Source organism: Zea mays, chromosome 1, assembly GCF_902167145.1.
Source record: "Zea mays cultivar B73 chromosome 1, Zm-B73-REFERENCE-NAM-5.0, whole genome shotgun sequence".
NCBI lineage: Eukaryota > Viridiplantae > Streptophyta > Magnoliopsida > Poales > Poaceae > Zea > Zea mays.
In genome coordinates, this window is record NC_050096.1 from 283,055,432 (window position 1) to 283,126,296 (window position 70,865).

Sequence of the window (70,865 nt, forward strand, 5' to 3'; positions counted from 1 at the left end):
TTTGCCTCTCTGGTTTTTTCACATCTATTGTTGTTATCCACTGCTTGCTTTCTTCTCCTTCTCGCGCTTCCACCATGGGCAAGAACAACAAGCGCAAGCGTGAGCCGACTCCTCCATCAGAGGACTTAGGTGATTCGGAGTACTCAGAGGAGGAGTTCTCCTCTGAGTCCGAGGGGTCTCCGGCTCCCATCCCTCTGCGTGAGTCGTCTGACGATTCAGACGACTCCCAGGGGCTTGCGACGGAGGTCTGGACTTACATCCGGGTCGTCGAGCGCTCCGGGCTCGAGGGCTCGGATGAGTCGGAGTACTCCTCGGACGAGGAGGACTCGTCCGAGGGCGATGACGGCGATGGCGACGACGACGACGACGACGACGACGACGACGACGGAGGCGGTGGCGGCAATGACGGTGACGGCGGCGATGACGGTGACGGTGGCGGCAGGGGTGGCAGCAAGGATGGCGACGGCGGCAGCAGCAGGGGCGGCAGCGGCAGAGGCAGCAACAGGGCCAGTGGCTAGATGCCACTGGTCCTTAGATGTTAGTATAGTATAGTTAGAATAATGTAGTAGTATTTAGTAGTGTAGAGTAGTATAGTGTAGTGTAGTAGTAGTAGTAGTAGTAGTAGTAGTAGTAGTAGGGAAGTATCAACTCATAATGAGTTGATTTGTAAGTACTGTTACTTCCCTTTAATGAAGAATGTTGTTGCCTTCTCTGTGCTGATTGTTTTTCTTCGTAATCAGTTAATTTCTGTCGTGATATTCATTGCCCCTGATGTTCTCTATCTGTTATGTTTGTAGCATAACTTAGAGTTCTTGAATCATTCCTCCGCCCACCTTATTTGTGAAGTTGATTCTCTTGGAATAGTAAGTAAATAACTCGGGCACCATATCGACGCTTTTAGAGGTAGCTGCCGAGTGACCTGAAGACGACGTCGGAGTTTTAGAGATAACTGCCGAGCGACTGAAGATGACATCGGAGTTTTAGAGATAACTGTCGAGCGACTAAAGACGACGTCGGCGTGTTAGAGGTAACGCCGAGTGACTGAGGACGACGTCGGAGTTTTAGAGGTAACTACCGAGCGACTAAAGACGATGTCGGCGTGTTAGAGGTAACGCCGAGTGACTGAGGACGACGTCGGCGTGTTAGAGGTAACGCCGAGTGACTGAGGACGACGTCGGAGTTTTAGAGGTAACTGTCGAGCGACTAAAGACGACGTCGGCGTGTTAGAGGTAACGCCGAGTGACTGAGGACGACGTCGGAGTTTTAGAGGTAACTGCCGAGCGACTAAAGACGACGTCGGTGTGTTAGAGGTAACGCCGAGTGACTGAAGACGACGTCGGAGTTTTAGAGGTAACGCCGAGTGACTTGAGAACGACGTCGGATTTTTAGAGGTAACTGTCGAGCGACTAAAGACGACGTCGGCGTGTTAGAGGTAACGCCGAGTGACTGATGACGACGTCGGAGTTTTAGAGGTAATTGCCGAGCGACTGAAGGTAACATCGGCGTTTTAGAGATAACGGCCAAGCTAGAACGGGTTGCGCCGGCCATGTTGAGGGTAATAGCCGAGTGATGATGTGGAAGTGACCACCGGGTGACAACGTGGCGCGCTGGTGTTTTGAAAGTAACTGTCGGGTGCTGACTGGGCGCTTTTAGAAACGGCATCTGGCTCGGGAATATCCCATAAGTACTGCGCTTTTAGCCGCCTCTGCTTTCCGTGCCCTAGTTCTTCTCTCCTGCCTCCAAATCCTTTCTGCAATTCGGCTCTTGCTCTGTCCGCCAGTTAGAATTGAGATGACGCCCAAGCGGAAAGCCTCGAGTTCATCCGCCGCGGTGATTCCCCCAATCGACCCCAACAGTCAGTTGCCTTTCGCAGGTAACCACATGTTTGTTGTCTCCGAGCCCGACCTTCTCCACCTCGTGTCCATCGGGGTCCTTCCCCCGAGGGAGCTGTGTTCTTGGCGGATTTGTCATGGGGTCACTGTCCCGACAGAGGATACCCATGAGTCCGTAATTTACGTTCCTTTTCTTCTCCGCGGTCTCGGTCTTCCCATTTCTCCCTTTTTCCGCGGCCTCCTTGATTTATATCATCTTAATCTGACCCATTTGAATCCCAATTCTATTCTGCAAATTTCCATTTACATTCATTTATGCGAAGCTTTTCTTGGCGTGCTGCCACATTTTGGGTTGTGGAAGTACTTGTATCACTATCGCCGTGGGATGGCCGGGGGGCAGCATCAGTTGGTTGGGGGTGCTAGTTTGGAGATGCGCCATGGGAGGAAGACTGAGTATCTTGAAATCCCTCTCAAAGACAGTATCAAGGGATGGCGCTTGGAATGGTTTATTGTTGAGAACCATGGCAATTCTCTCCCTTGACGGTCGGGAAGACAGCCGGATGTTCGTACTCCGAGTTGGACCGAATCCCCCACTGATCAGGAGGTGGCTGAGGCAGGGGCTTTGCTCGCTGAAGTTGGACTGCTGAAGGAGAGGGGTCTGACTGCTGAGGCTGTGGTTGCTGATTTTGTCTTCAAGAATATTCAGCCGTTGAAAGACAGGGCATACCCGGCTTATCTGTACCGAGGCCTAGCTGACTCGACTCGGGTTACCAACAGAAGAATTCCCTCTGTAGACTTGGTGAACCGGCTTGAGATGATTCTTAGAGGCAAGGTATCAAATGTTGGTGCCCCTGTGGCATACTCAGCCTGGAACTTGCCTCCTCCCAAGGCCTTCACTCTTTTTTGTGTCGAATCCACCTGTCACTGACGATAGTTTGGGCCTTAGAGTGCGACCCTCTGCTGAAGAAGTTAGCGTCTTGGTTGCCTCGCTCGGGGAAGTTCCTGATAGTGAACGGCGGGTCCACTTTGAGGTGCCCTTTGATCCTAGTGATGCAGAGATAAGTGCTATGCTTGATTTGCTGGCTGAGGACTCTTCTGATGCTGCTCCTGCTGGGACATTGGTGGTGGCGCCTCTCCCAGAGGCTGGTACAACCTCAGATGTTCAGAAACCTGTCAGTGTTCGCCCGAGACGTCCTTGCCGAGTCAATCAACTTGATCCTCCTGCTGATGAGCAGAAAAAGAAAAAGAGACGCCTCCGGCGAGTATCTAGTTTGGATCGGGACGTTGGTACTTCGGTTCCTGCTGCTGAAGAAGTGCCTGTGCCTGAATTTACTGACGCCGACCCCACTGGGTGTGCTCCATCTGCTGCTGATCCCAATGGGTGTGCTCCATCTGTTGCTGATCCCAATGGGGGTGCTCCATCTGTTGTTGATCCCAATGGGGGTGTTGCCTGTGCTGCTGGTGAAGACGATGGGGAGGAAGAAGATGAGGTCCCTCTGACTCGAAAGAACAGTCGGCATTATGTCGCCAGTGGTGAAAGTAGTGGAGTTCCTTCTCCTGCTTTGTCTGCTCTCATTGGTCTGCAAGAATTGACCCTGGCGAATTTTGATCAGACTCTTGAGGATATGGTTCCAGAGGATCTGTTATCCGAGCCGGCAGATGACGGTGTGATGGAGGTTTGTGCTGATGTGCTCGACGCTGGATTGAGGTCATCCCGTGCCTCATCGACCTTAGAGCGCGGTCTCGAGGGTCAGGAGACTGACTTGGATAGTCCTGGTCCCATGGAAGTAACTGAGGGTCCATCGGCCTTAGAGGCGGCTATTGCGGAGAACTTGGTTCTCAAGGACGGTGTTGACACTTGCCCAGCCCCCGAGGATGTTGCCGGGGATGACTCGACTCGGGTGGGAAGCGCAAGCCACTACCCAGCCCCCGAGGGTACTGCCGGAGATGATCCGGCTCAAGTGGGCAGCGCGAACCGTGACCCAGCCCCCGAGGGTGTCCGAGTGGGGTCTCCCTCTTGTACTTCCATGGACGCTCATGCGGGATCGCCTCCGCACTCCGGCTGCATGGTGGTAGCCCAAGCTTTGGACCAGAGAGTCGCTTTAGAGGGCAGCGTCCCCGCTGACCAAGTTTTGGGCTCTGTTGATGGCACTGAATTGGTCCCTGCTGGTTCGTTGCAAGCTGCTTCGGGTGGCGACCTTATGCCCGGTCATCAATTGATCTCTCATGATTTGGGAGTCCCTTCGTTCTTTTCCAACCTCCAGGTACTTGTGATATATTTTAGCTTGATTTTTACCCCGCATGAACTGCTATCATTACACTCATCTGTTCTCCTTATCAGGCTTTGGTGGACGGGATGGCTAGCCAGCTGAGGTTGCAGGGTGCTTCTGTTCCAGAAGGAGCTTTGTCTCTTGCACGTTGGAATCCAGTGTTACTTCAACATCGTGTCTCTGACTTGGAGGCGACCAATGCTGGTTAGTGCTTTTTTGCTTCTCTTTGTCTTCATTATTGGACTGCCTTATATTCTGACCCCTTTTGTTTGATTGTCTCCTGCTAGATATGACTCGGCAGATTTCCACTCTTGAAGAAAGACATTCTCGAGATCAGGCTGAACTGGTCCAGCGGTGCTCTGATTTTGAAGAAAAGTATTCTCAAAGCCAGACTGAACTAGCTCAAGTCTCTGCTGCCCTAGATGACGCCAATGCATTGAGCTCTTCCCTTCGCACTCAGCTTGATTCTGAAAAGGTGACTTATGGAACTGTGCCTTGCGTTATTGTGTTCTTATTGCTTGCTTGATGTTTGAAGGAATTGATTTTTGTTTGCATGAAGAGAAACGTATCCTTGCTGCTTCTCGCGACAATCTTGATAGACTGTATCGCGACTCTAGCAACTCGCTGACCATCCTGTAGAGGAGTCATCGCTTCACCATGGAGGAGTTAGACAACCATCGCTGTAAGCTGCAGGAATCTACGGATGAGGTAATCCGGCTCAAGCAATTGATATCGGCGAAGGATGCTACTATCAAAGAACTCCGTGCTTCCAAGAAATCCATCGTCCAGGAGCTAGAAACCGCTCAGTTGGCTGCCAAGGTTGCTGAAGAAACTTCCATTACTCTGAGAGCCCAGCACGACAGAGCCATGGATAAGGCCATTCGGGCGGGGCGAATCTTGATGAGGAGACCTGGCGTGGTTGTTCCTGGAGATATAAGGGCTGACGTGAATGCTGCTCCTGATTCCTCAAGTCGCCCTTCCTCGTCGGTTGCCCCTGAGAAAGATATCACGAAATAGAGAAATATTTTGCGTGCTTTGAGCGCGCGGTTAGCATGGTCAGACATTTGTTAGAGAACATCAGTTTAGCACTTGAATGATATTGTTATTCTCATATTGTTTCAGAATTCAACAGTACGTAAATTTATAGTAGTAAAATGTTGTGTGATGGTTTTGAAACTTGTTTACGGGATATAGAAGTCATCCCTATATGAGTAGTCGTAAGCACGTCAGATCGCCTTAAGTTGCCGCTGACTTAAGTCGGTTGCCTTTGTTAATAGGGCATAGTGGTCACCCCGAGTTACGTAAGCGCGAGCATGTTGCACCGGCTTAAGTCGCTGCCGACTTTAGCCGATTGCTCTGTTGGCAGGGCATAGTGGTCACCCTGAGTTAAGTAAGCGCGAGCATGTTGCACCGGCTTAAGTCGTTGCCGACTTAAGTCGATTGCTCCGTTAGCAGGGCATAGTGGTCACCCTGAGTTAAGTAAGCGCGAGCATGTTGCACCGACTTAAGTCGTTGGCGACTTAAGTCGATTGCTCCGTTAGCAGGGCATAGTGGTCACCCCGAGTTAGGTAAGCGCGAGCATGTTGCACCGGCTTAAGTCGTTGCCGACTTAAGTCGATTGTTCCGTTAGCAGGGCATAGTGGTCACCCTAAGTTAAGTAAGCGCGAGCATGTTGCACCGGCTTAAGTCGTTGCCGACTTAAGTCGATTGCTCCGTTAGCAGGGCATAGTGGTCACCCCGAGTTAGGTAAGAATGCAAGTCAATCATGAACAAACTGAGTATCTTTGAATATTTCCCATTTTATAGAGTACATCGTCGTCCCGATAGCCTTTGAAATACGGCTAGGGATAAAACTTCCTGAGGTGTTCTATATTCCAGGAGTTCCCAATTTCTGTGCCGTCCATCTGAGTGAGACGATATGATCCTGGCCGAGTGACTTCTGCTACTATGAAGGGTCCTTCCCATAAGGGCGATAACTTGTGCCGTCCCTCCCCCGTTATAATTCGGCGGAGGACGAGATCTCCTACTGAGAAGGATCGCTGTCGCACGGCCTTGTCGTGATAGTGCCTTAGAGTCTGCTGGTACCGTGCTGATTGGATTACTGCATTTAGCCGTTCTTCCTCGAGTATATCGATGTCCTCCATCCTAGTAGCTTTGACTTCTGCTATGCTTTCGAAGATCAACCTTGGCGCCCCGAACTTGAGATCGGCGGGTAACACTGCCTCCGACCCATAGACCATGAAGAAAGGAGTGTTTCCATGCAGAGCTCGGCTAGGTTGGGTTCTTAGGCTCCAAACGACGTAGGGCAACTCCCTTATCCACTTTCCTGCGAACTTTTCATTCTTATCGAAGACCTTTTTCCTGAGTGCCTCCAGTATCATCCCGTTGGCTCGCTCAACCTGCCTGTTGGCTCTTGGGTGTGCTACAGAAGCATACTTGATCTGAATGCTTTTTTGCTCGCAGAAATCGAAGAATTCTGAACTTGTGAAGTTGGATCCTAGGTCAGTTATGATGCTGTTTGGTATCCCGAATCTGAATATTATGTCTTGTATGAATTCCACGACCTTAGCTGAGGTTAAAGAAGCAATGGGTTTGAACTCTATCCATTTGGTGAATTTGTCGATTGCTACCAGTACATGAGTGTATCCTCCTTGAGCTTTCTTGAAAGGCCCAATCATATCCAGTCCCCAGCATGCAAAGGGCCAAGTCACTGGTATGGTCTGCAGTTGCTGTGCTGGTAGATGTTGTTGCTTCGACAAGTACCGGCAAGCTTCGCACCTCTGAACTAACTCGGATGCGTCATTCTTCGCTGTTGGCCAATAGAATCCTGACCTGAAGACCTTCCCGACTAGTGTCTTGGATGCTGCGTGTATTCCACATTGCCCGGCATGGACCTCATCCAGAAGTCGCTTCCCAGTAGATGAGAGAATGCACTTCATGAGGACGCCTGATGCACCCCTTCTGTATAATGTCTCCCCAATGAGTGTGTAGTGAGCCGACTGTCTGGCGATACGCTCGGCTGCATTTTTTTCATCTGGCTCCTCTTCATTCTTTATGTACCTGATGATTGGCCTTCTCCAGTCATCAGAGTCTGACTCTGGTTGATTCACGATATTACACTCTTCTGCTTGATCTATTGAGATGCTCGGCTGTAGTATTTCTTGCACAAAGACTCCAGGTGGGACCTGAGTTCGACTGGATCCTAGCTTGGACAATACATCGGCTGCCGTGTTCCGATCTCTTTCTACATGATGAAATTCCAGACCCTCAAATTTATCTTCCAGTTTTCGGACGGCAGTGCAGTACTTTCCCATTGAATCGCTTGAACAATCCCATTCTTTGTTTATCTGGCTTATGACTACCAGAGAGTCTCCGTACACCATCAGTCTCTTGATGCCCAATGATATGGCGATGTTCAATCCATGGATTAGAGCTTCATACTCGGCTGCATTGTTGGAGGCTGGAAACAGCAACTGGAGGGCATATTTGAGGTGCTTGCCTCCAGGTGCGGTGAAGAGAATTCCTGCTCCTGCTCCCTGCAGCTTCAGCGAGCCATCAAAATACATTCGCCATACTTCTGCAGTTTCTGGGTTATCTGGTACTTGTTGTTCAGTCCACTCTGATACGAAGTCAACCAATGCTTGAGTTTTGATGGCAGTGCGAGGTCAAAATTCGATGTCATGAGATCCCAGTTCACAGGCCCACTTGGCTATTCGGCCAATGGCTTCCTTGTTGTGAAGAATATCCCCTATTGGAAAACCAGTGACTACTATGACTTTGTGGTCGTCAAAGTAGTGACGTAGCTTGCGGGCAGTTAGAAGTACTGCATATAATAGCTTCTGAACTTGAGGATACTTTTTCTTCGAGGGACCCAGAACTTCACTGATGAAGTAAACAGGATGTTGCACTGGGTAGACATGTCCTTCTTCTGCTCGCTCAACTACCAACGCGGTGCTTACCACGTGAGTCGTGCAAGAGATATACAACAGCAGATCTTCAGCTGGTTGAGTTGACGTGGCTCATCGTGGCGGCTTCAGTACTGGTGGTGTCGTCAAGAATTTCTTCAGTGCATTTAGAGCTTCCTGTGCTTCTGAAGTCCACTGAAACTTATCCACTTTCTTGAGTAGCTTGTAAAATGGTAAACCTTTTTCTCCCAGCCTAGATATAAATCTGCTTAGAGCTGCCATACATCCAGTAAGTCGCTGAACCTTCTTTTGTGATCGTGGTGCTTCCATTTTCATGATAGCTTCGATCTTATCAGGATTAGCCTCAACTCCCCAGTGGCTGACAATAAATCCGAGTAACTTTCCTCCTGGTACCCCAAAAACACATTTTTCGGGATTAAGCTTCCATCGGTACCGCCGTAGACTGTTGAAAACCAGCTGCAAGTCCTCAATGAAGTTTTCCGAGTTCTCCGTTTTGATTACCACATCGTCTACGTAGGCTTCCACACGCTTGCCCCAGTGATCGGCTAAGCATGTTTGAATGGCTCTCCGATAAGTCGCTCCAGCGTTTTTGAGGCCAAACGGCATGGAGGTGTAACAGAAAGCACCAAACGGAGTGATGAACGCTATTTTTTCCTCGTCTTCCTTCGCCAAGCTAATCTGATGGTATCCGGAATAGCAATCCAGGAAAGATAGCACAGAACATCCAGCGGTGGAGTCTACCACCTGATCTATCCTTGGGAGCCCGAAGGGATCCTTTGGGCAATGTTTGTTGATATCAGTATAGTCGACGCACATGCGCCAATCCACTTTATTCTTTTTAGTACAAGAACAGGGTTGGCTAACCACTCGGGGTGTAACACCTCTCTAATAAATCCAGCCGCGACCAAACGAGCTAGCTCGGCGCGAATGGCCTCTCTTTTGTCGGGCGTGAAACGACGTAGTTTTTGTCGGATCGGCCTTGCCTGGGGATAGACCTTCAGTTTGTGCTCGGCCAGTTCTCTTGGGACTCCTGGCATATCCGCAGGTTGCCATGCGAATACGTCTCGGTTATCTTGTAGAAACTGGACGAGCGCGTCTTCCTATTTGTTGTCCAGGCTGGAGCTGATGATGGCAGTCTTGCGTTCATCAGCGAACCCCAGGTTGATCCTTTTAGTTTCTTCAGTCGGCCGCATAGAGGTCGCGGCTTGGGCTTCGTTCACTGGTGCTGTAAAGTCTTCCTCAGGCTTAGAGTTCGCCTGCGCCGAAGAAGTCGCCGACGGTTTGGTGGTGAGGGCCGCTTGGATGGCCACTCGGAAACACTCTGCGGTGCCTTGGAAGTCAGCGCGCACAGTTATGATTCCTTGTGGTCCTGGCATCTTCAGTATCATGTACGTGTAATGTGGAATGGCCATGAATTTTGCCAATCCCGGCCTCCCGATGATGGCGTTGTACCCGCAGTCGAAGTTCGCCACTTCGAACCTCAGGAACTCGGTCCTGTAGTTATCCGGAGTTCCGAAGGTGACGGGCATGTAGATGTGGCCCAACGGGTATTCTCCTTCAGTCGGCACGATGCCGAAGAAAGGAGTGTCGGACTCGTGGAGCTCTCTTAGGTGAACTCCCAAGCCTTGGAGTGTCCGGGGGAAGGTGACGTTGATGCTACTCCCCCGTCCACCAACACCTTCTTCACCCTGCTCTCTCGGATCATCGGATCGACGAGGAGCGGGTATTTGCCTGGGTGGTCGAAGTTGAGCCATTGATCCGCCCGAGTGAAAGTGGTCGGGTGCTCCGACCACCGGTATGGGCGGGAGGACCGGTGGTCGCCACCAATATCTGGCGATCGTTGAGCTTTTGTTGTCTTCTATTCTCCTGTGATCCATGTCCACCGAAGATGACATTGACCTCCCTGTCAACGCGCGGGAACGCTCCTCCTCCTTCCTCCTCCCGCTGTTGGGGTTGTCGTGGTTCTTCTGGCCCTCCCCTTGGCGGAGGAGGAGGTAGAGGTTGGAAGGGTCGGCCGTGCCCGACGGAGTGTTTGAAGTCCCGACAGTTCCGAAGAGTGTGGCGCATGTCCTTGTGGTATGGACACTGGGCGTCGAGGATGTCGTCCAGCGTGCGCTCGCCTCCGTGGGGTCCTCCCCGGGCGCGAGAGGCTGGTGGTCCGGCGGCGTGTACTTCTTCGCGAGGTCTCTTCTCCCAGCGTTTGTCGGGTTGCTGGTTCGCGTCGCGTCGTGATGCTGCCGGTGCGGGCTTCGCTCCTCCGATGAGGTCCTGGGCTCGCTCGTCGGCGGTGATGTAGAGGTCGGCTTCCCGGAACAGCTCCTCGGAGGTAGTCGGCGCCTTCTGTAATATGGCTCGGACGAAAGCCGAGTCATTGGATCCTCTGTAGAAGTCCTCGATCACGGCCGCCTCCGTGACCTCAGGGATACAATTTCTCATGGTCTGGAACCTTTTGAGGTATGACCGAAGAGTTTCGTCCCCCGACGTTTGATGGATTTGAGGTCCCATGGTTGCGCTGGTTTGTCGGAGAGAGACTGAAAATTGGCGATGAAGCGTCGACTGAAGTCGCCCCAGTCGTCGATGCAGTGACGGGGTAGATGTCGCAACCATTGCAGCGCGTCTTGCCCGAGGACAATGGGTAAGTACGCGGTCATCACGTCCTCGGACGCCCCGGCGGCCCGAGCAGCGGTGGTGTAGACGGCTAGCCAGCCCCCTGGATCCTGCTTAGGTTCATATTTATCGACATTGGATACCTTGAAGTTAGGGGGCCATTGGATGGCCCTAAGGCGTGGAGTAAGAGCAGACACTCCACACGTGTCCTCCTGTCGTCGGGGATGATGTCTGTCCCGGGGAGGGGAGTGGTTGTTGTGGTTCCTCGACCGTCCTCGGGTAGTACCGCCAGTTGAGGCCGTTGCCGACTCAGTTCTGGTGGCCTGGCTCCGAGCTGGGATGCCATGATCCCTATCGTACTCCTCCCGGTGGCGGATCTCGTTCTCATGCCGTCGTTCACGCGAAGCATTGATGGAGCTTCGCGCGTCCCGACGGCTGTTAATAGCATGTCGTAGATCGTTCGGCGAGTGAGCAAGCGGTAGAAGATGGTTGGCTGCCTGAGTGAACAGTCGTCGATAGCCCTCGGTGTCGGGAGTCCGAGAGAGTCCATCAGCTATCCGAGCTAGTACTCCCCCAACTTCACTCGGCGTGTTCATGGCTCGGGCGAAGTCGGGATTCAGGTTGCGCCCGAAGAGTGGATTCTCCCGGCGTTGCCTTGCATCTTGCTCGGCTTGTTCCTGAGCCCGGCGGCGATCACGTCGTCGGGAGTTCCTTCGTTCTCTGAAGACGCGTTCCTCCGGAGTTTCTCCTATCTCCGAGACCTCGTCCCGCGAAACAGGTTGCTCCGGATCCCGTTCTCCGGCCTTGTGGTGTCGCCGAATGTTTCGGCGCCGGTTTCTCCGCCGGCGGGATTCCCGCTGAGGTGGTTCTTCTCTGGGCGTGGTCGGCTCGTCGTCGGAGACGGGGGGCGACTCTACTCTCCTGATGAAGAGGACGTCGGGGTAGAATGGTACAGTGGTCGTGACGATCTTTTTTCCGCTCTCCTTTGAGGGCGGAGGAACGGAAAGAACAACTTGCTTTCTCCCGGCCTCTTTCTTCCTTGTGACATGTGTCCATTCTTTCGTCGGGGAAGTAGACAGTGGAGTTCTCCGGGTCAGCAGGCCCTCGGCCCCTGACTTTCTGAAGGCGATCTTTTTTCGGAGAGCTGGAGGTTGCGCTTCTCCGGTATTTTCGAAGTTTGTTGGAGGAGACTTCTTTTTTGGCGGATCTGCAATGCGGCGTAGAGTTCCCTCTTCATCTGCTATGGATGAGATTGTTCCGAAGCAGAATACGGATCCGGGATGGAGGGTGATCTTGCTGTGGAAGGTGACGGCCATTGAGCTAGCTTGGATCGTCGACACACCCCCTACCTGGCGCGCCAACTATCGGTGTTTTGGGTCCGACCGCACACCCGGGGTTGCCCCTCAAGGTGTTTTAGGAGTAGGACGGTGTCGCCGACTGTAGCAAAATGGTTCGTGCCAGATGCACGAGGGACAATGGACAGTGTTTACAGGTTCGGGCCGCTTAGAGATGCGTAACACCCTACGTCCTGGTGAGTATGCTTTGTGTAATGGGTTACAAGGTAGCTCTCTAAAGCGAGAACGTGGAGAGTTGAGGTGGATGGCTAAATGATGGGATCGATCCTTTTGAAGGGGTGCCCCCTAGGCCTTATATATTCGACCGTGGGGCAATACACGTGGATATGATAACAATGTGTACCTAAAAGATAGTGAACTGTTTGAGTCTATCTTCCTATGATTCTGCCGACCTATCCTCGCCTGATTCCGTTGCATGGGGCTCTAGCGCGGGAAAGTCGGATCCTTGTTGTGGTCGCTTGCTCAACGTTGTGGGCCGTCCGGGCTTGCACCAATCCGGCCTTACATCAACCTGCTTTACTGATTGTCCCTTCCCAGGCCCACGAAGGAATGTCCTTACGATTTATTGGGCCCTTGGGCCTCTCGTGAGGTCTTTTACCCTTCCAGTGGACCCAGGGGATATCTGTCCCCCACAGGGGCGGACCCACAGGTGGGTCCGGATGGGTCCTGGCACACCCTAAGCTATGCCCACCGGGGACCCACCCGGCCTGGCCGTCCGTCCGTTCGGTTGACGCTGCGTCACTTGACTTTCATCGTCTACGTGACTTTCCAACTTCTACGGTTCTTTTGTTCGCTCGTTCGGCCGCCGATTGCGCAGAACAGCCTGAGTTCCTGGCGGCTGGCATCTGGGCGTTCTGGGCTCTAGCGACCGCCGATCGACGTGACGAGCTGACGACGTCCTGCAGGCTGCAATTGCAAGGCTACAACATCTTGCTCGCCTGCTCGGTCGGCTTACACAGAGGTGCCCTTCCACATACCCTAGTTCCTCGCATACAGGTGCACATGCCAGATAAGTAGTATTATTATAATTTTTATGTTTAATATATACAATTTTCATGCTTATTTATTGAGTGTCAAACTTTATATCTATATATTAGATTGTTTACTAAATTTACTATGAAATTATATGTATATTAGATAGAGTTCTACATAAAAATTTTATTGCGGCACACCCTATGTAAAAATTCTAGGTCCGCCACTGGTTTGGAGGCGAGCACATGTTGGCTCCTTGCTTTGGCTCTCTCTCGTGCGGTCGCATTTGATCAAATCAGTGCCATTAACTTCTGATGAGTATAATCGTACAGACGGGACAGCTCTATATGGTCTCCACACTGCCACTGGTTAGCCTTTGGCTTGTAGATGCAACTAAAGATGAGCACCCTGTCGTACTTGTGGTTTGGTTGTGAGATGTCCAGATCATATGAGCATGCAGCATTACCAGGGATACTGACGCATATTCATTTTGGGATTTTATTACGGTATTGTAGGTGTAGAGTTTAAAATAAGAGGAACTTCCATGGTTATATTGGTTTATATATCTTTCGTCAAGGGAACTATTCCGGCCTTATAGTAATAGATGCGTAAAATATGCAACAAAATCGTAATATTCATACGTCTAGTAGCTCGCACATACAGTCAAGCAAAAGGTAGGACCTCGCCCGACATTGCACATACTCGCGAGCAGCGATCCATTGCACATTCCTATTCCTCATCCATGCACTTACTTTTGCTATTAACTTGTAGCCTTGATATTCGTGCGCCTCACGATGTTGAGCAAATGTGCGACTACATGCACGACCTGCTAGAAACGATTATTAATATGCGTAACACATAAACCAATTTAGTACTCTTTTTATATATGCGCAAGCGGTGAGTTATTGGAGACAATCTTAGAGCATATATCATGGGTATCTTGAGTTGTGCTTTCAACTATTTTAAGGGGCCGAATGTAAAAAACACAAGATATGTCTCTTGGCTCTAAGTTCGAGGTAGAACCATAGAAGACATAGTTGATTTGCGTAATGGTTTTATTGAACATTCTGATTGATGCAGTGAATATAGTAAGACACAAATTTTAGACATCCATTATATCACATTATGTTTTAGCAGTGTCTTGTGCTTGGAGTGTCGTGCAAGGGTTCAAGATTGCACATGCCTTAGACTCTTCAGCAGAGACGCTATAGCGACATGTTCCTGTATCCTAAATTTTAGAGAAGATTCACATCCTTTACACCTCCAGCAACATCCTCTAAACGATCATTTAAATTTAGGGAGACATTGCTGAATCATCTATATATAGAGTTTTTCTCTCTTCTCTTTTCTATCCATTTTAATACTTTAAATAACAAATTTAACAAAACTAAAATATATACAATGCATCTGAGAGTATGATAAACATGTACATACAAAAATTAAAAGTAAAATATATCTCTAAGGCTATTTCTAGTAGATCTGATATCGCATCCAATATTTCTAACTTTACTCTATAAATAGTATCAAATAATGTCATCTACAGTTTCACGTCCCTATTTTACACTACCGGTTTAATATAGGTATTTATATATAGAGGATGAGATTCACATGACGCCTTGGAGAGAGATGAGATATAGAGGAGGTAATATTTTAGAGAAAATTGTAAAGCATGTTGATACAGATAATCTTACGGACGTCCACGGCCTCGGGTAAATCTGACTGACCAAAATTCTAAGGTCCGGCTGAGATGGGCTGGCCCACAGATTTCTGGTAAGACACGGAGAGGCACTCCACTTGCCGTCCTTTTTATCCGGACAACTACTCGCATTGCTGCATTCGACCTATATGGGCCATGGGCTATGGCCCAACATGCGTGGCGGAGAGGCGCTGAGAGCGGAGGGGTCGAACTCGAACTGCTGCTGTGCAGCTATCCACTCTCCAGTGCTCCACGCTCTCCAATTCTCTCTCGACCGCGGCATGGCCGCCGGCCTCTCATTCCCCCGCGCCGGGGCCCCGTTCATCCTCCTCCGCACCTCCTGTTTCTCTCCGTGGGCAGCTCTGGTGCCCCGCCGTCGACTTCTCTCTGGGCCTCCCACTGCCGGTGATCCCCCGCCCCCGGCGCTCCCGCCAACTTCGAAGCTCGCCGCCCCGCCGGTTGTGGGAACGCCGGAGCCCCCGCTGCCGTTTAGGGCCGTGGAGGCGGAGATCCTTCGCGATATTGACCCCGTCGTCCTGCTCATCAAGGATATCCTCCACTCCGATAGGTGATCACCTCCTTTCTCCGACAGCTGTAACGAACTTGGTGAAAATGGAAAAGCAGTGGTCGATTCTTTCCTCATGCCACATGCCTTCTAAGTTCTAACCAAGCTGTGTGCGTCCAAGCAGATACGGGGATGGCGAATGTCTCTGCCCAAGGGACGAAAATGTCGTCGTGGAGAAGCTCCTCTCCTACCATCCACGCGCGCAGGACAAAATTGGGTGTGGACTTGACGCTATAATGGTTAGTCAGCCAGCCACTAGTAACAGTTCGACAATTTTATTCACTACTAGAGTACTAGTTGTTATTGGTTTTCTGTTGAAAACATGGAATACCTGCCACGTGTTAGTAGCACCTCACAAAAAAAAAATACAGAATGAATTAATGATACGCTGATTGTTCTAGTTACTAGTTAGTGTCTTAGAGCATCTAAGAGACTCTTTATTTTTTACTCTCTATTTGACTCTTTATTTGTCTCTCTATAAATATTAAACTATATATATAACATCACATTCCAACAGACTCTCTAAAATGCAATTTAGCTTGGCTAGTGAGAGTTGCTGGCCAAATTTGGCTAGTGAGGAAGTTAATTTAGAGAGCCAGATAGGTTAGCAAGTTAAATGACTACTCTGTTGGAGAGCTACTATGCTATTAATTAGCTAAAATTTAGCTTGACATGATATTTAGCTAGTCTCTTGGAGATGCTCTTATTAGGCCAGTTTTATTTTAGGTGGAGCCTTGCAGCTAATCCGGTTCTTTGCCTCATTTGATTTGTGCTGCCCCTGATCAAACCGTGGTGGCTCAGACAACCAGCACTTCATTGTTGAAGATCTTTGTCATGTTGGTCAGGGCCGGGGCCAGCCATTGAATCTGTTATGTTCATCTCGTTTGTACCAATGGGGTCATTGCTAGTGCTGAACAGTGATTCCCATAGGATTAGCAAGATTTTATAGGGATCAGCTAACCCTGTTAACCCACCTAGGGTAGCCTCTTAAGTCTTAACTAGATATATACCCGTGCGTTGCCACGAGAGTTAAAAATTAGTATTAAACATAATTTTAGAGGAATCATACAAGAATCAGTTCGTTTTCACAGGAAAAACGCAAGAAACGGGAAAATTTCCTCCGCTCCAAATGAGCCCTTAAAATAATTAATTACTCACGTAGGTCACTATCAACCATTTTGCAAAAGGGAAATTGCACAATCATACTACAAGAGATCGAGCATAATGCTACTTACGAACAATGAAACTGTTTTACAAGCGATTGAGCATACTGCTAATTTCTGAATAGTGTATGCACCTCAACGCAGCAATCAATCCTAACCTGGTAGCCAAACTCTCGCCAAGGCACCACACTAACAAGCATCAGTCACCCATGATCTTGACAAAAGCGAGAGGAGAATTGACAAAAGCGAGAGAGACCGAGAAGCAGGCAGGGAAATCGTACCTTCTAGGCCTCGTTCGATCCACGAGCTGCTGCAGCTTCTCACTCTGGCGGTGCTAGAGCACGTCCAGCCGATGCACGCGCGAACCGCTCGACACCCATGATCTTGCGCAGTGCACACCAGACCTAACTTGCGAACTACCAATGAGAATAGAATAGTTGGATCAATTGACAATTAAGGAAAACCCAGTAGAATATATGGATAATTAAGGAAACCCCATCATAGATAAACATTGCAATAGAAGTTTGTTTCCCAAATGACAACCATTCTAGTTATCTAGCAGAGAACATCTTTTGAGCCACGGGCATTAAGGAACAACAACAACAAGAACAGAATAACTCAATTCACATTCTAGTTATAAAATAGAGAACATTGTTTTTTGAACCACAAGCACCCAGTAGAATAGATGGATAATTAAGGAAAACCCATCATAGATAACAATTGCAATAGGAGCTGATTTCCCAAATGACAACCATTCTGGTTACCTAACAGAGAATATCTTTTGAGAAACAACAACAAGAACAAAGTAAATCACTTCACATTCTAGTTATCAAATAGAGAACATTGATTTTTGAACCACAGGCATTAGGAAATATCATCAACAAAGAACATATTAAATTGCTTCACATCACATGAGGCACAATGGGCAGTTTGGATTGCAACCTCCCAGGCAGATGCCTGCCAGGCATTCCATCGTAGCCATCAGGCGTCCAAAATCAATGGCATGGGATGCTGCTTGGGCCTGACAGGCCCATAGTGCATAAGCATGTTTTCTATCCAAGAATTCAATGTGACTGATGAACTTGAATAGCCGCTACAGGCACCTTGCATTTTAAGCTTAATTATTCCTATTTCTCTGAAAGGATAGTGTTCTAGTAAGGCAAGGAAACCAAAATCTTCATATCAGCAGACCAGACCACACATAAGGGGAGGAAGGGAAAGACACACAGATCGAATATTCAATGTCACCACTGTCATCTTGAATAGTTGGTCGAATATGAGTCTCCAACAATTTTTTTTATCATGGCAACTATTTTTAAATCATCCTAGGGGGGACAGTGCAGGTAAAGAAATATTGTGGGCACTGACTTGGAAACAGTGTGCTGGTCACAATTTCTACAAAAGCTTGGAATTGCCTCGACCTGGTGTTGATGGGTGCGCACCGGATTTTGTCTACAACTGCAGCAGAGGGTCTCAGAAAGAACACATGTGACACCAAGCATGCTTGCCGCACAATAGTGATGAATTCACATGCAAGGGAGTCATCCTCTCTTTGCTTCCCAACCTCGTCGTTCCCTTGATATGCAAGTATACTTTTGGCGCGAGTGGTGCAAACAGGTCTGCAGTAATCAACAGAAAAGATAATGAGAATAATTTGGAGAATATACTTGCTCTACCAAGCTCTACCAAATCCATTCCACGGAGCTAGGGGTCCTCTATTGGGGAGCATGTAGAATGATCATCGTTGACCCAACAACACAGAGATCATAGCCCACCACGCCCATCCGATGCAACTTGCAACTTCTCATTCAATGTGAAATGTGCTAGAACAGTACTGCACATAACAAAACTAAAAAATGACTAACTATTAAAAAAAGATGTAGTGACTCGGCATTGATAACTGAACTCATAACAAGGAATGACCGGCACAAAAATAAACTGCAATAACTGAATACAATGAATTACTAAATAAAAAATGATAGAGCATACATCAGTTGTAAATCTCACTATTTTTCCCTTCTTCTCCTCTAGTGAAGTTGGAAAATCACTGTCATCATCAGAAATTGGAACAACTGCTTTGCCTTTTGATTTGATTTTTGAAATTACTCTGCTGATAGCCGTAGCCTAAAAATGTAAAAAAACAGAATAACTGACTACAAAAATTGTAATGTATAATATGTTATTAGAATGGCTGACTACACAAATTACAATGAAAAATACTCAACACGCTTACAATGACTGACAACGACTAAGCATAGTTTACAATGACTAACTGCACAATTACAATGACTTAGCACACCAAAAAACATTCACAAATAACATTTATGAAGTCAAAAAACAAATTGATCATTAAAAAAGTTCATGGTAAAAACCCTACACACAACAATGACTGACACACTAAAAAACAAATGTCTGAGTACAAAAAAGGCATAAAAACACATACAAAAAACCTGCAAAAAAATATGTAGTACTGCTATTCCATTTAGTTGTCCCAATCTGCACACATTTCAAGTGGAACCGAAGCACCAGAATGATTCCATTGAATAAAAGAAACTTGCTAGGGTTCAAATACTGAGACAAAACTGAAGCACTCACTGAATGCTCCCACCTCCTCGCTTGGATAGGGCGCTGGAGATGGCCAACCAGATCGCAATCCCTGAATACACAAGTTTCAACCGCCACCCCCACCCCCCCCCCCGACGAACCTCCATCGGCGTGGCTTCCTCCCCGTCGATAGATGAGAGAAAACAGCTGCGAGAGAGCGAGGAGCCCGATGAGCAAACTGCAAAAACAAGGAACAAAAGGCGAGGAGCGCGAGGAACAAACTGCCAGTGTTTAAGCATGGAATGAATCTAGGATGGCGAACGAACGAGATGAAGCTGAGGCAGCAGGGTCGCGCGCTGACCTCGGCCTTCGCGGAGGGCGCGCCGCCAAGGTCGCCCATGTGGATCTCGCTGCCCTCGGTGTCCATCATCACGGCGACCGCGAACCCTTTCTCGTCGTTGAGCCTCCGTACAGCGCGGATGGCTTCGCGGTGCCACTCGCGGTGAAGAGCTTGCGGCTCTCGCCGGCCTCCTCCTCGCCCCCGCCACCACCATTGCCGACGAACCGCAGGGAGGAGTTAGGGATCGGATGTAGGGAGGGGAATGTAGCCTGGTGCTAGGGTTAGGGTTTTACCTGGTCGATTTGGGAGTGAGAGGAGCCCGACGCCATTACGGAAATGCAGCAAAGATGGGGACGGGGCCGGGGGCAGATGGCACCGGATCCACCTTCGCGGCGATCGCGGCGGCCGTGGCGGGTTTGCGGCGGGCTGTGCGGGCGTAGGGAGCGGCATGGCGGCGGGTGTTCGTAGGGGCATGGCGTGCAGATGTGTGGCAGGATTTGTAGGGACGGCGCGGGGGGTGTGGGCGGCCGTGCGCGTGATCCGCGGGGTAAGGGAATCGGCGGGGGCAGTCTACACTGTGCTCTTAATAGTTAGTAGAGATATATAAGTGGGGTATAAAACCTGCTCCGGTGCAAGAAGGTGGCCGACTAGCCGAGCACACTGTACCTTCAGTAGACCTGGGCTAGAGTCATTGATCATTGTTACGGTCAGGTTGTCTGGTTGAGTATGTGAAAGAAGGTCAGGTTGAGTATGTGAAAGATCTTCAGTGGACCTGGTTGAGAGTCATTGTTAGTTCAGGTTTTGTTCGTCGTAGGTTAGTGGAAATGCATCTTTAGATTGAGCCTTAGTTTATCAGATTCAGGTTTGTTAAGGGAGGCATTAAGCAGTGTGGGGTTGACTGGTTGAACGACCTATCTTTCCTGTCCCTTCTTCAATCCAGCCTTGTTGGTGGCTTGGGGTGAGCCTAAGCCACGCCGATCAGGCTTAGGGCCAGATCCATTGGCCCACATAGGTTCCAGCACCGATTCCATCTTATACATGCTATTTGCTGAGATTTTGCAATGCCACTGAAGCTATTTGCTGACATTTTGCATCAAGTATGTATAATTGTATATACGGAAAAACAAATGAGGCAATGCCACACACATCTTATGCTGCCAAGGCTATTTCGTGTCATTCTTCTCTAAAATCTAAATAAATCTGTATTAATAGTAGTTGCCAATGTATTAGTCTAGCTTATTATGAGAAAAAAAAACTCGTTAAGAAATGGTTCTTAATTTTGTCCATTAAACTCAACCACTAAAGTAGGAAAGTACAAAACCACATAAAAATGTAGAGCTGGTTGGCTATGCACATTTGCCCGTTAGACCCACCTCTGCCCCTGGGAAGTGTTCACATCAACTCTGCATGTAAGGAAACATAAACTCCATATCTGATATAGGTTTTAGTTTGATGCTATATTGAAGTTGATCCTCCTTTCAGGATCAATCAGTATCATGCACTGTATGAATCATTTATGCTGTAGGGTGGGCATAGACATTGGCATTTGGAAACGCTTTCTCAGTCAAAGTGCTATGTGCTTATATGATACTGTATTATGAAGCTTTTGTGCTAGATACAAAGAAGTTCGCGAAATAATACTACTATAATGGGCTCATATGGGTATATTTTGGGTACTTTGCAAATACCTGACAGGAAAGTTCAAATCTAGTACTTATAATTCAGGGCTGTTTATGTAATCCATTCATTTGACTTGGATTCTCCTTGAAGGTTGATAGGCACCCTGAGTTCAGAAAGTCAAGATGCCTCTTCGTTGTTCGAACAGACGGTGTTTGGATTGATTTCTCATACCAGAAGTGCCTCCGTGCATACATCCGGGAAAAGTACCCGTCTCATGCCGACAGATTTATACGAGAACATTTCAAGCGAACATGAAGCAAACCCAAAAGTAATTTGAATACATTGTATTTTTATGAGTTTTGGCATAGTTTATGTACATCATTGACCCTCAAAGCCTGTTGGTCTATTCATCGCTTTCCTAGCACGCGCGTGTATGACTGGAATCTAGAGCGCACCTTTGCAAAAAAAAGTATAAAGGAATGCATGCAAGGTTAATAAATTGTCCAGAGAAGGTAATGTGAATAGGTGACTTGTCTGTCTAACCTATAGGTGTACATTTGGACCGGGTTTAATGGGCTGGCACGAAGCACGAAAAAAAGCCCGACCCAAGCCCGGCATGACACGAAATTATTTCGGGCTGGGCTGGCCCGACACGATGCATCGGGCCGTGCTTGGGCCGAGGCCGAGGCCCACTGGCAGGCACGAGCCCAGCCCGTTTAAGCAGACCTGAAATGACCCGTTAACAGGCACGAAAAGGCCCAAAATAATTTCACGGCACCCCGGGACGGCAGCGCGCAGCCGCACGCACGCCCGCATTTGTCCTTGTCCACGCACGGGACGGCGAAGGCGAGGCCCATTTATCCGTTTATGTCTTGCGCCCAGAAAGTAGAAACCCTAAATCTCGAGTCCGTCTCTGTCTCTCCGTGTCCGGCCGGCGGCCGCCGTCTCTCCCTCCCGGCTCCCAGAGTCCTAGCCAGGCGGCCTGCGCACGACTGGAGCCGCCCCTGCACCAGCACGCGACCGGAGCGACGGAGCCCAGCCGCCCCTGCGCGGCGTGCGCCCCTGCCCCCTGCACCGGCAGTCGACACTCGGCACCGTGCGTGGAACGCGCACACATGGAGCGCAGGGAAGCGCGCACACACGGCTGCACGCGACCGGAGCACGCCCAGCCGCCCCTGCGCGGTGCGCGCGACCGCCGTCCGGAGACCGGAGCTGCGGCTGCGCGAGCGCGACCGGAGCCTGCGCGCGCCCCTGCGAGCGCTCGATTTTGTATTCTGGGCTCAATTATGTATTCTGAGCTCAATTTTATATTTCGGGCCCAAATATGTATTTCGGGCCATTTTTGTATTTTGGGCCTTTACTATTTTCGTGCCGCCCGTTTAAAGGCCGACACGTTTAGCTCAATACGGGCTGAGCCGTGGGTCGAGGGGTCGGCCCGTGGGCCGGCACTGTACGGCCCGAATTTAATACTGGGCCAGGCCGACACGAAATTAAATGTGCCGGGCCTTTTCGGGCTTGGGCCAGGCCGGGCAGCCCAAATGTACACTTATAGTCTAACCTCTTGTCTAGAGATGTCAATGGGGAATTCCCCAGCGGGGATTAACTCCCCAGACCCGTACCCATGAACATAGACCCACCCTCATCCCCGAACCCGACCTCGGGTACAAAAATCCTCCCATACCCATCCCCGACCGGGTACTAAATACCCATGGGTATCCATACCCGACCTGATTATTCAAAAATTCAGAATTTCAGCATATAGATTATGGACATTAGAGACAATTCAACATTCATTCTAGCATGCATATTTTGTAGTTTCATCAACATACTCAAAACAAATATTGTCTTCTAGTAGCCACATGTCCATACATCACAAATATAATCAAACAGTAAACAGAAATATCTCTCAGTACATGTTTTATCATTTAAGCAACAATACAAAAGCAAGAGTAGCATTGTAGCAAGCGAGCATCAAGTAATAGGATTCATGTCGCCCAAACTGATAGCTTGACGTCCAAGTCCTTCCGGGCTTCATCATCACAATCTCATATGTCATAATATAAGTCCCTACATTAAAGAGAGGTGTAATCAATTATAGAGCTCGACTCGGCTACTTGCTGCTGCTCTAGCCACCAGCCTGGAATTAGATCATCACAAGAAGTATGGAAGACAACTTACATCGACACCTTCTTGAATCTCTTGCAAGCAGTCCCAAAAACTTTGTTGATTAACCTCAGCACCATCTTCAGGGAAAAAAATTATTAGACTATACATTAACACGGATGATGGAGCCTTATTGTTAACAACAAATAGAATCATAAATGAGTTATACAAAATTTCAGAAGTACCTTTGTAATTGTTTCTTATCCAGTCCTGTGAACACATTAAAGCCTCCAAAGATTCAGGAGTAAGCCTGCTGCGATGCTCACTAAGAATCCGCCCACTAGTGCTAAAAGCTGACTCTGATGCAACTGTGCTGACCAGAATAACCAATATGTCACGTGCTATCTTTCTAAGTGTAGGATAACGGGTTCCAGCCACCTTCCACCAGTCTAGGATCTGGAAGTTCTCAGTTAAAAAATGAACCAAATCATCCTCCAAGTATCTATCTAGCTCAGTTTTAACTCTTGTCATCGCTGGCCTTCGACTAGCAACACGTGCACTAATTGTTGACAACAAACTAGTGTCAAGTAGAGGAGTTGATGACTCTGTTGTATCTTCACCCTCTTCCATTTCATAGTACTTCATCAAATCACATAAAGACTCTTTCACTTCATCAACTTTTAGCACACACTGATCACTATTTTGACCTATCAAAGTCTCAAAGAACCCAAGGAGATAATCAACCTTAAACCTAGGATCTAAAATAGTTGCTATTCCCATTAATCCTTGAATATCCTTCCAATATTTTTCAAAATTTTCTATCATCTTTTTTGACATCTCTTCTATGATAGGATTTCCACATTCAATCACCTTAGCCTCACAAATTTTAAGGAGTTGAATTAGCGGGGTTTTGCGAGGGTGCATCTATAAATGGTGATCCGCCAAGGGCTCTCGCTCTCTCAAATGGGGGTGGGGGACGAGGCGGCGCTGGCTGCGCTGCAATGCGATGGGGACACCGGGGTGGGGTGGGGCACGCCCGCCAGCTTGACATTGGGTTGTGCCCTCCTGTGCGTGAACTCGGGATGGGGACAACTACTGCATGGAGTAGCAAGGTTGGTCCGCTGGTGCATGGTGTTCGCTACACGTTGGTCTGGGCCCCTTTGATAGGCATAAGGGTAAGAAACGAGCCGCGCTTGTGTTCCATACATATCGGTCCGAGCCCCTTTGATAGGCATAGGTGTAAACGAGCCGAGTCGGCTCAGTTCGGCTCGCTTGTGTTTGTTACAGGACTAGGTAAAATGAGCCGACTCATGTGACGAGATCGAAAAACCGGCTCGGCTCATGAGCTAGCCCATCGAGCCAACGAGACTAGTCATAAATGTGATTGACTCACTAAACTATAATAAAAAATCTTAAAAATATTTTACATAACATTTTTTATTAGTAAAATAAATATATTATAAATATAATATAGAAAACGGATTAGTTTTGTATAGTAATCTCAAATAACATAAATTAATTTTCTACGCGATACTAATATTGTATGCTAATTAGAATTTTATTTAATAAATTGTTGTTGGGTCGAGCCACGAGCCAGCTCATGAGCTGTAGCGAGTTGAGCCGAGTTGACTCGCTCTTTTCACGAGCCACAAAAACAGGCTTGGCTCAGGCTCGTTCTAAGCGTTGAGCCGGTTCGAGCCGAGCTGCTGCGAGTCCGAGCCAGCTCGTCGAGCTCGAGCTTTTTCCATCTCTAGGCCTCTACCAGTTTATCTGGCTCTAGCTTCATAAAAAACAACTTCCTCCTTATTTTTAGGAAGAACTTTAAAAAACACCCTATTTAGTTAGAAATGCAGTTTCTCGTGTGGGGCCGATGAAGAGAAAAACGTGGGAAGAAGCTTCTTTTTTTTGCTCTTGGCTTATGTTGTTTTTTAGGAGTTCCTTTCATTTTTTAAGAAGAGTTCATCAAAGAGCCTCTTCTTTGGTAGATTTTTTTTTCAAAATGTTGTTAGAGGAGCTCTTGGAGGAGTCCTACCAAAGGGGACCTAAGATTGTTCACAACCTTTTTTTCTAAATTTCTCTCCCTATATCCTACTTTTGCGCCACGTCATCATAATTTCATCCTCTACTTTTTTATCTCTCGCAGTGGTTCCCTCTAAATACCCTTATACTCTGCTACCATAAATATCATTTATATCCTTACTTTTCATTCATTACCAATTTTTCATCTACTAACAATCACTCGCGGGCATAAAACACGAGACGTAAACAATGTGAGGGGTCACCACACCGTCGGTGTGAGAGAGAAAATTCTCGCGCGCTTAGCGTGCACAATAGGGGGGCACCGCTGCGGCCTCAAATGAGCTCCTATAGCCGCTACACGTGAGGAAGGGAGCACCCGTGGAAACCGATGCAGGCGGTCTAACCCATGGGATTCACATTCATTTCTTTTGAGGGAGTTCCTGTGATGTAAAATCATGTCTGGTAAGTAGACTGAGGGTGAGTTTGGTTTAGCTGTGAGCTGTAAAAAAGTTGTTGTGAGTCGTCTGCTATGAAAAGGCTATCATGAGAAAAGAGACCGAAAGTTGTTTGGTGCAAATTTTTGTATGTTGTTCACTGTAAACAAATTGTATATTGTTTGTATACAATTTATTTAACTATATCTCTTAATCAATACATCTAATTAAAAACCACATTTCACATTTGTGTTCCTGATTATTTTTACAAATAAATAAATTATAGAAGTTCATTTTAATGATATTTATTAAAAATATTTTTTATTTCCTTTATTATAACACTTAAATATTTTTTTAATTCTATTCTAGTTTTTATTTGTTGCATCTGTTTTTTAATATAACGAACTTGGAGGAGCAGCAAAAGTATGGTCCAAGCTGCTTTCAGAATTGTACTACATAAAAATTACTTTTTCGAAGTAGTTATGAAAAAGTTGAATCCCTTTAGAGCAAGTATATAAGGCTGACTAGGCAGGCTCACCAAAATCCTAGATGGCAGGATGGGAACACATGAGAGAGAAATGAATGGGTGCTTCATGAGAAGCTTGACTCCAGTGTATTCTACCAGGAAAAAGAATCTGCTTGCAGTCTGGTGTGGAGTTGAAGCTGACTCTTTATTTTTTCAGCCAATCAAAATAATTTCTCTCTCCAACTTAGAGTCATCTAAGAATAAGCTTATTGTACATATTGATTTTATTGTTAGCTCTTGATGATGTGGCAAGAATATGGAGCCTTTAGTTAGTTTTTCTATTATCCTTGCTCTTAGGTCAGCGTTCAAAATGTTGAACCAAGTGCATCCCTTGAGATCTTGGTTTGAACCAAACGCATTCCTTGAGATCTTGGTTTCTGTGGGATCTTTTGGAGGCACTTGCCACCGATGACGGCCTGACGGGCATGTGAACTACATGTGGGCGCAACACATGAACCGTTCAGAGAGAAAGAGTGCAAATCATCTCGGGGAAACGGTTCCAGCGGACAGCGGCGGCCCAAGTCTGTTGGTCGTCGTCACTCGGCAGCTACCCAAAGGCCTAGGGCAGGCTCGCATGGCTGTTTGCCGGGTCCGCCCACCGCATCCGCACGTGCGCGGCCGGCCAACCAGATGGCCCACTGGCTCAGACTTTCAGAGAGATCAGGAGATCCGATCAGGGCTCGCCCATTTTTGTAGGCAACCATTGTAATTCGGAACAGCCTGCCTAACCGACCAACTCCTGATGGAGCTGACGAGAAGCTCGGCTTCTCTCGCGCACACAAGAACAATGCTGATGCAGATTGACACGGGCTTTCACAAAAAAACAAGAAAAAACCACTCACTATGATTACTCGTTAGAAATTACAGGCGACGAGAGCACTATCAGTGCAAAGCCGCTACATACATTACATACATACATTACAGTGGCCGCAGCCGAAGCACAGGCGCGCAACCCCAACGGCAACAGCGGGAAGCACAACCAATTACCGATTCATCATGCAACCTACAAGAAGCACATAAAAAAGTAAAAGGAAAGAGGCACAATCTTGTCGGATGCGGCGGCCCTGCCCTGCCCTGGGAAGGAAAGGGCACCGGGAGCTCATCGCTATTCGGACACGGCCTCCTCTTCGTCTTCGTCCTCGTACTCCTCGTCAGCGGTGGCGTCCTGGTACTGCTGGTACTCTGCGACCAGGTCGTTCATGTTGCTCTCGGCCTCGGTGAACTCCATCTCGTCCATCCCCTCGCCGGTATACCAGTGCAGGAAGGCCTTGCGCCTGAACATGGCCGTGAACTGCTCGCTCACCCTGCGAAACATCTCTTGGATGGAGGTGGAGTTCCCCACGAAGGTGCCCGACATCCTCAGGCCCTTGGGCGGGATGTCGCACACGCTCGACTTGACGTTGTTGGGGATCCACTCCACGAAGTAGGACGAGTTCTTGTTCTGGACGTTCAACATCTGCTCGTCCACCTCCTTGGTGCTCATCTTCCCGCGGAACATGGCCGAGGCCGTCAGATACCGCCCGTGCCGGGGGTCAGCAGCGCACATCATGTTCTTGGCGTCCCACATCTGCTGGGTCAGCTCGGGGACCGTGAGGGCGCGGTACTGCTGCGACCCGCGGGAGGTCAGCGGGGCGAACCCGACCATGAAGAAGTGGAGGCGAGGGAACGGGATCAGGTTCACGGCAAGCTTGCGCAGGTCAGAGTTGAGCTGACCAGGGAACCTCAGGCAGCATGTCACGCCACTCATGGTGGCAGAGATAAGATGGTTCAGGTCGCCAACTGCAACGTTAGAACCCATTGTTTGTCAGTACCAACCTTTTCAATAGAATACAAACTACATTGTATCAGATTTCTAAACTGCTATTGGTGAGGATTAACTTACAGGTAGGGGTGGCGAGCTTTAGCGTGCGAAAGCATATGTCATACAGAGCTTCGTTGTCAAGCACCATACATTGATCAGCGTTCTCAACGAGTTGGTGAACAGAAAGTGTAGCATTGTAAGGCTCCACAACAGTGTCTGAGACCTTTGGTGATGGGAATACAGAGAAGGTCAACATCATTCTGTCTGGGTACTCCTCCCTGATCTTGGAAATGAGAAGGGTGCCCATGCCAGATCCAGTGCCTCCTCCCAAGGAATGGCAAACTTGAAAACCTATAAGTGAATCAAACGAGTCATTCAATTATCCACAAACAAAAACAGTATTTCCCAGCATGAAAAATATATATAATCAGGCCACATGGGATGGAAAGATACAGCAACACTTGAAGTCCCAAGATATCAGAATTGCGATGCATCCTATGTGGTCAGAGTTTGTTAACAACCAGCAACCATGTTACCACTGTTAAGTGATATTTTGAATTCAGTCAATTTCACATCATATCATACGCCACCATGCTCTGGTGGCCCACGAGCTGAGCTTGACATGCTACCAAATACTTCACTCGGGTACACATCAGAGTTTATAGCACAAAACACAACTATCATATAGAAATTAAATTTCAAGAGATATAAAGTTAGGCACTGCTATATCCACCATGGGTTCCATTTTGTCTGGTGTTGGCCAAAGAATTCGGTCCAGCTATGAAACAATATTTAATTTTATTTTTAAAAAAAACATGAGTTGAAGGCTGCCAGAGTGGAACTCCAAGCTAAAATATCCATCCTACCAACCGTTGATGTCAGTTCAGCTACTCAGGCCACAGAAAAAAGGTATAGGAGTTCAACACAAGAGTAGAGAGTACAATATACATGAAGAGTTGAAGACAGACTGATTGACTAGAAAACATCCACAGAGTTCCTCCATTGACCAGCAAACCACTACAGAGTTTCATCATGAAAGCGCCAATACGACCGCAAACAGACCAAACACGATAATTACAACAGATATGATATTTTTATGTTTAAGTGATCCGACGCAGACTGTACGATTGCTTAACCAGTAACGGAAATTACCCATCGCTGCTCCTCCATCATGCTAGGTACAAAAAAAAGCTAAATCCACAGCGACAAGCAATAATTTCAATATACGTACCACCATAACAACCTGTCTAGAAACCAATGCTTAACAATAACACGTGCCACTTGGCGAATTCAACAGCGCATAAGACAATCATGGTTAACTGAACAACGAATTCAACAACGCGAGAGATGGGGTTGGGCGGAGCAAATAAATGACAAAAAATACCCTGGAGGCAGTCGCAGTTCTCTGCCTCCTTGCGGACGACGTCGAGGACGGAGTCGATGAGCTCGGCGCCCTCGGTGTAGTGCCCCTTGGCCCAGTTGTTTCCGGCGCCGGACTGGCCGAAGACGAAGTTGTCGGGGCGGAAGATCTGGCCGAAGGGTCCGGAGCGCAGGGAGTCCATGGTCCCGGGCTCGAGGTCCATGAGGACGGCGCGCGGGACGAAGCGGCCGCCGCTGGCCTCATTGTAGTAGACGTTGACGCGCTCGAGCTGGAGGTCCGAGTCCCCCGCGTAGCGGCCCGTGGCGTCGATCCCGTGCTCGTCGCAGATCACCTCCCAGAACTTGGCCCCGATCTGGTTCCCGCACTGCCCGCCCTGGATGTGGAGGATCTCCCTCATGGCTGACGCCTGCCTGCCTGCCTGCTGGGGTCGGGCGCGGGCGGGGGAAGGAAGAAGACGGGGGCGGGAGCGGCGCACGGGTCTCGTCTACGTGAGGACGGATTTGAAATGCTGCTTTATGCTCTGTTGCCGTCTTGCCGAGGTGGGGCTTCGTTCGAGCTGGAGGTGCTGTGGACCTGGCCTTGTGCTGTGGCGGTTGGGGCCCAGCCCAGGTGGCTTGCCCATCTCTCCACCGTGCGTTTGTTGATCGGACGGCTACAGTGCCAGTTTCCTGGATTTTTTTTGGTTGGCGACTTTTGGGTCCAGGCTGGGCGTGGGCCCAAGCGATAGGCTGTCGTAACAAGACCGCGGACCCAAAAAGACAAACTTACCCGAGCTATAGTCTGTAGTGTTATCGTTTTCATTAGCTGTGTCTGTGTGATTATGGTTATGGCGGCTATTTATACAGCGGTTAGCGACGCATGGCCGGTAATCCCGGGATCGGTGGACCCTGCCTGTCAACAGACGCAGCTGTTGCTTAGAGAAATGACAAGGACCAAATACAGCTCAGAGTCAGGTAAGAAAGACAGAGACAGAGAGGGCTAGGCTAGCCGTGGCAGTGTGGCACCAATTAATAGCTGATTGGCTGGGGACGAACTGGATGAAAGTAAACACTAAAACTTTATCATGATGAGAGGAAAAAAACAATAGCTATTATTTGGTTGCCACGATTATACGACACCTAGGTTCAACGGTCTATTGTTGTTGATCGCCTAGACTGTTGTTGATGTAACGAGATTTTAACTGAAAATGTAGACGAGTAAAGTTTAATACTACCATGTTATCGGATACTCTCTCTCTGTCTATCTCGGTTTTCAAAGAGTTAGACTCTTTAAATTTTGATCAAATGTATATAATAAAATGTTAATGTTTATTGTATATAACTAGTGCCGATACATATATCAACGAACCTATTTTTATAATAAGCTTATTTGGAGATGCAAATGTTCTTTATATTTTCGACAATCTTAATCAAAACTTTAAAAAGTTTGATGTGAACAAGCACGAATACTATAGTGACTTTTTTTAGAAATACTAGTGAGAGAATGAAAACTTGAGTTAGTTGAGTGATCAAACATTCACAATGATGCGTTGATCCAATCATGGTTAACAGAACAGCGGGGAGACGTTTAACACTTCACTTGTTTATTTGACTGCTTGATGCTACAGGATTGTTATTATTACGCGAAACAGCCCTGCTCAGTAGTCAGTGTTCACGTGGATAAAAACTGCTACCGAAAAAGCAAAATTCCTGGAAAAAAGGGAGGCAAGGAGAAACACTAATAAGCATCAGTAAGACGATTAGTTGTAGCTTCCTACAATAATCACAGTGAAAGCCTGCTAAAATTTTGTCGGGTCTAAAGCAATTCAAATCTAAACCACGTTCGGATCACAGGCATTTTTGCTCAAAAACCTGCGTAGGACCAGCTGCAACTTAGAAAAATTGGCTCAACAAATTTGTTCAAGCAACCCACTTTACGAAAGCCTTTCAATTGTCAGTAACACACTAGCCAGGATGTCAACTTTAGAGACAAACCACTATTATCAACCATTCTTCGAACACATAATAATACAAGGTACAACATTGAGGTTTTACTCTTTTAACAAAATTGGGCAAAAAAGTTTAGATGACAAGCTGTGAGCTTATACAACAGTTACGATGCCAGAGGTTTATTAATATTATTATGACGCCAAGTAGATGGTACACTTGCTGCCCAACTCGACAATCTTTGCTGACAAGCTGCTGAGCTTTTGCCAGGTAGGATAAATGAGCATCGCACCCCCCCCCCCCCTCCATATCATGCAGCTAACCACTATCGTTCCAATACTTCTTTGTTTGATTATGGAACTAGAATGCCTTCTTCACGTATGAAACCAGTCCATGGATACCTCCTTCAGCCTGGGCAGCACCAGTTCTCACCTGGCAAGAATGACCAATAAAGATCAAATCAGTCAGTACGCTTTCTAAAACAGATGCTCAGCTTTTGGCTAGTAATATATGTTCTCAGAAAATAAAGATGGATTTGTGTGTGTGCACAGGGAGGGGAGGCAGCTAAAGCCACTGCGCTTTCTCAATCTAAACAGCGATGAGCAAGCAGTAGACACAGGTGAGGAGCATTCGCTATTTCCACTAGCAACAATACAAACTCCTTATCCTAATCCAACCTAAAATCTCCAAATTACTACAACATTTTAACCTTTCTAAGATTCATATGGATCGGTGAAGACTACTAAATAATCTACTGAACCTTGGAGCTGGTTCCAAAAACAAACCTACTTGTAGGTAGTAATATAGTTTGACTTAAATTGTTTAAACAATCTTTCTGTAAATGAAGCAAGATGAATTTCTCCAATCTTAGACAATTGACGTTAAAACCTAAAACATGTTGGAATATAACTTGTTTGCAGCCCTGAAAATACCTCTAATCTGAGTGTCTCTGATCGCAAAAGATCATGAGCTGACTGGACAGAATCTGCGCCAAGATCTTGTAATCCTTGCTTAACTGCTTGCATTGTGTAAGGAATGAACCTCAGTACAGAACCTTTGTCAGCTACTGCTCCAACAACGCCCTGCGCGACTTTGAGCTTGAGTGTATCACCAAGATACCTTGCATCACTCCCTTTTGTCATGGCTTCAAGAGAGCCCATGCCTCTGTATTTTTTGACTCGGCGGCCGTCCTAAAAGTAGCGTGTCAAGAGTTATAACTCAAAACATTTTCATTAAAGAGCAGATGAAAGTTTCATGCGTCAGACATAGAATGACACAAAATAATATAGCAGCCAGACAACATGAGTTAACAATGTATGAAACAACTTATGTGATAAATAAAATACTAGAATTGACACATGCATCAGATTGCAAAACTCGGGTAAAATAAACATAGCCAGAAAGAAAACATTTTTTACAATTGTTTAACATTTCTGATTCAAACCACAATAAAAGCAGGCCTGGTGCAATGGTGAGAGCTGCCTCACTGAGTCACTGGGTCACAGGTTCGAAACAGCTCCACAGAGACAAGGCTTGCCTCGGATTATCCCTTCTCTAGACCCCACTCTTGTCTCCGGCACTGGGTCTGCCCTGGTTCAGGCCCACTAACAAACTTCCAGTAGTGGGGTGAGTCATAAAGTGTGGCTTCATCCAGTAACGAGTAACATTTTTGGAGACTGAATGCAGTTATATAATCGTGTAGCTTATATATAATATATATGACCCCGAAACAATCAACTACAGAGATCTAGGAAGATAACCACTGGTGCAAAAGCTTCAAATACAAAAATGTTGGTCTATGAAGTGTATATGCACTTGATATGTTCCTTCAAACAGAACGGCGTAGATAGTTGGTTATGGCTACTTTATATGCAGTCAGTACAAATTATAACTGGCAAAATGGCATGAAACAACCAAACATATCATATACTGACAACATTGCGACCAAAATCAAACTATTTTAGGTTCGACCAACTTTATGTAGAAGGGTATTTATGACACCAATTAAGTGCATAGTGCACTATTTTAAAATATATTTTATGATGTATCTAATGATACAATTTTTTCGCTCTTTTCATTAAAATTGGTCAAGCATAAGAAAGTTTTAATTAAACTGTAGAAGTTCATTTATTTTGGGGCCTAGCCTAAAATATCTTATATTCTGGCCAGCATGGTTAACCATGTATCCATGTGTCATTCAGTGATCATATAAGCCACATTAATTACACTCCCTTGATAACTTTATATAAAGGATTTGTTTCATTGCAGTGGCCATATGGGCTTAACATCTGCATGTGGATGGCATGTGATCTTCAGTATGAAAATCTCACGCTCTAAATGGCTATAGGAATTTGACAGTCACCACGGTCAGAAAGATCAAAATGCATACAAATATTTTGTTTATGGTAGTCACTTAAACGAAAAGAAAAACCAGAACTTTAACTCATTTCAAAATAGCAAAAACTTTAATATACAAATTGTCTACCTTATACTCATAAGTACCAGGAGCTTCATGACTACCAGCTAAAAAGCTGCCCATCATAACAGTGGATGCCCCCAGCGACAGAGCTTTCACAATATGCCCAGAGTTTGAAATTCCACCATCAGCAATAACCGGTACATTGTGATCCTTGGCATAAGATGAAACCTTATATACTGCTGTTGCCTGGTCCACCAACACAAAAAGAACATCAAAGATCAAACACAAGCATCAGTATTGAAATTATTTTGTCACTACAATATACCATAGGGCAAAGCACTGTACCAGGTCTAGACAAATCTATGACCATGATATCCTGTATAAACACGGTACGCAACCAGCAAGCAGCAAGAATATGAATGGAAGGTGACAGCACCTAATAAAAAATCCCAACAATTTTCAATGTCCTAATTACTTCATATAAAGTTCAAAGGTAAAGTTAAAAGCTCAAAATTAGACCAAGTACACATCAGTGTCTTCCAAGCAGATGAAAAGAGGACTACATATGCCCTACCTAGCTGAGAAAGGCAAAGACAATAGATGCTCTGATGTCATCAAATCAGAATTGGATGCATGCACTGATAGCAATGATTTCAGGATGTTTAGTAAGGAGCCAAGGACAGACAAAATTTGTTTCCACCTTGGTCATGGCCATCTAATATAACTTCAGATCATAAGACAGCTCAGAGAGCAACAAAAAAGAGCGTGTGTGCTGATCCTACCCTACCTACCTAAATATCTAATGGTAGGGTAAGCCAAGAAATTTGACAGCAAGCTAAATGAAGTAAGCTGATGGTGATGCATTAGAATACAGAAAAAACAAGAGTTCATGAGGATTTTAGCATTTACCTGTCCTCTTCCAACAGCACAAACCTCTTGGGTGGTACAAATTGAGCCCGATCCCATTCCAACACGCAATCCATCCACACCAGCTTGAATCAAATTCTGGGCCTGTGCAATTGTCACCACATTACCACCGATCAAATCCACCTCCGGATACATCTTCTTCGCAAACTTTATCATATCGAGCTGGTATATGGAGTTCCCCTGTGAACTATCAATCACGATAGCATTTGCCCCGGCCTTAACTAGTTGCTCCAGTCTTCCCTTGTCATCCTCACGAGTCCCAATGGAAGCCGCAACTACAAACTTCCCGTTGGCTCCGAGAGACGGCTTGCCCAGCTTGGGATAACTCCGGATGCGCTCCACGTCCTTGGCGGTGATGAGATCGACAACCTCACCATCATCGGATACGAGAGGAGCGTAATCCAGACCCTCATCGGCAAGGAAGGTTGCTGCTTCCTCGAAGTCGAAGGCAGAGGAGGCTGAGCGCGGCGTCGGTCGCATGTACTCCGAGACAGAGATGGGAACCTCGCGGGAGGCAGCATCGGCCGCGACAGCGATGCCGACGAGCCTGGAGAGCGAATCTCCGCGCTCGGTGACGAGGGCGTACTCGCTGCCAGCGAAATCGTTGAGCGTCGGGGAGGAGGACGGGGAGAAGAAGGGCACGGAGGAAACGAAGGGGAGGCGGCGGGACTTGGCAGCGCGTACGATGGCGGCCTGGGAGTGGGGCTCGGTGTTGCAGTGCACGACGGCGGCGGCGCCGAGTGATGCCATGGCCGCGGCCATAGCGGCCTCGGAGACAGTGTCCATCGGGGACGCGACGCAGGGGATGGATAGCGGGACGCGGCGGGAGAGGCGGGTGGAGAGGTCGACGGCGTCGGCGGGGAAGCCGATGTAGCCCGGGAGAAAGATGACGTCGTCGTATGTGTAGGAGACACCCTGCGAGAAGAGGCGCGGCGCCGCGAAGCCGTCGTCGGCAAGGTCGGGGCTGCTCGACGCCATTGGTGGATTGGGGGTTAGGGTTTTTTGCGGCGGCCGCGGCGGCGGCTGGCGGCTGGGAGAGTGCGGCGGCGGCTGGCGGCTGGGAGAGAAAGAGAAGGGAGACTAAGGCCTCCCAGCAAGGGAAAGAAAATAGATAACAGATTGAAAAAAATGATAATTGTAGGCTCCTTTTTTCTTCTGTCGGCGTTACTGTAGCTTACAACATATTTATATAGTCGATTCCGAAGCCTAATAACTAACTTAATCTAAATAACAGGAGCTATCTTCACTAAATAATAGGAATTAGCCTAAACAATAGGAATAATTCTAACAGATTCCACTTTTGTAGCCTTGCGTGATTATCCTGACATGCCTCTTGATTATGTATTACTGGTCATATATCGCCGTGCATCTCATTTATATGCCTGTTAAAAACTTGCTTTCTTTTTTATTTTGCAGCATGCAACTTCGTATACCTTCTACAGCCCTGCACCAACAGATCATAAATTTCACATTCAACACATGCCTCCCTGTTTTTCGAGCAAATATAATGTGCCGAAAAACACCTCATCATCGATTCTTATATCGAATCGGCTCATATGACACTTTTAGCAATACCTACTCACACCCCTATTATTATTATTTTTAGCAATATCTGCTCACCGGCCATATCTCAAGTGCACAGGTGCACAGCAACCTTAGGCACATCCCCGCAAAGTGCCTAAACCAAAATGGCCCCACTCACATATGCGACCAATTGTTTCTTTCTTTCTTCCGCTTCAGCCCGTGTCTGATGCCCCGCCTAGCAACGAAGCCCTCCTCGGCACGGAGTCTCCTCGGCGCGTCGTGCGTCGTGACCACCCTAGGTCGCGATCAGCACCACCGTGGCCGTGGCACACCAGCGTTACGACGGCCGCATGAGGCATGAAGCACCAGCGTCTGGTGAGGGCACCAGCACACCGCCGTCACGCGAAGCATCACCATCCCGGCGACGGCTCGAGCACGCGGTTCCAGGTGATACTGTCGTCTTCGGCCTGAGCAACCTCCCACCGCGCGTCTGCTCCGGCCCCTTGGTTGAAACGACTTCGTCGATTCAGACCTCCTGGACGTCTCGATCCACATCTCCTGAAGCTGACCGTCTACTACCAACCAAGCTCGCCCCTACTTCATAGAGCACTAATCAAAAGTATATTCCTAACCAAACTGATTTCACATGTGCTATTACGTGCCCATACGATCTGCTCATTTTAGCCGGTATAAGCATTATTAGATTATACCCGGCTCCAGCTATAATGAGACTTTAGCTCCACTTCTAGTTTCAAATCTTAGCATGCCTATTGCCAAATGCTAGGATAGTATTTTTTTCAAATACTTACCATTGAGGGCCTTGGGTAATCTCCTTCCTTGTAAGTCCTCAACGAAATATGCATTTCCGTGCACAATACCTACAACTTTGAATGATCCTTCCCAATTCGGCGACCATTTGCCGAATTTATTATTTTTGACTCCCACGGGTAAAATCGTTTTCCATACCAACTCTCCAATCTGAAATGATTTCTCCTTCACCTTTTTATTATAAGCTCTCGCCACTCTTAGCTTTTCTTTCTCTATTTCCCTTAAGGTTGTTAATCGACTTTCATTATTCCCATCAATTCTGTCTAGCATTAGCTCACCATATACCTCAGTCGATAACGAATTTTGACAAGCTACTCTACAAGCCTGTAAATTCACCTCGATAGGAAGCACCGCCTCTTGTCCATAAACCAATTCAAATGGTGTCACTTTAGTTGCTCCATGTCGAGATACCCGATGAGCCCATAACGCCTCAGACAATACTTCATGCCACCTCTTCGGTTCTTCTGCAATCTTCTTCTTTATCAACCTGATCAACACTTTGTTGCTAGATTCGGCCTGCCCATTAGCTTGCGCATAGTACGGCGACGAATTCAATAACTTGATCCGCAAAGATTTGGCAAAATCTTTAAATAGGTGAGACATAAAAGCAGCTCCTTGATCTGTTGTTAATGTTTGTGGAATGCCAAATCTGTATACAATATGCTCTAATACAAAATTAATTAATTCCTTATGCGTCATGTTTTTTAAAGGCACGACTTTAGTCCATTTAGTAAAATAATCTGTAGCCACCAACACAAAACGATGCCTTCTAGATGAGCATGGATGAATCTCAGTAATAAAATCTAAACCCCACCCTCTAAATGGCCATGGTTTTATAATAGGATGCAATGTGCTAGCTGACGCTGATTGAATATCCCCAAACCTTTGACACACCTCACACCCTTTGAAATATCTAAAACAATCCTCCATCATGGTCGGCCAATAAAACCCTGCTCGTTTTAGCATCCACCTCATTTTAGAGGCCGACTGATGTGTGCCACACATACCTTCGTGGACCTCACCCATAGCTACTTTTGACTCCTCCTCATCTAAACATTTCAGCAGCAAACCATCTATCGTCCGCCGATACAACTCACCCTCTGTCGGAGAGGAAAATTCTCCGGACGGGTGGCGGAACGCACCCGCCCTAAATCCTAAGATGAGGAGGGGCCTAAGCGTTTTGCATGTCTGTTAGATGATCGATGAACACGAGTGAACACGGGGATTTAGAGTGGTTCAGGCCGCCGGAGCGTAATACCCTACTCCACTGTGTGATGTATTGAGTATGAGTGTCTTGTGTGCTTGAGAGCTTGAGTGAACCTGAGAGCTTGTGAGTCTTTTTTGTAACGTCGTGTGCCCTCCCTTTTATAGCTCAAGGGGGGCACATACAAGGATGCTGAGCCCCGACATGTGAGCCCAGGAACATAATGGAAGGAATACATTATAGAAGTAACTAATGCAACTAACGGCTGAGCAATCTCCCGGCCTCCTGATGTCCGCAGTCCACGTAGTATTGATATGCGACGACTGCTTCCTTGGTAACGTGCGAGTAATGATGAGCGTAGTGCACGCGACAGTATGGGTGTACCGCCTGTCAGTGGAATGGACAGGCACGCCGCCTGCGGAATGGACAGGTCGCCGCCTACCAGCGGAATGGACAGGTCTCAATAAATGCTGAGGCGGCACACCGCCTGCCAGTGGAATGGACAGGCAGCGCGCCTTATCCGCAATAAATGCAGAGGCCACGTAGCCCAGAGGCCTTACGTCAGGCTCCACCCGTTGGCTTACGTCACGTGCAGCATGCCACGTGGCAGCATCGGGGCTCCGCCTGAGCGGGGAGCAGGAGTGTATGTGGATAGGTCCGGAGCGCACTAGAGCAGGTCTGGACATGTGTCAGCTCCGGACTCCCATCTGGTCCTTAAGTAAGGCCTTGGGACCCCACTGTGGGCAGTCCGGACCCCATACGAGGGGGTCCGGATCATATTCTAGGGGTCCGGTTCGTACACATGGGGGTCCTGGACGGGTCCTGGACCAACTTGGAGGTTCAGACTGTATATCCAGTGGTCCGGTGCCCTCCCATGGGGGTCTGGGTTCACTGTTGATATCTTGGAGAACATCACTTTCTCTTGACACGTGGTGGTTCCGGACCCACCCATGTGACGGGGTCAGACGCTGTTGTGGACCCAGAGTAATCACCCGAGGTTGGAGCGAGTCACGGCCTGGTCCCACGCACAACTCCTTTACGACGCGACTAAAGATAGCCGCGTGGGTACTGCGTCTTCATACTGTAGTAAGGGGTACCCTAGTTTCAGGGTACCGACACCCTTCATTAAAGTATACTTCAAAACTTGCCTCCGAACATTTCTATCTTTGGTATTGCTGGGGTTTTGCAGACATTTGATTAATGGTTTCCTCCAATCAGCATTATCCATCCCATCTTGCAGTTCGGTCTCGAATTTTTTATGGCCTGAGTTACTCCTTTCTATATTATTGATGCCTCCAAACATCGGTTCCTTCTGAATAAAGAATTGCCCTCTTTCTACGTTATATCCTGATGCTTGCTGTGCCAAAAAATTAGCTCTACTATTCTTATCTCTAGATATATGCACAATAGTGAAAGTATCCAATTTTTTTAACAATATCTAGACATCTGTCTAAATAACTACGCAACATACCATCTAAACACTGAAACTCCCCTCTCACCTGCTGTACCACAAGCAACGAATCCCCGAACATGTCTACATCTTTTATTCCCATACCATCTAAACGCATTAACCCAAACAACAAAGCTTCATATTCAATCTGATTGTTAGTGCAGCAGTATTCAATCCTAATTCATGTTTCATGTACTAGACCATTTGGTGACACCAAAACATAGCTGATTCCCTGCCCTTCTTTACATACAGAACCATCAAAAAATAATTGCCAAGTACAAGCATTAAGACATGAGATTTCCTGCTCTACATCAACCCTATGATCAGTTATAAAATCAGCTATAACTTGCCCTTTCATAGAAGATAAAGATTCATAAATTAGATCGTACTCTATCAAAGCAAATGCCCACTTTCCGACCCAACCACTAAGAATCGGCTTCTGTAACATATATTTAATCACGTCTGTTAGACACACTACGATACAAGTACTTAAGAGTAAATAGTGTCTAAACTTGGTGCACGCGAAATATAGGGATAAACAAAGTTTTTCGATAAACGCATACCTGCTTTCGCTGTCCAGCAAGCGACGACTTAAATAAGCCACCACACTCTCCTTCCCGCTATGTTCTTGTATAAGAACAACACCAATCACCCTTTCCTGCACTGCAATATACAATCTGAAAGGCACTCCTGCCTTGGATGCCTTCAACACTGGTGGTGTTAACAAATATTTCTGAAAGGGAAATGTGCCCTTGGGCCATTTCTAAGTATTTTGGTGATTAAGTGCCCAACACAAATGATTTAAGTGTTAAATTGTGCCAAAGGCTCAAGAAGTGCAAATCAAGGTACAAGGTATGTTTCTAGACTTAGTACATTGTTTTGAAGACTAATGTATTGTGTCTAAGTGCTAGAAACAGGAGAAATCGATAAGGAAAAGGATTGGCTGTGTACAGCCAAATACAGCTTCGGTCTGGGTGCACCGGACTGTCCGGTGGTGCACCGGACAGTGTTCGGTGCGCCAGGACCAGTCTCGGTGAACAGTCCGCTCTCGGGACTCGACGACGGTGTACGGCTATAAATCACTGGACTGTCCGGTGAGCCATCCACGGCGAAGTCGTCGCTCTCGGGAAGCGATCAACGATGTACGGCTATAATTCATCGGACTGTCCGGTGAGCCAACGGTCAGCCGCGCAATCCACGCGTGACGCGTGGCCGAGCCAACGGTTAGATGGGGTACCGGACAGTCCGGTGTGCACCGGACAGTGTCTGGTGCGCCAACGGCTCCAAGTCTTCAACGGTCGGTTGCGCCAGTTTAGGAAGGCAGTCTGCACCTGACATGCTACAGTGCCTGTCCGGTGCGCCACTCGACAGAAGGCAAGAATTGCCTTCCCTGATTGCCTCCAACGGCTCCTAGCTGCCTTGGGGCTATAAAAGGGACCCCTAGGCGCATGGAGGAGATACACAAGCATTCTTTGATCATCTCTAAGCACCGAGACTTCATTCTAGCGCATTTGATTCTTTGTGATAGCAATTTGAGCTCCTCTTGAGTTGAGAACTCCGTGTGTGAACTTAGAGCTCAAGTTGTGACTAGTGTGCGTGTTTGTGTTGTTGCTTTTGAGACTTGTGTGTGTTGCTTTTCCCTCCCTTACATCTGTGCTTCTTTGTGATCATCATTTGTAAGGGCGAGAGGCTCCAAGTTGTGGAGATTCCTCGCAAATCGGATATAGTGAAAGAAAGAAAAACACCACGGTATTCAAGTGGATCTTTGGATCACTTGAAAGGGGTTGAGTGCAACCCTCGTCCATTGGGACGCCACAACGTGGAGTAGGCAAGTGTTGTACTTGGCCGAACCACGGGATAAATCATCGTGTCTCTTGTGCTTGTTCTCACTGTGACTATTGTGTTTCATAAGAGCTCGGTCCTTAGCCACTTGATTTCATTATGCTAACACTTAATCAAGTTTTGTGGCTTTAAGTTTTAAGTTTTAACAGGATCACCTATTCACCTCCCTCTAGGTGCTCTCAATTGGTATCGGAGTCGTTCTCTTCACGAAAGGGACTAATCGCCCGAAGAGATGGATCCTAAGGGAAAGGGGATGGTGGTCAATGACAAAGAGAAGGAGTCCATCTTCAACGAGCCACGAGATGATAAGATCACTGACTCTGGCTCGAGTCACAAGAAGAAGGACGGGAAGAAGAAGAGGCGCATCAAGAAGATAGTCTACTACGACAGCGACGAGTCCTCTTCTTCCCAAAGAGACGACGACGATGAGAAAAAGAAAACGGTCAACTCAAACTTTTCTTTTGATTATTCTCGTATTCCGCATAATTCGAATGCTCATTTGCTTTCCATTCCTCTTGGTAAACCTCCACACTTTGATGGAGAGGACTACGGAGTTTGGAGTCACAAAATGCGTAGCCACTTGTTTTCTCTTCATCCAAGTATATGGGAGATAGTAGAAAATGGAATGCAATTTGATAGTACGGATAATTCCATGTTTATCAATGAACAAATTCACAAAAATGCACAAGCTACCACTGTTCTATTAGCATCCTTGTGCAGGGAAGAGTACCATAAGGTGAGCGGCTTGGATAACGCCAAGCAGATTTGGGACACCCTCAAAATCTCGCATGAGGGGAACGATGCCACCATGATCACCAAGATGGAATTGGTGGAGGGCGAACTAGGAAGGTTCGCAATGATCAGGGGGGAGGAGCCAACCCAAACGTACAACAGGGCTCAAGACCCTGGTCAACAAAATCAGGAGCTATGGAAGCACGAGATGGACAGACCACGACGTCGTCCGGCTTATGCTAAGGTCCTTCTCTGTCCTTGATCCTCATCTTGTAAACTCTATCCATGAAAATCCTAGGTATACCAAGATGACGCCTGAGGAAATACTCGGAAAGTTTGTAAGCGGGCGAATGATGATCAAGGAGGCAAGATATGTTGATGAGGCGTTGAATGGCCCAATGCCGATCCATGAGCCTCAAACCGTTGCTCTCAAACCAACAAGTAGCAGGGAGGCTGTAACATCCCAAAAATCCCAACCCGAGGTTTGAAACCCTAACCCCCCTAATTCCCCCCCCCTCATTTGATCCTTCTCCCTTAACTCTACCCCTAGGTCACCTAATCATATGCATACACTTAAAATAATTGGAGCACCTCACATAGACCATATTTATCACCCAAGTTCATTTAGAGAATTTTTGTTGCAAGGGAAAAAGAAACAAAAAGACACAAAAGTAGAAAAGGAAAAGAAAAGAATTAGAATAAGAAAAGAAAAAGGAAAACTCTCTCCCCTCCCTCGGCTGGGTCGATTTCCAGCCCAGCTCGCGCGCGCCTGCATCCCCCCTCTCTTCCCGGCCCAGGCGGCCCAATCCGCCCGCCGCTCCCTTCCGCTGACACCCGGGCCCCGCCCGTCAGCGCCTCACCCCTCCCTCTCGCGCAGACTCCTCTCGCTGGCAGCCAGGGCCCACTCGTCAGCTCCATCTCCCTCGCCCATCCCTCACCGGCGCGTCCGCCGCCGAGCGCCCCTCGCCTCGTCGCCTCGCCATTAATGCTCGTCAGCCTCCGCGACAACCCCGCCACTGTGCTTGAGCCGACCTCTCACCCCCTCAGCCTGCCCGAGCCGTCCCAATCGGCGTTAGCACAAATTCCGCCATCATGGCGAGCTCGCCGGTGCTCGCCGTCTCCCCCATCCCCCTCCCTCCGCCGAGCGCCTATAAAAGGACCCGCCTGAGCCCCGTCTTCGCCACACAACTCCAGCCACCCCCACTGCCCTCCTCCCCGAGCCGTTCAAGCAAGCGCCGCCGTGCTCCCTTCACTGCTCCGGTGAGCTCCACTCTCCCTCTCTAGCGATCTTCCGTTCAATTAAGTCGTGCCAAGAGCTCCGCCACACTCCCACGTTCACGACACACCACTTCCCCCACTCAATTATGGCCGGAAAACTCACCGGCGGCTTCGCCGCCGCGGGCACCCGCCACCGTGCCGCGGATCGGCCGCCATAGGCCCCCACAGGCAAAATTCGCCCCGCCCCTGTGATCCCCATCTACCACTCATGCTCCGCCACCGCTTCCCCGTCGCAAAACCGGACCGGCGGCGGAGAACCGCCGCAGAGCTCGCCGTCGACCGGCCCCGGTCGAGCCCCTTCCCCCCCCTCTGTTGCCGTCAACGCCGTTAGCCCCCCTCTCTCCCTGGCTGGTGGGCCCGCGCTACAGCGCCGTCCCCCGCCGTCGCTCCCTCGCAGCTGGGCCGCAAGCGCGCCCGCGCCCGCGCTGAGTGGGCCGAAATCCCCTCCCTTGGCCCAGTCAGCTGGAGAATTCCTTCTCTTTTTCTTTTCCTATTTCTTTTTCTCATTTTCACATATATATTTAGATGCTAATATTTTATGCACCAAAAATTGTCTAAATAAATTATTAGGGCACAAAAATAATAAAGTATAAAAATTTGCACACCCCACAAAGGTCACTATGTTTGATGTATTGTTATTATCTGTGTTTAATTAGCGGAAGAGGGATCTGATCCTCCGGAACTCTTAGCTCCGGAAGAAGGGCAAGAACCCGACCCCTCCGAGATTAACCTCTTGTGCCAGGAAAGCTTCGACGAAGGCAAGTCCATCCTTCCCTTGATGCATTATTTACCTATTTCTCTCTACCACTGCCTAAGCCTGGATTATGGGATGGGAATTGAATTGCATGGTGAGCACGAGAGAGCCCGCATTAACTATTACTTTGATTAAAAGATATGGGGCAAGTGAAAAGGGTACAAGTGGAATGTTTTCCAAATGTGTGCGATGAAGGGTACTCACCCTCATCACCTGGTGAGTAGGATGATCAGGGACTCCCTGGTTTAGGGGAGGGCCTAAGGTGTTGGCTCAGCTGGTTTAGGTGTGAGCAGAAGGATCGTCCTCTCGTATAAGGACCGGTTTGTCATCTTTCATTACCTGTACTCTCAAAAAATACAACCACTTGAGGCTGTGTGGGTAGCCACTCGATCTAAACTCGTACGGTCCAACCCCAGGGTTATGAAGGCTGGGGTAGCACCGGGAGGATAAGGAGGGGGAATGTTTTGTCCGGTTTGGACATGGCGGTGGCCTGACTCCTTCCGGTATAACCGTTAAGGTTCGGACGTACAAGGAAGGAAAGAGTTTCGGATTCGGGTCTCATTGGCCATGAGATCGCAGAGCCGGACTAGTGGGTAAAGTGTACCCCTCTGCGCAGAGTCTAAACCTATTCGAATAGTCCGTGTCCACTGGTATGGACGAGTCTGGTATGGTATGACAATTAGTGTTTCTACTACAACCGGGAACAGGGAAATGTGTGTGTATTTTCTGAAAAGAAAGTGGTACCACGGGAGCAGGAAGCTCAGTGGTGGTCAAGCAAGTGTTACTTCTATTGTCTTGGGAAAACCATAAATAACGAATACTGCCTTTCTCTGAAAAAGTATGAGTGACTTCAACTCCACCATATAAAGCATGTACCATATAGGTCACTTTCTCTTTACGGGAGCTGGGTGGGCTTGCGGAATACCTAGTGTATTCACCCAGATTTATTTATGTTTTTCAGCAGCTGAAGACTTCTTTTCTGCTATGCTTGATTGATGGGGCTGTGTCTTCACCCAGTTCTGCCTGTGGCTTGGGCTATTTTATCTTCCACTGCGCCTTGTGTTTTTTCGGCTCACTCCCGAGCTTGTATCCCCCGGTATTGTAATAACATTATTCAGACTCTGTAACTATTTGAAGTAATGAATGTGATTACTAGCCTCCTGGGACTAGTAATTGTATCACATTTGAGTCCCAAAGGATCGGGACGCTTCAGGTGGTATCAGAGCCTATAGGACTGGCCGTAGACCATAGCCCTGACCTTAAAAGTTGCCTTAACCAGAAAACACCTCTTACCCCCAAGAAACACTCTTCCCCTTTTCCCCGATATTAATAGACCTTTCTTTTCGTCTACCAGATGGAAAACCCCTGGGTGATTAGGACATCCTATTGCTAAGAGGAGGAAGGCTTTCCTCACCTTCTTCGGAGTTGCACGCTACGCTTGGGGATCCGCAAGAAGCCCAAATATGTCTGGAAGGAGTACCGTGAAAATGGAATAGAAAAGTGCTCTATGGCGGTCTACTTGGGAGAAAGCCGGAACTACCCAAACCACCCTCCCTTCCAAATTACCTTCATTGGGCACCGCTTCCCAGACACTTGCCAGAGCGTCGCTCGAAAAGCCCTCAAACAACTGTGCCAAAACTATAGCCGAGAGATCTCCGAGACCCCCCTCCGATATTTCCTACCCAGCAGCAAAAACACCCCCACCTGGAGGAAAAGACTCCAGGCTCTGTCAGGAGGAAACCCCACAGAAGATGACCCCACTATCGTCTACATGGCCGGATACCTCCACACCCTCGACAACCACTACGACGAGCTCTCCTCCCACTGCACCCACCTAAACTCCCGAGTGGAAAGCCTAGAGCAGCAAGTCAAAGAACTTAAGCAAGAGAAGGCATCCCTCCAGGAAAGTCTCAACATAGCAGAAGGCGAGGAAGCCAACACCCGTGAAGCCTATCGGACTTTGAAGATGGACTATGACAAGAAGCTAAAGAAACTCGCCCCCAAGAAGAAAATCCAGAAGAAGACCACCAACCAAGGATGCCAAACAGAGAAGAAGAAGAAGAAGGCCCCTCTAGCCCTACCTCCCCCCAGAATAGATGATTGGTCCGACGACGAGGATGTATCCCTAGCAAGCCTCGATGATCTTCTCAAGGCATTTGGGGACACCTTAGATAAGGAATTCGCTAGTACCTCGGGGAACGCTCTCGTGTAGTTCCACCTGTAGTAGTCTTATGCTTGTAATGTGATGGTGTAATGAATAAAATAACTTGGTTAAAAACAATTTGCATGTGCATAATAGTGACTCTCTTCCCTGGCAGATGGCTTCGGATAAAACCACGCCTACCGCCTCTGGGATTGGAGCAGGGTTTCCCTTGAGAGCTGAAGGGGAAGTCGTTAGAGAAGAAAGTGAAACCCACCTCCCCGCACCTCCACCATTACCCTTAGATCTAGCCCAAGTTCTAGCCAATCAAACCCGACTCATCGAGGTCCTCACTCGAAATCTGGAAAATAAACGGCCGAATGGTGGAAGACCACAAGACAGAATGGGGGATTTCCTGAGACTCAAACCTCCCACGTTCGCCGGATCAAGCAACCCCCTCGATGCAGACGATTGGATGCGCACGATCAAAAGAAAACTGGAAGCCATTGGTTGCCCAGAAAATCAGCGTGTTCAACTGGCTGCCCACCAACTTTCTGGGATGGCCTTAGCCTGGTGGGACACCTTCAATGTCACCATCAGAGATGCTACCTGGGCGGAATTCGAAGCAGCTTTCCGGGAGCACCATGTGCCCCAAGGACTGGTACAGCTTAAGGGGGACGAGTTCCGAGAATTGACTCAAGACGGAAGATCTGTCAGCGAATATGTGCACAAGTTCACAGAGTTAGCCCGCTATGCGCCAGATGATGTCAGTACCGAGAGCAAGAAGATGGCCCATTTCCTGAAGGGACTCAGGCTAGAACTCAAGACAATTCTATCTAGCCAAGACTTCCTCAACTTCTCTCACCTTTCCAACAAGGCCATGCAAGTTGAAAGGGCAAAGGAGGAAGAAAAAAGGCATCTTAAAAGGAAGTTCCAGGTTCTCCGGGCACAACAGCAGGACTGGCACCAGAAGACTCGATCATTTGGGTTTCCACCCAAGGGGCCAAACTTCAGTAGACCCGCTGGACCCACTCCGTCGCGATTCAGCCAGCAGAGTCAGAGCTCTTTCCATTCCCCCTCAGTGGCAAGCAACCAACCCCCGACAAATGCATGTTGGCACTGTGGTGATCCTAGTCACTTCAAGAATAACTGTCCGCAGCTGAAGCCACCAGTACCCGCCTACTCCAACTCGATGAATGGCCCCAAGAATACCTCGGCATCCGCCCCAAGGCGCCCTCCGCCGTCAGCCAGCGAAACAAGGATCCGTACCAAGGAAGGGCACGTGTAAATCACGTCGATGCCCAGGAAGCTCAGCAGGCTCCGGGAGTAGTACTCGGTGAGTTCCTTGTTGAATTTACTCCCGCTACCGTACTTTTCGATTCTGGAGCATCCCACTCCTTCATAGCCACTAGTTTTGTGGAAAAGTATGGCATTCCCTCTACTCCTCTAGAGATTCCCTTGGTCACCCGAACCCCAGGGTCCGACCTTCTATGACAGCTAAAATGCTCCCAAGTCAGAATCCTTTTAAGTGGGGTAGTATTCCTGGCAGACTTAACCGTCTTGCCATCCCAAGGAATTGATGTGATCTTAGGGATGGAATGGCTAACTAAGCACAAAGGCATCATCAGTTGCGCAGACAAGACAGTCCTCCTCACCGACCGGCAGGGAAAGTCAGTCTCTTGTCAGGCACAGCCACCCGCCAGTGACCCAATGATGTTCAATCTGGCAACGAAAAGTATATCAATAGTAGAAGAATTCATGGACGTATTTCTAGAAGAATTACCAGGAATGCCACCAGAAAGAGAAGTGGAGTTCTACATAGATCTGATCCCTGGAACGACACCTATCGCAAAGAGACCATACCGCATGGCTCCAACCGAGTTAACAGAACTGAAGCTTCAAATCGCAGATCTTCAGCAAAAGGGGTACATTCGTCCCAGCTCATCGCCTTGGGGAGCACCAGTCTTGTTCGTCTCTAAGAAGGACGGAAGCATGAGAATGTGTATTGATTACCGCTCGTTAAATGAAGTTACCATCAAGAACAAGTATCCACTCCCTCGAATTGACGACCTCTTCGATCAGCTTCAAGGAGCCAAGTATTTCTCCAAGATAGACCTAAGGTCCGGTTACCACCAATTGAGGATCAAGGAAGCAGACATCCAAAAGACTGCATTTGTCACCCGATACGGGCAATATGAATTCACAGTGATGCCGTTCGGACTGACAAACGCACCCGCCTTTTTCATGAACCTCATGAATAAAGTGTTTATGGAAGAGCTAGATAAGTTTGTCGTAGTCTTCATCGACGACATCCTTATCTACTCCAAGAACCGCGAAGACCATAAGCGTCACCTTCGGATCGTCCTTGGAAAACTCAGAGCACACCAACTTTATGCGAAACTCAGTAAATGTGAATTCTGGTTGGAAAAGATAGCTTTCCTTGGGCATATATTAACCGCAGAAGGGATAGAAGTGGACCCTTCCAAGGTGGAAGCAGTATCAAAATGGAGGCAACCAACCAACGTCAGTGAAGTTCGAAGCTTCCTAGGAATGGCAGGGTATTACCGCCGCTTCATCAAAGGATTCTTGAGAGCACCTAGAGGGGGGGGGGGTGAATAGGTGATCCTTAATAACTCAAACTTATAGCCACAAAAACTTGTTAAACGTTAGCACAGTTAATGCCAAGTGGCTAGAGCGAAGATCTTGCACAATATGAAAATCACAAGAAGTTCAACACAGAGAAGACACAGTGATTTATCCCGTGGTTCGGCCAAGTACAAAACTTGCCTACTCCACGTTGTGGCGTCCCAACGGACGAGAGTTGCACTCAACTCCTCTCAAGTGATCCAATGATCAACTTGAATACCACAGTGTTATGCTTTTCTTTTCTTATCGCGTTCGCGAGGAATCTCCACAACTTGGAGTCTCTCACCCTTACACTTGAAGTTCACAAAGAAGCACGGAGTAAGGGAGAGAAGCAACACACACAAATCCACAGCAAAATGCGCACACACATGGCCAAGAATCGAGCTCAAAGGACTTTCTCAAAGTTCTCACAAGAACGGAGCTCGAATCACTGAGAATGACAAACGAATGCGCAAAGACTGAGTGTGGATGATCAAGAATGCTCTAAGGTTGCTTGGGTGTCTCCTCCATGCGCCTAGGGGCCTCTTTTATAGCCCCAAGGCAGCTAGGAGCCGTTGAGAGCAAATCTGGAAGGCCAATCTTGCCTTCTGTCGTCGGGTGCACCGGACAGTCCGGTGCACACCGGACAGTGTCTGGTGCTCGATTTCTTTCCTTAAACAGCGCAACCGACCGTTGCAGATCTGGGAGCCGTTGGCGCACCGGACATGTCCGGTGCACACCGGACAGTCCGGTGCCCCCTTCCGACCGTTGGCCCGGCCACGTGTCGCGCGCAGATTCCGCGGCCGACCGTTGGCTCGGCCGACCGTTGGCTCACCGGACAGTCCGGTGCACACCGGACAGTCCGGTGAATTTTAGCCGTACGCCGTCGGCGAATTCCCGAGAGCGGCCAGTTCGCCCGAGTCAGTCTGGCGCACCGGACACTGTCCGGTGCACCACCGGACAGTCCGGTGCTCCAGACCGAACAGCCTTTTGGCTGTACACAGCCAACTTTTCTCTTATTCGATTTCTCCTGTTTCAAACACTTAGACAAGTATATTAGTACACAAAACCAATGTACTAAGGCTTAGAAACATACCTTTTCTCATGATTTGCACTTTGTTCATCCATGGACATAAACTCACATTTAAGCACTTGTGTTGACACTCAATCACCAAAATACTTAGAAATGGCCCAAGGGCACATTTCCCTTTCAATCTCCCCCTTTTTGGTGATTTATGCCAACACAACATAAAGCAACTAGAACAAGTGCAATATTACTTCAAATAAAGCTCAAATTTATTTTGATTCATTTTTGGCATATATGGATCATCCTTTGCCACCACTTGGTTTGTTTTTGCAAATCAAACTCAAATCTCTATCTCTAAGTCAAACACACATGTTGAAGCATAAAGAGAGTCATTCCAAAAGAGATTGATCAAAGATTTCAAAAACTCCCCCTATTTCCCATAATCAATACTTCTCCCCATAAGAGACCAATTTTTGACAAAAGAGACAATGCAAGAGTTTTGACAAAACAAAAAACTTACTCTTACTATTTTCAAAATTTCTCAAGTGGTAGCTGATCCATTTATTGCTTTGGCCTTTATTTTCTCCCCCTTTGGCATCAAGCACCAAAACGGGATCAATGTTGGCCCGATAACCCCATTGCCTCACCAAAATCTTCAATTAAGAGCAAATGGCAATAAGAGTTCATGAGATGAACTTGGAATAAGTTACCCTCTCATCGGAGTGCAGTGGAAGTCTTTCATGGTCCAAGTCCACCTTTTCCCTTTCAATTCTCCTTCGAGACTAAAATAAGCAAACTCAACCACATGGTTAGTCTCAAAGGGTCAAGTTGTAACACATCTCCCCCTAAACATGTGCATCACTTTGCAACAGACTTGTGAGGTCCAGGGAGTGTTTGTACAACTTGAGTACCACAGTAAGCAACAAAATGCAGAATGAACATGATCAAAGGCATAAACACATGTATGCTACAATTCAATCCAAGTTCCGCGAATCTAAGACATTTAGCTCACTACGCAGCCTACAAAAGGTCTTCTCATCTAGAGGCTTGGTAAAGATATCGGCTAGCTGGTTCTTGGTGCTAACATGAAACACTTCGATATCTCCCTTTTGCTGGTGGTCTCTCAAAAAGTGATGCCGGATGTCTATGTGCTTTGTGCGGCTGTGTTCAACAGGATTTTCCGCCATGCGGATAGCACTCTCATTATCACATAGGAGTGGGACTTTGCTCAGATTGTAGCCAAAGTCCCTGAGGGTTTGCCTCATCCAAAGTAGTTGCGCGCAACACTGTCCTGCGGCAACATACTCGGCCTCAGCGGTGGATAGGGCAACGGAGGTTTGTTTCTTAGAATTCCATGACACCAGGGACCTTCCTAAGAATTGGCACGTCCCCGATGTACTCTTCCTATCAACCTTACATCCAGCATAATCGGAGTCTGAATATCCAATCAAGTCAAAGGTAGACCCCTTTGGATACCAGAGCCCGAAGCAAGGCGTAGCAACTAAATATCTAAGGATTCGCTTCACCGCCACTAAGTGACACTCCTTAGGATCGGATTGAAATCTAGCACACATGCATACGCTAAGCATAATATCCGGTCTACTAGCACATAAGTAAAGTAATGACCCTATCATTGACCGGTATGCTTTTTGATCAACGGTCTTACCTCCTTTGTTGAGGTCGGTGTGTCCGTCGGTTCCCATCGGAGTCTTTGCGGGCTTGGCGTCCTTCATCCCAAACCGCTTCAGCAGATCTTGCGTGTACTTCGTTTGAGAGATGAAGGTGCCATACTTGAGTTGCTTCACTTGGAACCCAAGGAAGTAGTTCAACTCGCCCATCATTGACATCTCGAATTTCTGCGTCATCACCCTGCTAAACTCTTCACAAGATTTTTTATTAGTAGAACCAAATATTATGTCATCGACATAAATTTGGCACACAAACAAATCACCATCACATGTCTTAGTGAAAAGAGTTGGATCGGCTTTCCCAACCTTGAAAGCATTAGCAATTAAGAAATCTCTAAGGCATTCATACCATGCTCTTGGGGCTTGCTTAAGTCCATAGAGCGCCTTAGAGAGCTTACACACGTGGTTGGGGTACCGTTCATCCTCGAAGCCAGGGGGTTGCTCCACGTACACCTCCTCCTTGATTGGCCCATTGAGGAAAGCGCTCTTTACATCCATTTGGTACAACCTGAAAGAATGGTGAGCGGCATATGCTAGCAAGATACGAATTGATTCTAGCCTAGCCACAGGAGCAAATGTCTCCTCAAAGTCCAAACCTGCGACTTGGGCATAACCTTTTGCCACAAGTCGAGCCTTGTTCCTCGTCACCACCCCGTGCTCGTCCTGTTTGTTGCGGAACACCCACTTGGTTCCCACAACATTTTGCTTGGGACGAGGCACTAGTGTCCAAACTTCATTGCGCTTGAAGTTGTTGAGTTCCTCCTGCATGGCCAATACCCAATCCGGATCTAGCAAGGCCTCCTCTACCCTGAAAGGCTCAATAGAAGAGACAAAAGAGTAATGCTCACAAAAATTAACTAATCGAGATCGAGTAGTTACTCCCTTGCTAATGTCACCCAAAATTTGGTCGACGGGATGATCCCTTTGAATCATCGCTCGAACTTGGGTTGGAGGTGCCGGTTGCGCTTCTTCCTCCATCACATGATCATCTTGTGCTCCCCCTTGATCACACGCCTCCTGTTGATGAACCTGTTCATCGTCTTGAGTTGGGGGATGCACCATAGTTGAGGAAGAAGGTTGATCTTGCTCCAATTGTTCCCGAGGCCGTACATCTCCAATCGCCATGGTTCGTATAGCGGCTGTCGGAACATCTTCTTCATCTACATCATCACAATCAACAATTTGCTCTCTTGGAGAGCCATTAGTCTCATCAAATACAACGTCGCTAGAGACTTCAACCAAACCCGATGATTTGTTGAAGACTCTATACGCCTTTGTATTTGAGTCATAACCTAACAAAAACCCTTCTACAGCTTTGGGAGCAAATTTAGAATTTCTACCCTTCTTCACTAGAATGTAGCACTTGCTCCCAAATACATGAAAGTAAGATACATTGGGTTTGTTACCGGTTAGTAGCTCATATGACGTCTTCTTGAGGAGGCGATGAAGGTAGACCCTGTTGATGGCGTGGCAGGCCGTGTTCACTGCTTTCGTCCAAAAGCATTCGGGGGTCTTGAACTCTCCTAGCATCGTCCTCGCCATATCGATGAGCGTCCTGTTCTTCCTCTCTACCACACCATTTTGTTGTGGTGTGTAGGGAGCGGAGAACTCGTGCTTGATTCCTTCTTCCTCAAGGAACTCCTCCACTTGAAGGTTTTTGAATTCGGATCCGTTGTCGCTCCTTATCTTCTTCACCTTGAGCTCAAACTCATTTTGAGCTCTCCTTAGGAAGCTGTCGGGGACCATAATTAGGGGTACCCTCAAGACGCCTAATTCTCAGCTGGTAACCCCCATCAGCATAAAGCTGCAAAGGCCTGATGGGTACGATTAAGTCAGGGATCAGTCCACACGAGTGACTCGATCACGCTTCACCCGAGCCTAGCCTCGGCCAAGGGAAGCCGACCTCGAGAGACTTCCGTCTCGCCCGAGGCCCCCCTTTTTACGGCGGACACACCACCGGCTCGCCCGAGGCCTTGGCTTCGCTCAGAAGCAACCCTGACTAAATCGCCACACCGACTGACCAAGTTGCAGGAGCATTTAACGCAAAGGTGGCCTGACACCTTTATCCTGACACACGCCCCCCCGGCAGAGCCGAAGTGACCGCCGTCACTCCACCGCTCCACTGACCAGTCTGACAGAAGGACAGCGCCGCCTGCGCCACTCCGACTGCGGTGCCACTCGACAGAGTGAGTCTGACAGGCAGTCAGGCCTTGCCAAAGGCGCCACGGCGAACTCCGCTCCGCCCGACCCCAGGGCTCGGACTCGGGCTAAGACCCGGAAGACGGCGAACTCCGCTCCGCCCGACCCCAGGGCTCGGACTCGGGCTAAGACCCGGAAGACGGTGAACTCCGCTCCGCCCGACCCCAGGGCTCGGACTCGGGCTAAGACCCGGAGGACGGCGAACTCCGCTCCGCCCGACCCCAGGGCTCGGACTCGGGCTAAGACCCGGAAGACGGCGAACTCCGCTCCGCCCGACCCCAGGGCTCGGACTCGGGCTAAGACCCGGAAGACGGCGAACTCCGCTCCGCCCGACCCCAGGGCTCGGACTCGGGCTAAGACCCGGAAGACGACGAAACTCCGCCTCGCCCGACCCCAGGGCTCGGACTACGCCCTGGCCTCGGCCGAACGACCTCCGCCTCGCCCGACCCAATGGTTCGGACTCGGCCTCGGCAACAGAAGACAGACTCAACCTCGGCTTCGGAGGAGCCCCCACGTCACCCTGCCTAGGGCACAGGCCTACCACGTCAACAGGAAGCACCATCATCGTCCTACCCCGAATCGACTCGGGTCACGGAGAACAAGACCGGCGTCCCATCCGGCCAGCTCCGCCGGATGGGCAATGATGGCGCTCCACAAGCTCTGTGACGACGGCGGCCCCCAGCTCTCTTACGGAAGCAGGGCGACGTCAGCAAGGACTCGACCGCTCCAACAGCTGTCCCTCCGCCAGGCTCCGTCGCACCTCCGACAGCCACGCCATCACGCCAGCAAGGTGCCAAGACCTCTCCGGCTGCCACATTGGCATGTACCTAGGGCGCTAGCTCTCTCTCCGCTAGACACGTAGCACTCTGCTACACCCCCCATTGTACACCTGGATCCTCTCCTTACGACTATAAAAGGGAGGACCAGGGCCTTCTTAGAGGAGGTTGGCCGCGCGGGACCGAGGACGGGACAGGCGCTCTCTTGGGGCCGCTCGCTTCCCTCACCCGCGTGGACGCTTGTAACCCCCCTACTGCAAGCGCACCCGACCTGGGCGCGGGACGAACACGAAGGCCGCGGGACTTCCACCTCTCTCACGCTCGACTCCGGCCACCTCGCCTCTCCCCCTTCGCGCTCGCCCACGCGCTCGACCCATCTGGGCTGGGGCACGCAGCACACTCACTCGTCGGCTTAGGGACCCCCCTGTCTCGAAACGCCGACAGTTGGCGCGCCAGGTAGGGGCCTGCTGCGTGCTGACGAACAGCTCCCCGTCAAGCTCTAGATGGGCAGTCTCCAGCAACCTCTCCGGCCCGGGGCGGTGCTTCGTTTCGGGACTCTTGAGTTCATGTCCTTCGACGGCAGCTACGACATGATGCTTCTTCCACCGCCGCGCGACAACGACAATGGCGGCCGACAACCCGCCCGCCGGTGGCGGAATCGACGACATCTTCCCCGCGTGGTGGAAGAGCAACATTCGAGCTCGCTCCGTCCTCTCCCCCGCCAACGGAGGAGGAGGCGGGGCCATCAAGGCCAAGCGGGAGGCCGCGCTTCGTTGGCCGTCGAGCGAATCGACGCCCCCGACGCCCCGACGGAAGGCACGCCGGACGTCGACCTCGCGTTCAAGACGAAGGCAAGCGCCGTCCCCCCGCGACACGCTGACCCCGAGCAAGAAGACAACGCCGGCGCGCTCGCGGAAAGCCTGCAGGACGTCGCCCTCGTACCTGAGATGACGGTGCAACCAGTCCCCGATGTGACTACGTCGCTCCTCGTCGACCAAAAGGTACCGACTAACTCCCATCTTACGTCATTTCGACTCGGCCTCAACCCGCCAAACGACCTCGCTTTGGCGGGCGCTCTCATTGAGGCGAGTGCAACCCCACTGGGGTTTCGTATGCGGTCGCCTTGGGACCGACTGACGGACGTCTCGACCTACGGGCCCTCTGGGTCCGAGGAAGATGACGATCCCAGCATCTGTTGGGATTTCTCCGGACTTGGCAACCCTAGTGCCATGCAGGACTTCATGACCGCATGTGACTACTGCCTATCCGACTGTTCCGACGGAAGCCGCAGCCTTGGCGACGAGAGCTGCGGCCCAAGCCGCGAATGTTTCCACATCGAGCTAGGGGATCCCTCCGAAGGCAACCATCTCGGCATGCCGGAGGATGGTGATCTTCCTAGGCCGGTGCCTCGCGCCGACATCCCACGGGAGCTAGCTGTGGTCCCCGCTCCGGCGGGGGGTTACGACCCACAACTCGAGCAAGTCCGCGAGGCGCAGGCCAGGCTCAACGAGGGAACAGGAGCGCTTGAGCCGATCCGTCGGGACGTCGGGCAGGCATGGGCGGGCCAACCCCTGGCTGGAGAAATACGTCACCTGCCCCAAGGTCTCTAGCACCGCGTCGCCAACGATGTCAGGGTCAGGCCGCCGCCCGTATCCAGCGGGGTTGGTCAGAACCTGGCAGCCGCAGCGATGCTCCTCCGCGCGATGCCGGAGCCATCAACCACCGAGGGTCGGCGAATCCAGGGAGAGCTCAAGAATCTCCTGGAAGGCGCTGCGGCCCGACGGGCCGAGAGCACTGCCTCCCGAAGGCAGGGATATCCCTCGGAACCTCATGCCGCGACTTCCCGATTCATGCGGGAAGCCTCGGTCTACACCGGGCGCACGCGCAACACCGCGCCTGCGGCCCCGGGCCACCTCGGCAACGAGCACCATCGACGCGACCGTCGGGCCCACCTCGATGAAAGGGTGCGCCGAGGCTACCACCCCAGGCGTGGGGGGCGCTACGACAGCGGGGAGGATCGGAGTCCCTCGCCCGAACCACCCGGTCCGCAGGCCTTCAGTCAGGCCATCCGACGGGCGCCATTCCCGACCAGGTTCCGACCCCCGACTACTATCACGAAGTACTCGGGGGAAACGAGACCGGAACTGTGGCTCGCGGACTACCGCCTTGCCTGCCAACTGGGTGGGACGGACGACGACAACCTCATCATCCGTAACCTTCCCCTGTTCCTCTCCGACACTGCTCGCGCCTGGTTGGAGCACCTGCCTCCAGGGCAGATCTCCAACTGGGACGACTTGGTCCAAGCCTTCGCTGGCAATTTCCAGGGCACATACGTGCGCCCCGGGAATTCCTGGGACCTTCGAAGCTGCCGGCAACAGCCGGGGGAGTCGCTCCGGGACTACATCCGGCGATTCTCGAAGCAGCGCACCGAGCTGCCCAACATCACCGACTCGGATGTCATCGGCGCGTTCCTCGCCGGCACCACTTGCCGCGACCTGGTGAGCAAGCTGGGTCGCAAGACCCCCACCAGGGCGAGCGAGCTGATGGACATCGCCACCAAGTTCGCCTCTGGCCAGGAGGCGGTCGAGGCTATCTTCTGAAAGGACAAGCAGCCCCAGGGCCGCCCATCGGAAGAGGCTCCCGAGGCGTCTGCTCCGCGCGGCGCCAAGAAGAAAGGCAAGAAGAAGTCGCAATCGAAACGCGACGCCGCTGACGCGGACCTTGTCGCCGCCGCCGAGTACAAGAACCCTCAGAAGCCCCCCGGAGGCGCAAACCTCTTCGACAAGATGCTCAAGGAGTCGTGCCCCTACCATCAGGGGCCCGTCAAGCACACCCTCGAGGATTGCGTTATGCTTCGGCGTCACTTCCACAGGGCCGGGCCACCCGCCGAGGGTGGCAGGGCCCGCGACGACGACAAGAACGAAGATCACCAAGCAGGAGAGTTCCCCGAGGTCCGCGACTGCTTCATGATCTATGGAGGGCATGCGGCGAATGCCTCGGCTCGGCATCGCAAGCAAGAGCGCCGGGAGGTCTGCTCGGTGAAGGTGGCGGCGCCAGTCTACCTAGACTGGTCCGACAAGCCCATCACCTTCGACCAGGCCGACCACCCCGACCATGTGCCGAGCCCGGGGAAGTACCCGCTCGTCGTCGACCCCGTTGTCGGCAATGTCAGGCTCACCAAGGTCCTGATGGATGGGGGCAGCTGCCTCAACATTATCTACGCCGAGACCCTCAAGCTCCTACGCGTCGATCTGTCCTCCGTCCGAGCAGGCGCTGCGCCCTTCCACGGGATCATCCCTGGGAAGCGCGTCCAGCCCCTCGGGCGACTTGACCTCCCCGTCTGCTTCGGGACGCCCTCCAACTTCCGAAGGGAGACCCTGACGTTCGAGGTGGTCGGGTTCCGAGGAACCTACCACGCCGTACTAGGGAGGCCATGCTACGCGAAGTTCATGGCCGTCCCCAACTACACCTACCTGAAGCTCAAGATGCCGGGCCCCAACGGGGTCATCACCGTCGGCCCCACGTACAAACACGCGTTCGAATGCGACGTGGAGTGCGTGGAGTACGCCGAGGCCCTCGCCGAGTCCGAGGCCCTCATCGCCGACCTGGAGAACCTCTCCAAGGAGGTGCCAGACGTGAAGCGCCATGCCGGCAACTTCGAGCCAGCAGAGACGGTTAAGGCCGTCCCTCTTGACCCCAGTGGCGATACCACCAAGCAGGTCCGGATCGGTTCCGGGCTCGACCCCAAATAGGAAGCAGTGCTCGTCGACTTTCTCCGCGCAAACGCCGACGTCTTTGCGTGGAGTCCCTCGGACATGCCCGGCATACCGAGGGATGTCGCCGAGCACTCGCTGGATATTCGGGCCGAGGCCCGACCCGTCAGGCAGTCTCTGCGCCGATTCGACGAGGAGAAGCGCAGAGTGATTGGCGAAGAGATCCACAAGCTAATGGCAGCAGGGTTCATCAAAGAGGTATTCCATCCCGAATGGCTTGCCAACCCTGTGCTTGTGAGGAAGAAAGGGGGGAAATGGCGGATGTGTGTAGACTACACTGGTCTCAACAAAGCATGTCCGAAGGTTCCCTACCCTCTGCCTCGCATCGATCAAATCGTGGATTCCACCGCTGGGTGCGAAACCCTGTCCACCCTCGATGCCTACTCAGGGTATCACCAGATCCGGATGAAAGAGTCTGACCAGCTCGCGACTTCTTTCATCACGCCGTTCGGCATGTACTGCTATGTCACCATGCCGTTCGGTTTGAGGAATGCGGGCGCGACGTACCAGCGGTGCATGAACCATGTGTTCGGCGAACACATCGGTCGCACAGTCGAGGCCTACGTCGATGACATCGTAGTCAAGACAAGGAAGGCTTCCGACCTCCTCTCCGACCTTGAAGTGACATTCCGATGTCTCAAGGCGAAAGGAGTCAAGCTCAATCCTGAGAAGTGTGTCTTCGGGGTGCCCCGAGGCATGCTCCTAGGGTTCATCGTCTCCGAGCGAGGCATTGAAGCCAACCCGGAGAAGATCGCGGCCATCACCAGCATGGGACCCATCAAGGACTTAAAAGGTGTACAGAGGGTCATGGGATGCCTCGCGGCCCTGAGCCGCTTCATCTCACGCCTCGGCGAAAGAGGTCTGCCTCTGTACCGCCTCTTAAGGAAGGCCGAGTGTTTCGCTTGGACCCCTGAGGCCGAGGAAGCCCTCGGCAACCTGAAGGCGCTCCTTACGAAGGCGCCTGTCTTGGTGCCCCCGGCGGATGGAGAAGCCCTCTTGGTCTACGTCGCCGCGACCACTCAGGTGGTTAGCGCCGCGATTGTGGTCGAGAGGCAAGAGGAAGGGCATGCATTGCCCGTTCAGAGGCCGGTCTACTTCGTCAGCGAAGTGCTGTCCGAGACCAAGATCTGCTACCCACAAGTTCAAAAACTGCTATATGCTGTGATCCTGACAAGGCGGAAGCTGCGACACTACTTCGAGTCTCATCCGGTAACTGTGGTGTCATCCTTCCCCCTGGGGGAGATCATCCAGTGCCGAGAGGCCTCGGGCAGGATCACAAAGTGGGCGGTGGAAATCATGGGCGAAACGATCTCGTTCGCCCCTCGGAAGGCCATCAAGTCCCAGGTGTTGGCGGACTTTGTGGCCGAATGGGTTGACACCCAGTTGCCGACGGCTCCGATCCAACCGGAGCTCTGGACCATGTTTTTCGACGGGTCGCTGATGAAGACAGGAGCCGGCGCGGGCCTGCTCTTCATCTCGCCCCTCGGAAAACACTTGCGCTACGTGCTGCGCCTCCATTTCCCGGCGTCCAACAATGTGGCCGAGTACGAAGCTCTGGTCAACGGGTTGCGGATCGCCATCGAGCTAGGGGTCAGACACCTCGACGCCCGCGGTGATTCGCAGCTCGTCATCGACCAAGTCATGAAGAACTCCCACTGCCGCGACCCGAAGATGGAGGCCTACTGCGACGAGATTCGGCGCCTGGAAGACAAGTTCTTCGGGCTCGAGCTCAACCACATCGCTCGGCGCTACAACGAAACCGCAGACGAGCTGGCTAAAATAGCCTCGGGGCGAACGACGGTCCCCCCGGACGTCTTCTCCCGGGATCTGCATCAACCCTCTGTCAAGATCGACGACGCGCCCGAGCCCGAGGTACCCTCGGCTCAGCCCGAGGCACCCTCGGCACAGCCCGAGGTACCCTCGGCCCCCGAGGGCGAGGCACTGGACGTCGAGGAAGAGCAGAGCGGGGCCACGCCAGATCGAGATTGGCAGGCCCCGTACCTGCAATATCTACGTCAAGGGGAGCTACCCCCCGACCAAGTCGAGGCTCGGCGGGTAGCGCGACGCGCCAAGTCATTCGTCTTGCTGGGGGATGAAGAGGAGCTCTACCATCGCAGCCCCTCGGGCATCCTCCAGCGATACATCTCCATCGCCGAAGGTCGGGAACTGCTGCAAGAAATACACTCGGGGGCTTGCGGCCACCACGCAGCGCCCCGAGCCCTTGTCGGGAATGCTTTCCGGCAAGGCTTCTACTGGCCAATGGCGGTGGATGACGCCACTAGAATTGTCCGCACCTGCGAAGGGTGCCAATTCTATGCAAAGCAGACCCACCTGCCCGCTCAGGCTCTGCAGACAATACCCATCACCTGGCCCTTCGCTGTATGGGGTCTGGACCTCGTCGGTCCCTTGCAGAAGGCGCCCGGGGGCTACACGCACCTGCTGGTCGCCATCGACAAATTCTCCAAGTGGATCGAGGTCCGACCTCTGAACAGCATCAGGTCCGAGCAGGCGGTGGCATTCTTCACCAACATCATCCATCGCTTCGGGGTCCCGAACTCCATCATCACCGACAACGGCACCCAGTTCACCGGCAAAAAATTCTTGGATTTTTGCGAGGATCACCATATCCGGGTGGACTGGGCCGCCGTGGCTCATCCCATGTCGAATGGGCAAGTAGAGCGTGCCAACGGCATGATTCTACAAGGGCTCAAGCCTCGGATCTACAACGACCTCAACAAGTTCGGCAAGCGGTGGATGAAGGAACTCCCCTCGGTGGTCTGGAGCCTAAGGACGACGCCGAGTCGTGCCACGGGTTTCACGCCGTTTTTCCTGGTCTACGGGGCTGAAGCTATCTTGCCCACTGACCTGGAATACGGCTCCCCGAGGACGAGGGCCTACACCGATCAAAGCAACCAAGCTAGCCGAGAAGAATCGCTGGACCAGCTGGAGGAGGCTCGGGACAGGGCCTTACTACACTCGGCGCGGTACCAGTAGTCCCTGCGACGCTACCACGCCCGAGGGGTCCGGTCCCGAGACCTCCAGGTGGGCGATCTGGTGCTTCGGCTGCGGCAAGACGCCCGAGGGAGGCACAAGCTCACGCCCCCCTGGGAAGGGCCATTCGTCATCGCCAAAGTTCTGAAGCCCGAAACATACAAGCTGGCCAACAATCAAGGCGAGATCTACGACAACGCTTGGAACATCAAACAGCTATGTCGCTTCTACCCTTAAGATGTTTCCAAGTTGTTCATATACCTCGCACCTACGCAAAGTTTAGTCGTCAAGGAAGGGTCGGCCTAGCCTCGGCAAAGCCCGACCCTCCCTCGGGGGCTAAAAGGAGGGAGACCCCCTCTGCGTCGAATTTTTCCTCGAAAAAGGATCTCTCTTTAGCAGGATTACTTTCGTGCTTCTTGACTACTTCGGAAAGCGGATCCTGGAAACGACGGAGTACACGTAAGCAGCCAAGGCTGACCGAGCCGAGGGACTCCTACGCCTCCGGGATACGGATACCTCACTCATCACCTTCTGCGATAAGTAACTCGCGCTCGGATAAAGCGACTCCGTGGACCGAACAAGTCTTCACGTTCGGAAGCTCTCCTGCCGAAGCAGTCCTTCAAGCTTTCTCGACTAAGTCGGGGACAGGGCCTCATGGACGGGTGAAAGTACGCGTAAGCGGCAAGGCCAACCGAGCCGAGGGATTCCCACGCCTCTGGGATACGGATACCTCACTCGTCCCTTCCGCGAGAAGCAACTCTCGCTCACACAAACATCCCTGTTACCGACAGAGAGTTCAGATGCTCGAAACAAGAGGAAAAAAGACGCAGCTTCGCAAGCACGGCGATGGTGTGTTTTTCTGGCCTCGGTGGCCGCAGAAGGCACACGCTACAAGACGATCTGATCCTGCAGGCTCGGGTCTTCACGCTGAAGGGAGCCGTAGCACCCTCGGCATCGACGACGTCTTCAGCAAAGTCCGACCCAGCCTCGAACGGCGACGCGGTCCAGGGACTCCTCCGGGAATCCGGCCCGAGCAGGCGGCTCGGCCGGTTACCCCTGGGGCCTCGGCCAACCGGCTTCCAAGGGTGCCAGCCCGACCCGAGGCCTCGGCTGATCGACTTTGGCGTCGGCTCCGCTGACGGACAACACGGCTAGGCTCCGGCCAACCAGGTTCCCATTCTCGAGCCAACTCCGCCTCTGTTCATACTGATATCGCTACCCCTGGCCTCGGCTCATCGAAGGGCGGCCGAGGGGTCTCTTTAACTAAGCTAGAGGAGCCCCAGACAACAAGGTCGATCAGGCCGAGGGATTCCTACGCCTCCGGGATACGGATACCTCACTCGTCACCTTGACATGGGGCGACTCATGCTTGGTAAAGCGGTTCAGATAATCAACAGGCGAGACTTAGCGCTCGAAAATGAGGAAAAAACACGGCTCCGTGCCGAAATTACATACATGTTCAGGCCCCGACAGCCGCAATGAACAAACACACCGGCATTCGAGATGCCATTACAAACGGAACTCTGGTTCCCCTCCGCAGGAACGAACAACCCCACTCCGAGGGGGAAGGCCTGCGGAGTAACAGAAGAACGATGAGCGGCTCGCTGCCGCCCGTTCTAACCACGACGACAACCACCCCCGCCCTAGGCAGCGAAGCGGCTTAGGCAGCAGCTTTGGGGCAGGTGTCACGACAGGAGGGCTCTCCCCCGCTAAGGACGAGAACCAGCCATTCAGGCAGGGAGACGGAGACCCAGGGCCACTGGCGCCCTACCTATCCCGGCATGGCTGGAGGAAGTCCCCGTGGGACTCGAGGACGCCATTCTCCCCCAGGCGCGGGGGGAAGAAAAAGGCAGCCGACCCACGCGGGGGCGGCCCCCCGACTCGCCTCATCTTCCATCTTGGCCTGGATGACGAAAATCCTTGAGGCCGAGGGAGGAGTAGAGGCCGCGGCCTGGCCCGCTTTCCCCACCGTCGAACTGGAGGTCACCATCTTGGGTGACCGCCGGTGGCGGGGTGTGGCCAGGCTGCGTGATGAAAATCCTTGAAGCCAAACGATGGATGAGAGGTACCAACTCCCATGGGGTTGCGTTCCTCCAACGAGGAGGCGGAAAGGCGGCGGATACCCCCCATCCGGGGGCTTGGAAGATGGAAAGACACGACGCATAAGGGAGGAAGAAGACATGGTTGCCTTCTGAAAAGAGTCTCCCTCCTTTTAAAGGCAACTCTCCCTACGTGCGCCCCCAGACGTCGCGGGCTGAGTCTTCTCCAACACGCTCCAAGGCCCTCCCCTGCGACTCGGGGGCTGGGTCCCGCATGTCATGCAAACCAGCTCAGGGCAGAAGAAGCCAAACCACCGCGCGTGGTGCGCACGACCGTCCAGCGGTTACAGGCGACCCCCCACTTTTGCCTAGACCAACGGGCGGAAGGGGCGGGCAGCCATGCAGGCGGCATGCAACCGCGCCAGGTGGACGCGCTTCTCCGACTTCTGACACGCCAGCTTGGAAGCCCAAGCCCACGCGTCAAGCGACCGGCGCGCCAGTTGCTGCATGCAAGCAACCGCACCACCACTTGCGCCACCGTCGCGCCTCTTCGGTTGTGGAGCCTATGCCGCGACTCGAGGCGACCCAGCAGCGCCAGCCTGGCGCGTTGGTCAAAGCGACCGAAAGTGGGCCGGCAGTAATAGCGGTGGCAGGCGGGCGGGCGCAGCAGTCACGTCGTCAGCCAGGCTCACGTCTCATCCTGGGACAGCAAGAGAGCCTCCTCCCACGGCGTGAAGACGGTGCACCCGTGACCCGTTCCTCGAACGGATCGCGCACGCGCAACGGCCGCCCCACCAACCACTTGCCCCTTCGCATTAACTCCGCGGCGGGACACGCGGCGCCTCTGGCGGGAGAAGCGCGCGACGCTTCGCCTTCGCCGTAATAACCGCGTCAAAAAGAGGTACGCCACGTCGTTCGATTTCGTATCCTTTTCCTTTTTCCTCTTTCTCTATCTCTTGCAACAGGGACCGGGAAAGGGGGATACCCCGAAAAGGATCCTTCTCCGCGAAGGAACCGGGCTCCGAGCCCCCCCTACTGATCAGGGGTTCGAAGACTGGCCCTCCGAAGGGTTCAACAGTCGCCTCAGATCGCGTGGGCCCGACACCCACTACTGGTCAGGGGTTCGAAGGCCAGCCCCCCGAAGGGTTCCATGGCCGCCTCAGGCTACTCGGGCTCCGCGCCCATTACTGATCAGGGGTTCGAAGGCTGACCCCCGAAGGGTTCACAGTCGCCTCAGACACCGAGCGAGGGATGACCAGGGGTACGTTCGATACATAACCGAGGCTCGGGCTGCGCTCCCGAGGTACCCTAGGACATTTCCGAGACCAGCGGGAACGATCTTGTAACGGAATCCCATCGGAGGGAGGCATCGAGCCCTCGGACCCCGTCGCCAGGGGACCGGGTCCGACAAATCACCCGCAGGTACATTTGGGCGTGCCTTTGGGCCCCTAGCCGACCCCCAACGAACGGGGCACGGACGTCCACTCGGATTACCCGCTTGCAGCTCACCGGAGACACCATGTTCGGTGCCCATCGAGGGTAACATGGCGCACTCCCCCCTCCTCCTTGCGGAAAGGCGACGTAGGGGCGTATGTAAAAAGTCGAGTCTGTCCCTGGTCGTCCTCTTGCCCTGTGCGGAGGCTCGGGGGCTGCTCTCGCAAAAACCGGCTCCGGCCAAACCGTTGACAGCGTCAACATACCAGCCCGAGAGCTTGGGCCCCGACCGTGCACCCGGGCTACGGCCAGTTTGCATGAGGGAACGACCAGACCAGCCGAAGCATTACGCAAGGTATTAAGACCTCGAAGGAGTGTAACCACTCCTCCGAGGCCTCGGGGGCTACACCCGGCGGGTGCGCTCGCGCGCACCCACCGGAACAAAATGCAACCGAGAAAGGCTGGTCCCCTTGCAAAAAAGTGCGACGAAAGCCTCCAAGCGAGTGCTAACACTCCCTTCGAGGCTCGGGGGCTACTGTCGGGACCATAATTAGGGGTACCCTCAAGACGCCTAATTCTCAGCTGGTAACCCCCATCAGCATAAAGCTGCAAAGGCCTGATGGGTACGATTAAGTCAGGGATCAGTCCACACGAGTGACTCGATCACGCTTCACCCGAGCCTAGCCTCGGCCAAGGGAAGCCGACCTCGAGAGACTTCCGTCTCGCCCGAGGCCCCCCTTTTTACGGCGGACACACCACCGGCTCGCCCGAGGCCTTGGCTTCGCTCAGAAGCAACCCTGACTAAATCGCCACACCGACTGACCAAGTTGCAGGAGCATTTAACGCAAAGGTGGCCTGACACCTTTATCCTGACACGCGCCCCCCCGGCAGAGTCGAAGTGACCGCCGTCACTCCACCGCTCCACTGACCAGTCTGACAGAAGGACAGCGCCGCCTGCGCCACTCCGACTGCGGTGCCACTCGACAGAGTGAGTCTGACAGGCAGTCAGGCCTTGCCAAAGGCGCCACGGTGAACTCCGCTCCGCCCGACCCCAGGGCTCGGACTCGGGCTAAGACCCGGAAGACGGCGAACTCCGCTCCGCCCGACCCCAGGGCTCGGACTCGGGCTAAGACCCGGAAGACGGTGAACTCCGCTCCGCCCGACCCCAGGGCTCGGACTCGGGCTAAGACCCGGAGGACAGCGAACTCCGCTCCGCCCGACCCCAGGGCTCGGACTCGGGCTAAGACCCGGAAGACGGCGAACTCCGCTCCGCCCGACCCCAGGGCTCGGACTCGGGCTAAGACCCGGAAGACGGCGAACTCCGCTCCGCCCAACCCCAGGGCTCGGACTCGAGCTAAGACCCGGAAGACGACGAAACTCCGCCTCGCCCGACCCCAGGGCTCGGACTACGCCCTGGCCTCGGCCGAACGACCTCCGCCTCGCCCGACCCAATGGTTCGGACTCGGCCTCGGCAACAGAAGACAGACTCAACCTCGGCTTCGGAGGAGCCCCCACGTCACCCTGCCTAGGGCACAGGCCCGCCACGTCAACAGGAAGCGCCATCATCGTCCTACCCCGAATCAACTCGGGTCACGGAGAACAAGACCGGCGTCCCATCCGGCCAGCTCCGCCGGATGGGCAATGATGGCGCTCCACAAGCTCTGTGACGACGGCGGCCCCCAGCTCTCTTACGGAAGCAGGGCGACGTCAGCAAGGACTCGACTGCTCCAACAGCTGTCCCTCCGCCAGGCTCCGTCGCACCTCCGACAGCCACGACATCACGCCAGCAAGGTGCCAAGACCTCTCCGGCTGCCACATTGGCATGTACCTAGGGCGCTAGCTCTCTCTCCGCTAGACACGTAGCACTCTGCTACACCCCCCATTGTACACCTGGATCCTCTCCTTACGACTATAAAAGGGAGGACCAGGGCCTTCTTAGAGGAGGTTGGCCGCGCGAGACCGAGGACGGGACAGGCGCTCTCTTGGGGCCGCTCGCTTCCCTCACCCGCGTGGACGCTTGTAACCCCCCTACTGCAAGCGCACCCGACCTGGGCGCGGGACGAACACGAAGGCCGCGGGACTTCCACCTCTCTCACGCTCGACTCCAGCCACCTCGCCTCTCCCCCCTTCGCGCTCGCCCACGCGCTCGACCCATCTGGGCTGGGGCACGCAGCACACTCACTCGTCGGCTTAGGGACCCCCCTGTCTCGAAACGCCGACAGAAGCGCTTGAGGGTTCCTTGGGTCTCAGACTTATCCTGCAAAAAGAATACCCAAGTGAAGCGGGAAAAGTCATCAACAATAACTAAACCATACTTACTTCCTCCTATGCTTAGATAGGCGACGGGTCCGAAGAGGTCCATATGTAGCAGCTCCAGGGGTCTTGAGGTGGTCATCACATTCTTGCTGTGATGTGCTCCTCCCACTTGTTTACCTGCTTGACAAGCTGCACAAGGTCTATTTTTTTCGAATTGCACGTTAGTCAAACCTATCACGTGTTCTCCCTTTAGAAGCTTGTGAAGGTTCTTCATCCCCACATGTGCTAAGCGGCGATGCCACAGCCAGCCCATGCTAGTCTTAGCTATTAAGCATGCATCTAGACCGGCCTCTTCTTTTGCAAAATCAACTAAATAAAGTTTGCCGTCTAATACACCCTTAAAAGCTAGTGAACCATCACTTCTTCTAAAGACAGACACATCTACATTTGTAAATAGACAGTTATATCCCATATTGCATAATTGACTAACCGATAGCAAATTATATCCAAGAGACTCTACTAAAAACACATTAGAGATAGAGTGCTCATTAGAAATTGCAATTTTACCTAACCCTTTTACCTTGCCTTGATTCCCATCACCGAATATAATTGAATCTTGGGAATCCTTATTCTTGACATAGGAGGTGAACATATTCTTCTCCCCCGTCATATGGTTTGTGCATCCGCTGTCGATAATCCAGCTTGAACCCCCGGATACATAAACCTGCAAGGCAAATTTAGGCTTGGGTCTTAGGTACCCAACTCATGTTGGGTCCTACAAGGTTAGTGCAAATATCCTTAGGGACCCAAATGCAAGTTTTGTCTCCCTTGCATTTTGCCCCTAACTTCCTAGCAACTATTTTCCTATCCTTTCTACAAATAGCAAAGGAAGCATTTAAAGCACAATAAATTGTAGAAGGTTCATTCACTACTTTCCTAGGAGCATGAATAATATTCTTTCTAGGCACATGATGAATAGCATTTCTCCTAGACATATTTCTACCATGCATATAGGAAGAACTAGAAGCAAACATGGCATGAGAGTCAAAATAATCATAAGTATTATAACTCCTATAAGCATTTCTAGTTTGTCTCCTATCATGATACATAAAAGCATGGTTCCTTTTAGTACTACTAGCCATAGGAGCCTTCCCTTTCTCCTTGGCGGAGATAGGAGCCATATGGCTTGTCAAGTCCTTGGCTTCCCTCTTGTAGCCAAGTCCATCCTTAATTGAGGGGTGTCTACCAACCGTGTAGGCATCCCTAACAAATTTTAGTTTCTCGAAATCATTCTTGCTAGTCTTAAGTTGAGCATTAAGACTAGCCAATTCATCATTAAGTTTGGAAATTGAAACTAGGTGTTCACTACAAGCATCAATGTCAAAATCTTTACACCTAGTACAAATTATAACATGTTCTACACAAGAATTAGATTTATTTGCTACTTCTAATTTAGCATTTAAATCATTGTTAATACCTTGTAAAGTAGAAATGGTTTCATGACAAGTAGATAATTCACCAGAGAGCATTTCATTCCTTTTAATTTCTAGAGCAAGAGAATTTTGTGCACTAACAAATTTATCATGCTCTTCATATAAAAGATCTTCTTGTTTTTCTAGTAATCTATTCTTGTCATTCAACGCGTCAATCAACTCATTAATCTTATTAATTTTAGATCTATCTAATCCCTTGAATAAGCATGAGTAATCTATCTCATCATCATCACTAGACTCATCCTCACTTGAAGAAGCATAAGTACTAGTATCATGAGTGCTTACTTTCTTCTCCCTTGCCATGAGGCAAGTGTGATGCTCGTTGGGGAAGAGAGATGACTTGTTGAAGGCGGTGGCGGCGAGTCCTTCATTGTCGGAGTCGGAGGAGGAGCAATCCGAATCCCACTCCTTTCCGATATGTGCTTCGCCCTTGGCCTTCTTGTAATGCTTCTTCTTCTCCCTTTTGTCCCCTTTTTCCTGGTCACTTTCATTATCGGGACAGTTAGCAATGAAATGACCAATCTTACCACATTTGAAGCACGAGCGCTTCTCCTTTGTCTTGGTCTTGCTTGGCTGTCCCTTGCGACCTTTAAGTGCCGTCTTGAAGCGCTTAATGATGAGGGCCATCTCTTCATTATTTAGCCCGGCCGCCTCAACTTGCGCCACCTTGCTTGGTAGCGCCTCCTTGCTCCTTGTTGCCTTGAGAGCAATGGGTTGAGGCTCATGAATAGGACCGTTCAACGCGTCGTCCACGTATCTTGCCTCCTTGATCATCATTCGCCCGCTTACGAACTTCCCAAGAACTTCTTCGGGCGACATTTTGGTGTACCTGGGATTCTCACGAATATTATTCACCAAATGAGGATCAAGAATGGTAAAGGACCTTAGTAATAGTCGGACGACGTCATGGTCCGTCCATCGCGTGCTTCCATAGCTCCTTATTTTGTTGATAAGGGTCTTGAGCCGGTTGTATGTTTGGGTTGGCTCCTCGCCCCTTATCATCGCAAATCTTCCAAGCTCGCCCTCCACCAACTCCATTTTAGTGAGCATGGTGATGTCGTTCCCCTCGTGAGAAATCTTGAGGGTGTCCCATATCTGCTTGGCATTGTCCAAGCCGCTCACCTTATTGTACTCGTCCCTGCACAAAGAGGCTAGCAACACAGTAGTAGCTTGTGCATTTTTATGAATCTGTTCATTAATAAACATAGGGCTATCCGAGCTATCAAATTTCATTCCATTCTCTACAATCTCCCATATGCTTGGATGGAGAGAGAATAAATGACTACGCATTTTGTGACTCCAAAATCCGTAGTCCTCCCCATCAAAGTGTGGAGGTTTGCCAAGAGGAATGGAAAGCAAATGCGAATTCGAACTATGTGGAATACGAGAATAATCAAATGAAAAGTTTGAATTGACCGTCTTCTTGTAGTCGTTGTCGTCGTCCTTTTGGGAAGAAGAGGATTCGTCGCTGTCGTAGTAGATGATCTCCTTGATGCGCCTTGTCTTCTTCTTCTTCCCATCTTTGCGCTTGTGGCTTGAGCCCAAGTCGGTAGACTTGTCATTCTTCGGCTCGTTGAAGATAAACTCCTTCTCGTTGTTGTCGACCACCATCCCCTTTCCCTTAGGATCCATCCCTTCGGGCGATTAGTCCCTTCTTGAAGAGAACGGCTCTGATACCAATTGAGAGCACCTAGAGGGGGGGTGAATAGGTGATCCTTAATAACTCAAACTTATAGCCACAAAAACTTGTTAAACGTTAGCACAGTTAATGCCAAGTGGCTAGAGCGAAGATCTTGCACAATATGGAAATCACAAGAAGTTCAACACAGAGAAGACACAGTGATTTATCCCGTGGTTCGGCCAAGTACAAAACTTGCCTACTCCACGTTGTGGCGTCCCAACGGACGAGAGTTGCACTCAACTCCTCTCAAGTGATCCAATGATCAACTTGAATACCACAGTGTTATGCTTTTCTTTTCTTATCGCGTTCGCGAGGAATCTCCACAACTTGGAGTCTCTCACCCTTACACTTGAAGTTCACAAAGAAGCACGGAGTAAGGGAGAGAAGCAACACACACAAATCCACAGCAAAATGCGCACACACATGGCCAAGAATCGAGCTCAAAGGACTTTCTCAAAGTTCTCACAAGAACGGAGCTCGAATCACTGAGAATGACAAACGAATGCGCAAAGACTGAGTGTGGATGATCAAGAATGCTCTAAGGTTGCTTGGGTGTCTCCTCCATGCGCCTAGGGGCCTCTTTTATAGCCCCAAGGCAGCTAGGAGCCGTTGAGAGCAAATCTGGAAGGCCAATCTTGCCTTCTGTCGTCGGGTGCACCGGACAGTCCAGTGCACACCGGACAGTGTCCGGTGCCCGATTTCTTTC

At 50.5% G+C, this 70,865-nt stretch overlaps 3 protein-coding genes and 1 long non-coding RNA gene across 4 annotated transcripts; 1 reads left to right on the forward strand and 3 right to left on the reverse strand.

Moving 5' to 3' along the window:
* The first annotated feature begins 14,919 nt into the window (after nt 1–14,919).
* Nucleotides 14,920–21,283, forward strand: LOC100282044 (DCL protein). The gene is made up of 3 exons (NM_001154957.1): nt 14,920–15,226; nt 15,348–15,462; nt 21,041–21,283. Exons 1-3 carry the CDS (start codon nt 14,940–14,942, stop codon nt 21,203–21,205), a joined length of 567 nt encoding a protein of 188 aa, NP_001148429.1. The 5' UTR covers nt 14,920–14,939; the 3' UTR covers nt 21,206–21,283.
* A 1,396-nt stretch (nt 21,284–22,679) lies between these two features.
* LOC103644010 (uncharacterized) lies at nt 22,680–23,160 on the reverse strand. The gene is made up of 2 exons (XR_002266878.1): nt 23,069–23,160; nt 22,680–22,957 (listed from the first exon to the last, which is right to left on the reverse strand). It is a non-coding gene; the product is annotated as an uncharacterized lncRNA (long non-coding RNA).
* Nucleotides 23,161–26,794: 3,634 nt separating this feature from the next.
* LOC100502086 (uncharacterized) lies at nt 26,795–29,618 on the reverse strand. The gene is made up of 3 exons (NM_001175446.2): nt 29,158–29,618; nt 27,855–28,124; nt 26,795–27,751 (listed from the first exon to the last, which is right to left on the reverse strand). Exons 1-3 carry the CDS (start codon nt 29,549–29,551, stop codon nt 27,078–27,080), a joined length of 1,338 nt encoding a protein of 445 aa, NP_001168917.2. The 5' UTR covers nt 29,552–29,618; the 3' UTR covers nt 26,795–27,077.
* A 1,494-nt stretch (nt 29,619–31,112) lies between these two features.
* LOC103644011 (inosine-5'-monophosphate dehydrogenase) lies at nt 31,113–35,432 on the reverse strand. The gene is made up of 4 exons (NM_001353088.1): nt 34,408–35,432; nt 33,565–33,744; nt 32,012–32,269; nt 31,113–31,511 (listed from the first exon to the last, which is right to left on the reverse strand). Exons 1-4 carry the CDS (start codon nt 35,401–35,403, stop codon nt 31,440–31,442), a joined length of 1,506 nt encoding a protein of 501 aa, NP_001340017.1. The 5' UTR covers nt 35,404–35,432; the 3' UTR covers nt 31,113–31,439.
* Nucleotides 35,433–70,865: the final 35,433 nt, after the last annotated feature.

Coding starts and splice junctions, on each gene's coding strand:
- LOC100282044 (NM_001154957.1), top strand. CDS start 14,940: ATGGCCGCCGGCCTCTCATTCCCCCGCGCCGGGGCCCCGTTCATCCTC. Junction 15,227..15,347: donor GATATCCTCCACTCCGATAG/GTGATCACCTCC, acceptor GCGTCCAAGCAG/ATACGGGGATGGCGAATGTC. Junction 15,463..21,040: donor GTGGACTTGACGCTATAATG/GTTAGTCAGCCA, acceptor TTCTCCTTGAAG/GTTGATAGGCACCCTGAGTT.
- LOC100502086 (NM_001175446.2), bottom strand. CDS start 29,551: ATGAGGGAGATCCTCCACATCCAGGGCGGGCAGTGCGGGAACCAGATC. Junction 28,125..29,157: donor GAACTGCGACTGCCTCCAGG/GTATTTTTTGTC, acceptor ATTCACTTATAG/GTTTTCAAGTTTGCCATTCC. Junction 27,752..27,854: donor AAAGCTCGCCACCCCTACCT/GTAAGTTAATCC, acceptor CTAACGTTGCAG/TTGGCGACCTGAACCATCTT.
- LOC103644011 (NM_001353088.1), bottom strand. CDS start 35,403: ATGGCGTCGAGCAGCCCCGACCTTGCCGACGACGGCTTCGCGGCGCCG. Junction 33,745..34,407: donor GTGCTGTTGGAAGAGGACAG/GTAAATGCTAAA, acceptor TTGGTGGACCAG/GCAACAGCAGTATATAAGGT. Junction 32,270..33,564: donor CTGGTACTTATGAGTATAAG/GTAGACAATTTG, acceptor CGCTACTTTTAG/GACGGCCGCCGAGTCAAAAA.